This window comes from Alosa sapidissima, chromosome 24 (assembly GCF_018492685.1).
Source record: "Alosa sapidissima isolate fAloSap1 chromosome 24, fAloSap1.pri, whole genome shotgun sequence".
Classification (NCBI taxonomy): Eukaryota; Metazoa; Chordata; class Actinopteri; order Clupeiformes; family Clupeidae; genus Alosa; species Alosa sapidissima.
Window position 1 is genome coordinate 2,315,891 of NC_055980.1, and position 72,089 is coordinate 2,387,979.

At 42.2% G+C, this 72,089-nt stretch overlaps 1 protein-coding gene across 1 annotated transcript; it reads left to right on the top strand.

Moving 5' to 3' along the window:
- The first annotated feature begins 28,901 nt into the window (after positions 1-28,901).
- Positions 28,902-48,305, top strand: LOC121699992 (dynein assembly factor 3, axonemal-like). The gene is made up of 13 exons (XM_042082593.1): positions 28,902-29,035; positions 29,305-29,386; positions 33,631-33,737; positions 33,839-33,932; positions 34,186-34,340; positions 34,510-34,686; positions 35,324-35,446; positions 36,892-37,014; positions 37,102-37,369; positions 42,432-42,546; positions 42,693-42,767; positions 42,874-43,022; positions 48,084-48,305. Exons 1-12 carry the CDS (start codon positions 29,021-29,023, stop codon positions 43,010-43,012), a joined length of 1,473 nt encoding a protein of 490 aa, XP_041938527.1. The 5' UTR covers positions 28,902-29,020; the 3' UTR covers positions 43,013-43,022; positions 48,084-48,305.
- The last annotated feature ends 23,784 nt before the right edge of the window (positions 48,306-72,089 follow it).

The window sequence follows — 72,089 nt, forward strand, 5'->3', positions numbered from 1 at the left end:
GCACTGACACCGGTAAAATTAACGGGAGACCGCGGTGGTCACGTCACTAAGCAGGATTAGAACCTGTGACGCTGGCACAATGCTTCAAGTGCTTTGCACAGCGACTACTCCATTGTGCTATGGGATCGCTGTTTAATGCAGTGCTCGGTGTTCTATCAATTATGACAGTCTCGTGACGCTGGCCGTAGCGTTTGTAAACCAAAGGCCCTCCTTCTCGTAAAAAATGATTTTTATTTCTCTGGCTGTTGCAATTGATATCAGTGGTTAATATGAGTGCCCTCAGTAAACAGCGCAACAAAAAGACAGCAAACAGTTAGAAACAGTCACGCAATTGGCTTCTTAAGAGATCGCACGCACGCACGTTCTCGCGATCAGCGATTGCACTGACATAGGCTACGGACACCGGTAAAATTAACGGGAGACCGCGGTGGTCACGTCACGAAGCAAGATTAGAATCTGTGACGCTGGCACAATGCTTCAAGTGCTTTGCACAGAGACTACTCCATTGTGCTATGGGAGCGCTGTTTAAGGTAGTGCTCTGTGTTCTATCAATTATGACAGTCTCGTGACGCTGGCCGTAGCGTTTGTAAACCAAAGGCCCTCCTTCTCGTAAAAAATGATTTTTATTTCTCTGGCTGTTGCAATTGATATCAGTGGTTAATATGAGTGCCCTCAGTAAACAGCGCAACAAAAAGACAGCAAACAGTTAGAAACAGTCACGCAATTGGCTTCTTAAGAGATCGCACGCACGCACGTTCTCGCGATCAGCGATTGCACTGACATAGGCTACGGACACCGGTAAAATTAACGGGAGACCGCGGTGGTCACGTCACGAAGCAAGATTAGAATCTGTGACGCTGGCACAATGCTTCAAGTGCTTTGCACAGAGACTACTCCATTGTGCTATGGGAGCGCTGTTTAAGGTAGTGCTCTGTGTTCTATCAATTATGACAGTCTCGTGACGCTGGCCGTAGCGTTTGTAAACCAAAGGCCCTCCTTCTCGTAAAAAATGATTTTTATTTCTCTGGCTGTTGCAATTGATATCAGTGGTTAATATGAGTGCCCTCAGTAAACAGCGCAACAAAAAGTCAGCAAACAGTTAGAAACAGTCACGCAATTGGCTTCTTAAGAGATCGCACGCACGCACGTTCTCGCGATCAGCGATTGCACTGACACCGGTAAAATTAACGGGAGACCGCGGTGGTCACGTCACTAAGCAGGATTAGAACCTGTGACGCTGGCACAATGCTTCAAGTGCTTTGCACAGCGACTACTCCATTGTGCTATGGGAGTGCTGTTTAAGGTAGTGCTCGGTGTTCTATCAATTATGACAGTCTCGTGACGCTGGCCGTAGCGTTTGTAAACCAAAGGCCCTCCTTCTCGTAAAAAATGATTTTTATTTCTCTGGCTGTTGCAATTGATATCAGTGGTTAATATGAGTGCCCTCAGTAAACAGCGCAACAAAAAGTCAGCAAACAGTTAGAAACAGTCACGCAATTGGCTTCTTAAGAGATCGCACGCACGCACGTTCTCGCGATCAGCGATTGCACTGACACCGGTAAAATTAACGGGAGACCGCGGTGGTCACGTCACTAAGCAGGAGTAGAACCTGTGACGCTGGCACAATGCTTCAAGTGCTTTGCACAGAGACTACTCCATTGTGCTATGGGATCGCTGTTTAATGCAGTGCTCGGTGTTCTATCAATTATGACAGTCTCGTGACGCTGGCCGTAGCGTTTGTAAACCAAAGGCCCTCCTTCTCGTAAAAAATGATTTTTATTTCTCTGGCTGTTGCAATTGATATCAGTGGTTAATATGAGTGCCCTCAGTAAACAGCGCAACAAAAAGTCAGCAAACAGTTAGAAACAGTCACGCAATTGGCTTCTTAAGAGATCGCACGCACGCACGTTCTCGCGATCAGCGATTGCACTGACACCGGTAAAATTAACGGGAGACCGCGGTGGTCACGTCACTAAGCAGGATTAGAACCTGTGACGCTGGCACAATGCTTCAAGTGCTTTGCACAGCGACTACTCCATTGTGCTATGGGATCGCTGTTTAATGCAGTGCTCGGTGTTCTATCAATTATGACAGTCTCGTGACGCTGGCCGTAGCGTTTGTAAACCAAAGGCCCTCCTTCTCGTAAAAAATGATTTTTATTTCTCTGGCTGTTGCAATTGATATCAGTGGTTAATATGAGTGCCCTCAGTAAACAGCGCAACAAAAAGACAGCAAACAGTTAGAAACAGTCACGCAATTGGCTTCTTAAGAGATCGCACGCACGCACGTTCTCGCGATCAGCGATTGCACTGACATAGGCTACGGACACCGGTAAAATTAACGGGAGACCGCGGTGGTCACGTCACGAAGCAAGATTAGAATCTGTGACGCTGGCACAATGCTTCAAGTGCTTTGCACAGAGACTACTCCATTGTGCTATGGGAGCGCTGTTTAAGGTAGTGCTCTGTGTTCTATCAATTATGACAGTCTCGTGACGCTGGCCGTAGCGTTTGTAAACCAAAGGCCCTCCTTCTCGTAAAAAATGATTTTTATTTCTCTGGCTGTTGCAATTGATATCAGTGGTTAATATGAGTGCCCTCAGTAAACAGCGCAACAAAAAGTCAGCAAACAGTTAGAAACAGTCACGCAATTGGCTTCTTAAGAGATCGCACGCACGCACGTTCTCGCGATCAGCGATTGCACTGACACCGGTAAAATTAACGGGAGACCGCGGTGGTCACGTCACTAAGCAGGATTAGAACCTGTGACGCTGGCACAATGCTTCAAGTGCTTTGCACAGCGACTACTCCATTGTGCTATGGGATCGCTGTTTAATGCAGTGCTCGGTGTTCTATCAATTATGACAGTCTCGTGACGCTGGCCGTAGCGTTTGTAAACCAAAGGCCCTCCTTCTCGTAAAAAATGATTTTTATTTCTCTGGCTGTTGCAATTGATATCAGTGGTTAATATGAGTGCCCTCAGTAAACAGCGCAACAAAAAGACAGCAAACAGTTAGAAACAGTCACGCAATTGGCTTCTTAAGAGATCGCACGCACGCACGTTCTCGCGATCAGCGATTGCACTGACATAGGCTACGGACACCGGTAAAATTAACGGGAGACCGCGGTGGTCACGTCACGAAGCAAGATTAGAATCTGTGACGCTGGCACAATGCTTCAAGTGCTTTGCACAGAGACTACTCCATTGTGCTATGGGAGCGCTGTTTAAGGTAGTGCTCTGTGTTCTATCAATTATGACAGTCTCGTGACGCTGGCCGTAGCGTTTGTAAACCAAAGGCCCTCCTTCTCGTAAAAAATGATTTTTATTTCTCTGGCTGTTGCAATTGATATCAGTGGTTAATATGAGTGCCCTCAGTAAACAGCGCAACAAAAAGACAGCAAACAGTTAGAAACAGTCACGCAATTGGCTTCTTAAGAGATCGCACGCACGCACGTTCTCGCGATCAGCGATTGCACTGACATAGGCTACGGACACCGGTAAAATTAACGGGAGACCGCGGTGGTCACGTCACGAAGCAAGATTAGAATCTGTGACGCTGGCACAATGCTTCAAGTGCTTTGCACAGAGACTACTCCATTGTGCTATGGGAGCGCTGTTTAAGGTAGTGCTCTGTGTTCTATCAATTATGACAGTCTCGTGACGCTGGCCGTAGCGTTTGTAAACCAAAGGCCCTCCTTCTCGTAAAAAATGATTTTTATTTCTCTGGCTGTTGCAATTGATATCAGTGGTTAATATGAGTGCCCTCAGTAAACAGCGCAACAAAAAGTCAGCAAACAGTTAGAAACAGTCACGCAATTGGCTTCTTAAGAGATCGCACGCACGCACGTTCTCGCGATCAGCGATTGCACTGACACCGGTAAAATTAACGGGAGACCGCGGTGGTCACGTCACTAAGCAGGATTAGAACCTGTGACGCTGGCACAATGCTTCAAGTGCTTTGCACAGCGACTACTCCATTGTGCTATGGGAGTGCTGTTTAAGGTAGTGCTCGGTGTTCTATCAATTATGACAGTCTCGTGACGCTGGCCGTAGCGTTTGTAAACCAAAGGCCCTCCTTCTCGTAAAAAATGATTTTTATTTCTCTGGCTGTTGCAATTGATATCAGTGGTTAATATGAGTGCCCTCAGTAAACAGCGCAACAAAAAGTCAGCAAACAGTTAGAAACAGTCACGCAATTGGCTTCTTAAGAGATCGCACGCACGCACGTTCTCGCGATCAGCGATTGCACTGACACCGGTAAAATTAACGGGAGACCGCGGTGGTCACGTCACTAAGCAGGAGTAGAACCTGTGACGCTGGCACAATGCTTCAAGTGCTTTGCACAGAGACTACTCCATTGTGCTATGGGATCGCTGTTTAATGCAGTGCTCGGTGTTCTATCAATTATGACAGTCTCGTGACGCTGGCCGTAGCGTTTGTAAACCAAAGGCCCTCCTTCTCGTAAAAAATGATTTTTATTTCTCTGGCTGTTGCAATTGATATCAGTGGTTAATATGAGTGCCCTCAGTAAACAGCGCAACAAAAAGTCAGCAAACAGTTAGAAACAGTCACGCAATTGGCTTCTTAAGAGATCGCACGCACGCACGTTCTCGCGATCAGCGATTGCACTGACACCGGTAAAATTAACGGGAGACCGCGGTGGTCACGTCACTAAGCAGGATTAGAACCTGTGACGCTGGCACAATGCTTCAAGTGCTTTGCACAGCGACTACTCCATTGTGCTATGGGATCGCTGTTTAATGCAGTGCTCGGTGTTCTATCAATTATGACAGTCTCGTGACGCTGGCCGTAGCGTTTGTAAACCAAAGGCCCTCCTTCTCGTAAAAAATGATTTTTATTTCTCTGGCTGTTGCAATTGATATCAGTGGTTAATATGAGTGCCCTCAGTAAACAGCGCAACAAAAAGACAGCAAACAGTTAGAAACAGTCACGCAATTGGCTTCTTAAGAGATCGCACGCACGCACGTTCTCGCGATCAGCGATTGCACTGACATAGGCTACGGACACCGGTAAAATTAACGGGAGACCGCGGTGGTCACGTCACGAAGCAAGATTAGAATCTGTGACGCTGGCACAATGCTTCAAGTGCTTTGCACAGAGACTACTCCATTGTGCTATGGGAGCGCTGTTTAAGGTAGTGCTCTGTGTTCTATCAATTATGACAGTCTCGTGACGCTGGCCGTAGCGTTTGTAAACCAAAGGCCCTCCTTCTCGTAAAAAATGATTTTTATTTCTCTGGCTGTTGCAATTGATATCAGTGGTTAATATGAGTGCCCTCAGTAAACAGCGCAACAAAAAGTCAGCAAACAGTTAGAAACAGTCACGCAATTGGCTTCTTAAGAGATCGCACGCACGCACGTTCTCGCGATCAGCGATTGCACTGACACCGGTAAAATTAACGGGAGACCGCGGTGGTCACGTCACTAAGCAGGATTAGAACCTGTGACGCTGGCACAATGCTTCAAGTGCTTTGCACAGCGACTACTCCATTGTGCTATGGGAGTGCTGTTTAAGGTAGTGCTCGGTGTTCTATCAATTATGACAGTCTCGTGACGCTGGCCGTAGCGTTTGTAAACCAAAGGCCCTCCTTCTCGTAAAAAATGATTTTTATTTCTCTGGCTGTTGCAATTGATATCAGTGGTTAATATGAGTGCCCTCAGTAAACAGCGCAACAAAAAGTCAGCAAACAGTTAGAAACAGTCACGCAATTGGCTTCTTAAGAGATCGCACGCACGCACGTTCTCGCGATCAGCGATTGCACTGACACCGGTAAAATTAACGGGAGACCGCGGTGGTCACGTCACTAAGCAGGATTAGAACCTGTGACGCTGGCACAATGCTTCAAGTGCTTTGCACAGCGACTACTCCATTGTGCTATGGGATCGCTGTTTAATGCAGTGCTCGGTGTTCTATCAATTATGACAGTCTCGTGACGCTGGCCGTAGCGTTTGTAAACCAAAGGCCCTCCTTCTCGTAAAAAATGATTTTTATTTCTCTGGCTGTTGCAATTGATATCAGTGGTTAATATGAGTGCCCTCAGTAAACAGCGCAACAAAAAGACAGCAAACAGTTAGAAACAGTCACGCAATTGGCTTCTTAAGAGATCGCACGCACGCACGTTCTCGCGATCAGCGATTGCACTGACATAGGCTACGGACACCGGTAAAATTAACGGGAGACCGCGGTGGTCACGTCACGAAGCAAGATTAGAATCTGTGACGCTGGCACAATGCTTCAAGTGCTTTGCACAGAGACTACTCCATTGTGCTATGGGAGCGCTGTTTAAGGTAGTGCTCTGTGTTCTATCAATTATGACAGTCTCGTGACGCTGGCCGTAGCGTTTGTAAACCAAAGGCCCTCCTTCTCGTAAAAAATGATTTTTATTTCTCTGGCTGTTGCAATTGATATCAGTGGTTAATATGAGTGCCCTCAGTAAACAGCGCAACAAAAAGTCAGCAAACAGTTAGAAACAGTCACGCAATTGGCTTCTTAAGAGATCGCACGCACGCACGTTCTCGCGATCAGCGATTGCACTGACACCGGTAAAATTAACGGGAGACCGCGGTGGTCACGTCACTAAGCAGGATTAGAACCTGTGACGCTGGCACAATGCTTCAAGTGCTTTGCACAGCGACTACTCCATTGTGCTATGGGATCGCTGTTTAATGCAGTGCTCAGTGTTCTATCAATTATGACAGTCTCGTGACGCTGGCCGTAGCGTTTGTAAACCAAAGGCCCTCCTTCTCGTAAAAAATGATTTTTATTTCTCTGGCTGTTGCAATTGATATCAGTGGTTAATATGAGTGCCCTCAGTAAACAGCGCAACAAAAAGACAGCAAACAGTTAGAAACAGTCACGCAATTGGCTTCTTAAGAGATCGCACGCACGCACGTTCTCGCGATCAGCGATTGCACTGACATAGGCTACGGACACCGGTAAAATTAACGGGAGACCGCGGTGGTCACGTCACGAAGCAAGATTAGAATCTGTGACGCTGGCACAATGCTTCAAGTGCTTTGCACAGAGACTACTCCATTGTGCTATGGGAGCGCTGTTTAAGGTAGTGCTCTGTGTTCTATCAATTATGACAGTCTCGTGACGCTGGCCGTAGCGTTTGTAAACCAAAGGCCCTCCTTCTCGTAAAAAATGATTTTTATTTCTCTGGCTGTTGCAATTGATATCAGTGGTTAATATGAGTGCCCTCAGTAAACAGCGCAACAAAAAGTCAGCAAACAGTTAGAAACAGTCACGCAATTGGCTTCTTAAGAGATCGCACGCACGCACGTTCTCGCGATCAGCGATTGCACTGACACCGGTAAAATTAACGGGAGACCGCGGTGGTCACGTCACTAAGCAGGATTAGAACCTGTGACGCTGGCACAATGCTTCAAGTGCTTTGCACAGCGACTACTCCATTGTGCTATGGGAGTGCTGTTTAAGGTAGTGCTCGGTGTTCTATCAATTATGACAGTCTCGTGACGCTGGCCGTAGCGTTTGTAAACCAAAGGCCCTCCTTCTCGTAAAAAATGATTTTTATTTCTCTGGCTGTTGCAATTGATATCAGTGGTTAATATGAGTGCCCTCAGTAAACAGCGCAACAAAAAGTCAGCAAACAGTTAGAAACAGTCACGCAATTGGCTTCTTAAGAGATCGCACGCACGCACGTTCTCGCGATCAGCGATTGCACTGACACCGGTAAAATTAACGGGAGACCACGGTGGTCACGTCACTAAGCAGGAGTAGAACCTGTGACGCTGGCACAATGCTTCAAGTGCTTTGCACAGAGACTACTCCATTGTGCTATGGGATCGCTGTTTAATGCAGTGCTCGGTGTTCTATCAATTATGACAGTCTCGTGACGCTGGCCGTAGCGTTTGTAAACCAAAGGCCCTCCTTCTCGTAAAAAATGATTTTTATTTCTCTGGCTGTTGCAATTGATATCAGTGGTTAATATGAGTGCCCTCAGTAAACAGCGCAACAAAAAGTCAGCAAACAGTTAGAAACAGTCACGCAATTGGCTTCTTAAGAGATCGCACGCACGCACGTTCTCGCGATCAGCGATTGCACTGACACCGGTAAAATTAACGGGAGACCGCGGTGGTCACGTCACTAAGCAGGATTAGAACCTGTGACGCTGGCACAATGCTTCAAGTGCTTTGCACAGCGACTACTCCATTGTGCTATGGGATCGCTGTTTAATGCAGTGCTCGGTGTTCTATCAATTATGACAGTCTCGTGACGCTGGCCGTAGCGTTTGTAAACCAAAGGCCCTCCTTCTCGTAAAAAATGATTTTTATTTCTCTGGCTGTTGCAATTGATATCAGTGGTTAATATGAGTGCCCTCAGTAAACAGCGCAACAAAAAGACAGCAAACAGTTAGAAACAGTCACGCAATTGGCTTCTTAAGAGATCGCACGCACGCACGTTCTCGCGATCAGCGATTGCACTGACATAGGCTACGGACACCGGTAAAATTAACGGGAGACCGCGGTGGTCACGTCACGAAGCAAGATTAGAATCTGTGACGCTGGCACAATGCTTCAAGTGCTTTGCACAGAGACTACTCCATTGTGCTATGGGAGCGCTGTTTAAGGTAGTGCTCTGTGTTCTATCAATTATGACAGTCTCGTGACGCTGGCCGTAGCGTTTGTAAACCAAAGGCCCTCCTTCTCGTAAAAAATGATTTTTATTTCTCTGGCTGTTGCAATTGATATCAGTGGTTAATATGAGTGCCCTCAGTAAACAGCGCAACAAAAAGTCAGCAAACAGTTAGAAACAGTCACGCAATTGGCTTCTTAAGAGATCGCACGCACGCACGTTCTCGCGATCAGCGATTGCACTGACACCGGTAAAATTAACGGGAGACCGCGGTGGTCACGTCACTAAGCAGGATTAGAATCTGTGACGCTGGCACAATGCTTCAAGTGCTTTGCACAGAGACTACTCCATTGTGCTATTGGAGCGCTGTTTAAGGTAGTGCTCTGTGTTCTATCAATTATGACAGTCTCGTGACGCTGGCCGTAGCGTTTGTAAACCAAAGGCCCTCCTTCTCGTAAAAAATGATTTTTATTTCTCTGGCTGTTGCAATTGATATCAGTGGTTAATATGAGTGCCCTCAGTAAACAGCGCAACAAAAAGTCAGCAAACAGTTAGAAACAGTCACGCAATTGGCTTCTTAAGAGATCGCACGCACGCACGTTCTCGCGATCAGCGATTGCACTGAAACCGGTAAAATTAACGGGAGACCGCGGTGGTCACGTCACTAAGCAGGATTAGAACCTGTGACGCTGGCACAATGCTTCAAGTGCTTTGCACAGCGACTACTCCATTGTGCTATGGGAGTGCTGTTTAAGGTAGTGCTCGGTGTTCTATCAATTATGACAGTCTCGTGACGCTGGCCGTAGCGTTTGTAAACCAAAGGCCCTCCTTCTCGTAAAAAATGATTTTTATTTCTCTGGCTGTTGCAATTGATATCAGTGGTTAATATGAGTGCCCTCAGTAAACAGCGCAACAAAAAGTCAGCAAACAGTTAGAAACAGTCACGCAATTGGCTTCTTAAGAGATCGCACGCACGCACGCACGCACGTTCTCGAAATCAGCGATTGCACTGACACCGGTAAAATTAACGGGAGACCGCGGTGGTCACGTCACTAAGCAGGAGTAGAACCTGTGACGCTGGCACAATGCTTCAAGTGCTTTGCACAGAGACTACTCCATTGTGCTATGGGATCGCTGTTTAATGCAGTGCTCGGTGTTCTATCAATTATGACAGTCTCGTGACGCTGGCCGTAGCGTTTGTAAACCAAAGGCCCTCCTTCTCGTAAAAAATGATTTTTATTTCTCTGGCTGTTGCAATTGATATCAGTGGTTAATATGAGTGCCCTCAGTAAACAGCGCAACAAAAAGTCAGCAAACAGTTAGAAACAGTCACGCAATTGGCTTCTTAAGAGATCGCACGCACGCACGTTCTCGCGATCAGCGATTGCACTGACACCGGTAAAATTAACGGGAGACCGCGGTGGTCACGTCACGAAGCAAGATTAGAATCTGTGACGCTGGCACAATGCTTCAAGTGCTTTGCACAGAGACTACTCCATTGTGCTATGGGAGCGCTGTTTAAGGTAGTGCTCTGTGTTCTATCAATTATGACAGTCTCGTGACGCTGGCCGTAGCGTTTGTAAACCAAAGGCCCTCCTTCTCGTAAAAAATGATTTTTATTTCTCTGGCTGTTGCAATTGATATCAGTGGTTAATATGAGTGCCCTCAGTAAACAGCGCAACAAAAAGTCAGCAAACAGTTAGAAACAGTCACGCAATTGGCTTCTTAAGAGATCGCACGCACGCACGTTCTCGCGATCAGCGATTGCACTGACACCGGTAAAATTAACGGGAGACCGCGGTGGTCACGTCACTAAGCAGGATTAGAACCTGTGACGCTGGCACAATGCTTCAAGTGCTTTGCACAGCGACTACTCCATTGTGCTATGGGATCGCTGTTTAATGCAGTGCTCGGTGTTCTATCAATTATGACAGTCTCGTGACGCTGGCCGTAGCGTTTGTAAACCAAAGGCCCTCCTTCTCGTAAAAAATGATTTTTATTTCTCTGGCTGTTGCAATTGATATCAGTGGTTAATATGAGTGCCCTCAGTAAACAGCGCAACAAAAAGACAGCAAACAGTTAGAAACAGTCACGCAATTGGCTTCTTAAGAGATCGCACGCACGCACGTTCTCGCGATCAGCGATTGCACTGACATAGGCTACGGACACCGGTAAAATTAACGGGAGACCGCGGTGGTCACGTCACGAAGCAAGATTAGAATCTGTGACGCTGGCACAATGCTTCAAGTGCTTTGCACAGAGACTACTCCATTGTGCTATGGGAGCGCTGTTTAAGGTAGTGCTCTGTGTTCTATCAATTATGACAGTCTCGTGACGCTGGCCGTAGCGTTTGTAAACCAAAGGCCCTCCTTCTCGTAAAAAATGATTTTTATTTCTCTGGCTGTTGCAATTGATATCAGTGGTTAATATGAGTGCCCTCAGTAAACAGCGCAACAAAAAGTCAGCAAACAGTTAGAAACAGTCACGCAATTGGCTTCTTAAGAGATCGCACGCACGCACGTTCTCGCGATCAGCGATTGCACTGAAACCGGTAAAATTAACGGGAGACCGCGGTGGTCACGTCACTAAGCAGGATTAGAACCTGTGACGCTGGCACAATGCTTCAAGTGCTTTGCACAGCGACTACTCCATTGTGCTATGGGAGTGCTGTTTAAGGTAGTGCTCGGTGTTCTATCAATTATGACAGTCTCGTGACGCTGGCCGTAGCGTTTGTAAACCAAAGGCCCTCCTTCTCGTAAAAAATGATTTTTATTTCTCTGGCTGTTGCAATTGATATCAGTGGTTAATATGAGTGCCCTCAGTAAACAGCGCAACAAAAAGTCAGCAAACAGTTAGAAACAGTCACGCAATTGGCTTCTTAAGAGATCGCACGCACGCACGCACGCACGTTCTCGAAATCAGCGATTGCACTGACACCGGTAAAATTAACGGGAGACCGCGGTGGTCACGTCACTAAGCAGGAGTAGAACCTGTGACGCTGGCACAATGCTTCAAGTGCTTTGCACAGAGACTACTCCATTGTGCTATGGGATCGCTGTTTAATGCAGTGCTCGGTGTTCTATCAATTATGACAGTCTCGTGACGCTGGCCGTAGCGTTTGTAAACCAAAGGCCCTCCTTCTCGTAAAAAATGATTTTTATTTCTCTGGCTGTTGCAATTGATATCAGTGGTTAATATGAGTGCCCTCAGTAAACAGCGCAACAAAAAGTCAGCAAACAGTTAGAAACAGTCACGCAATTGGCTTCTTAAGAGATCGCACGCACGCACGTTCTCGCGATCAGCGATTGCACTGACACCGGTAAAATTAACGGGAGACCGCGGTGGTCACGTCACTAAGCAGGATTAGAACCTGTGACGCTGGCACAATGCTTCAAGTGCTTTGCACAGCGACTACTCCATTGTGCTATGGGATCGCTGTTTAATGCAGTGCTCGGTGTTCTATCAATTATGACAGTCTCGTGACGCTGGCCGTAGCGTTTGTAAACCAAAGGCCCTCCTTCTCGTAAAAAATGATTTTTATTTCTCTGGCTGTTGCAATTGATATCAGTGGTTAATATGAGTGCCCTCAGTAAACAGCGCAACAAAAAGACAGCAAACAGTTAGAAACAGTCACGCAATTGGCTTCTTAAGAGATCGCACGCACGCACGTTCTCGCGATCAGCGATTGCACTGACATAGGCTACGGACACCGGTAAAATTAACGGGAGACCGCGGTGGTCACGTCACGAAGCAAGATTAGAATCTGTGACGCTGGCACAATGCTTCAAGTGCTTTGCACAGAGACTACTCCATTGTGCTATGGGAGCGCTGTTTAAGGTAGTGCTCTGTGTTCTATCAATTATGACAGTCTCGTGACGCTGGCCGTAGCGTTTGTAAACCAAAGGCCCTCCTTCTCGTAAAAAATGATTTTTATTTCTCTGGCTGTTGCAATTGATATCAGTGGTTAATATGAGTGCCCTCAGTAAACAGCGCAACAAAAAGTCAGCAAACAGTTAGAAACAGTCACGCAATTGGCTTCTTAAGAGATCGCACGCACGCACGTTCTCGCGATCAGCGATTGCACTGAAACCGGTAAAATTAACGGGAGACCGCGGTGGTCACGTCACTAAGCAGGATTAGAACCTGTGACGCTGGCACAATGCTTCAAGTGCTTTGCACAGCGACTACTCCATTGTGCTATGGGAGTGCTGTTTAAGGTAGTGCTCGGTGTTCTATCAATTATGACAGTCTCGTGACGCTGGCCGTAGCGTTTGTAAACCAAAGGCCCTCCTTCTCGTAAAAAATGATTTTTATTTCTCTGGCTGTTGCAATTGATATCAGTGGTTAATATGAGTGCCCTCAGTAAACAGCGCAACAAAAAGTCAGCAAACAGTTAGAAACAGTCACGCAATTGGCTTCTTAAGAGATCGCACGCACGCACGCACGCACGTTCTCGAAATCAGCGATTGCACTGACACCGGTAAAATTAACGGGAGACCGCGGTGGTCACGTCACTAAGCAGGAGTAGAACCTGTGACGCTGGCACAATGCTTCAAGTGCTTTGCACAGAGACTACTCCATTGTGCTATGGGATCGCTGTTTAATGCAGTGCTCGGTGTTCTATCAATTATGACAGTCTCGTGACGCTGGCCGTAGCGTTTGTAAACCAAAGGCCCTCCTTCTCGTAAAAAATGATTTTTATTTCTCTGGCTGTTGCAATTGATATCAGTGGTTAATATGAGTGCCCTCAGTAAACAGCGCAACAAAAAGTCAGCAAACAGTTAGAAACAGTCACGCAATTGGCTTCTTAAGAGATCGCACGCACGCACGTTCTCGCGATCAGCGATTGCACTGACACCGGTAAAATTAACGGGAGACCGCGGTGGTCACGTCACTAAGCAGGATTAGAACCTGTGACGCTGGCACAATGCTTCAAGTGCTTTGCACAGCGACTACTCCATTGTGCTATGGGATCGCTGTTTAATGCAGTGCTCGGTGTTCTATCAATTATGACAGTCTCGTGACGCTGGCCGTAGCGTTTGTAAACCAAAGGCCCTCCTTCTCGTAAAAAATGATTTTTATTTCTCTGGCTGTTGCAATTGATATCAGTGGTTAATATGAGTGCCCTCAGTAAACAGCGCAACAAAAAGACAGCAAACAGTTAGAAACAGTCACGCAATTGGCTTCTTAAGAGATCGCACGCACGCACGTTCTCGCGATCAGCGATTGCACTGACATAGGCTACTGACACCTGTAAAATTAACGGGAGACCGCGGTGGTCACGTCACGAAGCAAGATTAGAATCTGTGACGCTGGCACAATGCTTCAAGTGCTTTGCACAGAGACTACTCCATTGTGCTATGGGAGCGCTGTTTAAGGTAGTGCTCTGTGTTCTATCAATTATGACAGTCTCGTGACGCTGGCCGTAGCGTTTGTAAACCAAAGGCCCTCCTTCTCGTAAAAAATGATTTTTATTTCTCTGGCTGTTGCAATTGATATCAGTGGTTAATATGAGTGCCCTCAGTAAACAGCGCAACAAAAAGTCAGCAAACAGTTAGAAACAGTCACGCAATTGGCTTCTTAAGAGATCGCACGCACGCACGTTCTCGCGATCAGCGATTGCACTGAAACCGGTAAAATTAACGGGAGACCGCGGTGGTCACGTCACTAAGCAGGATTAGAACCTGTGACGCTGGCACAATGCTTCAAGTGCTTTGCACAGCGACTACTCCATTGTGCTATGGGAGTGCTGTTTAAGGTAGTGCTCGGTGTTCTATCAATTATGACAGTCTCGTGACGCTGGCCGTAGCGTTTGTAAACCAAAGGCCCTCCTTCTCGTAAAAAATGATTTTTATTTCTCTGGCTGTTGCAATTGATATCAGTGGTTAATATGAGTGCCCTCAGTAAACAGCGCAACAAAAAGTCAGCAAACAGTTAGAAACAGTCACGCAATTGGCTTCTTAAGAGATCGCACGCACGCACGTTCTCGCGATCAGCGATTGCACTGACACCGGTAAAATTAACGGGAGACCGCGGTGGTCACGTCACTAAGCAGGATTAGAACCTGTGACGCTGGCACAATGCTTCAAGTGCTTTGCACAGCGACTACTCCATTGTGCTATGGGATCGCTGTTTAATGCAGTGCTCGGTGTTCTATCAATTATGACAGTCTCGTGACGCTGGCCGTAGCGTTTGTAAACCAAAGGCCCTCCTTCTCGTAAAAAATGATTTTTATTTCTCTGGCTGTTGCAATTGATATCAGTGGTTAATATGAGTGCCCTCAGTAAACAGCGCAACAAAAAGACAGCAAACAGTTAGAAACAGTCACGCAATTGGCTTCTTAAGAGATCGCACGCACGCACGTTCTCGCGATCAGCGATTGCACTGACATAGGCTACGGACACCGGTAAAATTAACGGGAGACCGCGGTGGTCACGTCACGAAGCAAGATTAGAATCTGTGACGCTGGCACAATGCTTCAAGTGCTTTGCACAGAGACTACTCCATTGTGCTATGGGAGCGCTGTTTAAGGTAGTGCTCTGTGTTCTATCAATTATGACAGTCTCGTGACGCTGGCCGTAGCGTTTGTAAACCAAAGGCCCTCCTTCTCGTAAAAAATGATTTTTATTTCTCTGGCTGTTGCAATTGATATCAGTGGTTAATATGAGTGCCCTCAGTAAACAGCGCAACAAAAAGTCAGCAAACAGTTAGAAACAGTCACGCAATTGGCTTCTTAAGAGATCGCACGCACGCACGTTCTCGCGATCAGCGATTGCACTGAAACCGGTAAAATTAACGGGAGACCGCGGTGGTCACGTCACTAAGCAGGATTAGAACCTGTGACGCTGGCACAATGCTTCAAGTGCTTTGCACAGCGACTACTCCATTGTGCTATGGGAGTGCTGTTTAAGGTAGTGCTCGGTGTTCTATCAATTATGACAGTCTCGTGACGCTGGCCGTAGCGTTTGTAAACCAAAGGCCCTCCTTCTCGTAAAAAATGATTTTTATTTCTCTGGCTGTTGCAATTGATATCAGTGGTTAATATGAGTGCCCTCAGTAAACAGCGCAACAAAAAGTCAGCAAACAGTTAGAAACAGTCACGCAATTGGCTTCTTAAGAGATCGCACGCACGCACGCACGCACGTTCTCGAAATCAGCGATTGCACTGACACCGGTAAAATTAACGGGAGACCGCGGTGGTCACGTCACTAAGCAGGAGTAGAACCTGTGACGCTGGCACAATGCTTCAAGTGCTTTGCACAGAGACTACTCCATTGTGCTATGGGATCGCTGTTTAATGCAGTGCTCGGTGTTCTATCAATTATGACAGTCTCGTGACGCTGGCCGTAGCGTTTGTAAACCAAAGGCCCTCCTTCTCGTAAAAAATGATTTTTATTTCTCTGGCTGTTGCAATTGATATCAGTGGTTAATATGAGTGCCCTCAGTAAACAGCGCAACAAAAAGTCAGCAAACAGTTAGAAACAGTCACGCAATTGGCTTCTTAAGAGATCGCACGCACGCACGTTCTCGCGATCAGCGATTGCACTGACACCGGTAAAATTAACGGGAGACCGCGGTGGTCACGTCACTAAGCAGGATTAGAACCTGTGACGCTGGCACAATGCTTCAAGTGCTTTGCACAGCGACTACTCCATTGTGCTATGGGATCGCTGTTTAATGCAGTGCTCGGTGTTCTATCAATTATGACAGTCTCGTGACGCTGGCCGTAGCGTTTGTAAACCAAAGGCCCTCCTTCTCGTAAAAAATGATTTTTATTTCTCTGGCTGTTGCAATTGATATCAGTGGTTAATATGAGTGCCCTCAGTAAACAGCGCAACAAAAAGACAGCAAACAGTTAGAAACAGTCACGCAATTGGCTTCTTAAGAGATCGCACGCACGCACGTTCTCGCGATCAGCGATTGCACTGACATAGGCTACTGACACCTGTAAAATTAACGGGAGACCGCGGTGGTCACGTCACGAAGCAAGATTAGAATCTGTGACGCTGGCACAATGCTTCAAGTGCTTTGCACAGAGACTACTCCATTGTGCTATGGGAGCGCTGTTTAAGGTAGTGCTCTGTGTTCTATCAATTATGACAGTCTCGTGACGCTGGCCGTAGCGTTTGTAAACCAAAGGCCCTCCTTCTCGTAAAAAATGATTTTTATTTCTCTGGCTGTTGCAATTGATATCAGTGGTTAATATGAGTGCCCTCAGTAAACAGCGCAACAAAAAGTCAGCAAACAGTTAGAAACAGTCACGCAATTGGCTTCTTAAGAGATCTCACGCACGCACGTTCTCGCGATCAGCGATTGCACTGACACCGGTAAAATTAACGGGAGACCGCGGTGGTCACGTCACTAAGCAGGATTAGAACCTGTGACGCTGGCACAATGCTTCAAGTGCTTTGCACAGCGACTACTCCATTGTGCTATGGGAGTGCTGTTTAAGGTAGTGCTTGGTGTTCTATCAATTATGACAGTCTCGTGACGCTGGCCGTAGCGTTTGTAAACCAAAGGCCCTCCTTCTCGTAAAAAATGATTTTTATTTCTCTGGCTGTTGCAATTGATATCAGTGGTTAATATGAGTGCCCTCAGTAAACAGCGCAACAAAAAGTCAGCAAACAGTTAGAAACAGTCACGCAATTGGCTTCTTAAGAGATCGCACGCACGCACGCACGCACGTTCTCGCGATCAGCGATTGCACTGACATAGGCTACGGACACCGGTAAAATTAACGGGAGACCGCGGTGGTCACGTCACGAAGCAGGATTAGAACCTGTGACGCTGGCACAATGCTTCAAGTGCTTTGCACAGCGCCTACTCCATTGTGCTATGGGACCGCTGATTAATGTGGTGCTCGGTATCTATCAATTATGACAGTCTCGTGACGCTGGCCGTAGCGTTTGTAAACCAAAGGCCCTCCTTCTCATAAAAAATGATTTTTATTTCTCTGGCTGTTGCAATTGGATGTTCTTTTTATTGGATTTATTGGATGTTCTTTTTATTATATGGATTTTTATTTCTCTGGATGTTGCCATGGCGCCGCCGCGTTCGGACGCCTTTTTGGTTGCTCCGCCTAACTTGTGCTTATATTTACTCTTTTACCTTTTATTAACCCCTAATTTTTTGCACTTTTCCACTGCAGTGATTACGTATGATGGCGTTACACTCCAAAACATCGGAAATGAATTGCCTTTTTTGTTTCGGGATGTTTTAATTGACGATTCTACCTGGCCGACTGAGATTCTCCGAGATGCATCAGGGAACCATGGAGACGCATCTCGGCGCAGAAGGAAAAAACACCGAGGAAAACGAGCCGGGGCCCGTAACAGATTGCGGAATAGAGCTCATAGGCCTCCACTGCCTAGCATTCTCCTAGCCAATGTCCAGTCTCTTGTGAACAAGATGGATGAACTAAGAGCGAGGATACAGTTTCAAAGAGACATCAGGGACTGTAACATTCTATGCTTTACTGAGACATGGCTAACTGAACTTGTTCCGGACAGTGCCATCACTCCGGTGGAGTTTTTCTCTGCTGCTCGCTCTGACAGGACTGAGGAATCTGGAAAATCGAAAGGTGGCGGTGTTTGCATCATGACGAACAGCAAGTGGTGTGATCCTAGAAATGTCACCGTTCTCTCAAAGTCCTGCTCGCCTCATCTAGAACATCTAGCGATCGTCTGTCGACCCTTCTACCTGCCCCGTGAGTTTACTTCGGTAATATTCAACGCTGTCTACATTCCTCCACAAGCCAACACAGATGCTGCGGTTTCAGAATTGCAAGAAGTGTTAAATAGACAACAACACACGCACCCTGAAGCTGCGCTTATTGTGGCCGGTGATTTCAATCAAGTACATCTGAACCGGTCCATGCCTGAATTTATTCAACACATTCACTTCCCTACACGTGGTGACAACACACTGGATCACTGCTACACACAGTTCAAGAACAGTTACAAAGCGAAGTCTCTACCAGCTTTCGGAAAATCAGATCATGCCGCTGTTTTCCTACTGCCTATGTACAAACAGAGAAGTCGGACGGACCCCCCAGTGACGAAGGAGGTCAAGCGCTGGACTGACCAATCGGAAGCCAGGCTATAGGACGCCCTTAGCAACGTTGACTGGGAGATGTTCAAGACGAACTCTGCTGACATCAATGAGTTTACGGAAGTATCATTGAGTTACATCAATATGCTAACTGATTCCATCATCCCAACTGTAAAGATCCGAAGCTTCCCTAACCAGAAACCATGGGTGGATAGAGAAGTGAGAACGGCATTAAAGACACGCACCATGACTTATAATGCTGGGCTTATTTCAGGGGATATGACGGATTACAAAGCAGCATCTTATAGTTTACGTAGTGCAATTAAAGATGCTAAGCGGCGCTATAGAGACAGAGTTGAAGCTGATTTCTTGGAGGGTGATCCAGCACGAGTGTGGAAAGGACTCCGAACCATCACTGGCTTTGAAAGAAAGTCCCCTCCTATGATGAATGTGAGTAAAGCCCTCCCTGATGAACTTAATGCTTTTTATGCTCGCTTTGACATGAAAAACACAGACTATATTGGACTAGCTGCAGCATGTGAAGCAAATGAGGATGCACCTTTCTGTGTCTCTGAGGTCGATGTGAGCAATGCCTTTAGGAGGGTAAATTGTAGAAAAGCTACTGGACCCTAACAGGGTTTTGAAATCCTGCGCTGCTCAGTTAGCTCCTGTGTTCACTTATATCTTTAACACATCATTGGCTCAAGAGACAGTTCCTACTTGCCTCAAGCAGTCTGTTATTGTTCCAGTACCGAAAAACAAAAGTCCATCATGTCTGAATGACTACCGCCCAGTAGCCCTGACGTCTACAGTGATGAAGTGTTTTGAGAAGCTTGTGAAAAACATTATCTGCTCATCCCTCCCTGCCTCCTTCGACCCCCTCCAATTTGCTTACAGAGCCAACAGGTCTACAGAGGATGCCATCTCAAACCTCATGCACACCACCTTAACTCACCTGGAGGAGGGGAATGGGAATTATGTGAGGATGCTGTTCATTGACTTTAGTTCAGCATTCAACACGATAGTACCTCTCACCTTGGTCACAAAGATGAAGGCCTTAGGACTGAACACCACCCTGTGTCACTGGATATTTGACTTCCTCACCAACCGTTCACAAGTGGTTAGAGTGGGGGGTCTGACATCTGACTCATTAACCATCAGCACTGGTGCTCCCCAAGGCTGTGTTTTGAGTCCACTGCTGTACAACATCTACACACATGACTGCAAAGCCAACAGTAGTCATACCTCCATCATCAAGTTTGCAGATGACACAGTGATCTTGGGCCTGATTAGTAACAACAATGAACAGTTCTACTTGGATCAGGTTGATGAGGTGGCACAGTGGTGTCAATCTAACAGCTTGACACTGAATATCAATAAAACCAAGGAAATGGTAGTGGATTACAGAAGGCAGCAGCAGATCTACAGTTACACCCCACTAATGATCAGCGGGCAACCTGTAGAGAGAGTCACAAGTTTTAAATACCTTGGTGTCCACATTACTGAAGACTTAACATGGACTGTTAACACTCAATATGTTCTGAAGAAGTCCAGACAACGACTCTACTTCCTTCGTCAGCTAAGGAAATTCAAAGTTTCTACATCCATCATGAAGGCCTTCTACACTTCAGCGGTTGAGAGTGTTCTAACTGGTAGCATCATCACCTGGTATGGGAACTCCACAGTTAGAGATTGTAGTACTCTGCAGAGAGTAGTGCGCTCAGCTGAACGTACTATAAGAACTCAACTCCCTGCTCTACAAGATATCTATTCCAGAAGAGTACTCCTAAGAGCCCAAAAGATTCTGAAGGACTCTTCTCATCCTAACAATGGATTATTCCTACCGCTGAAATCAAGAAGACGCCTATGTAGTCACAAAGCCAGAACTGAGAGACTCAGGAGAAGTTTTTATCCCCAGGCCATCCGAACTCTGAACTCACACTATACTGACTTTGCACACATTCACTCCTCAGCACTCTCAAACATTTCCCAACTCTGAACTCACACTATACTGACTTTGCACTCATTCACTCCTCAGCACTCATGACCCCCCCCCACACACACACACACACCCACACACACCTACAAGACTTTTAGCACTTTTACATCCCTCTCCCTATGCTACAGACCTTTTATTTATTTTCTTATTTCATCACACGTCAAACACACACACACACACACACACACACACACACACACACACACACACACACACACACACACACACCTACAAGACTTTTAGCACTTTTACATCCCTCTCCCTATGCTACAGACCTTTTATTTATTTTCTTATTTCATCACACGTCAAAACACACACACACACACACACACATATCTGACTTTCTCCAACTTTTGCACACTTTTTATTTATTATTTTTGATTTCTCCTCCATCTACCCATGTCCTTGATTGCCTAGCCTTTCTGCCCCCCCACCCCCAGCGCTGGACTGACCAATCGGAAGCCAGGCTATAGGACGCCCTTAGCAACGTTGACTGGGAGATGTTCAAGACGAACTCTGCTGACATCAATGAGTTTACGGAAGTGTCATTGAGTTACATCAATATGCTAACTGATTCCATCATCCCAACTGTAAAGATCCGAAGCTTCCCTAACCAGAAACCATGGGTGGATAGAGAAGTGAGAACGGCATTAAAGACACGCACCATGACTTATAATGCTGGGCTTATTTCAGGGGATATGACGGATTACAAAGCTTATTTCTTATTTCCCACCCCACCCCCATCCCCAACACACACACTTACATCATCACTGTCATCACTTCACATACATACAGCACTCCTCTACATACTTGCTGCACACTGCCCCCCCCCCCCCCACATACACAGCACATTGTCTTCAGGATCTTCTCCAACACACATCCTCTACATACTTACAGCACACTGCCCCCACCTACCCACACACACACACTACACACACACACACACAGTCACTGCTCCACTCCCGCCCACACACACATCTTCACTGTCATCACTCACATACATTACATACAGTACTCTGCTTGCAATAGTAAGTCCCTGACCCCCCCCCCCCCAACACACACACTTACATCATCACTGCCATCACTTCACATACATACAGCACACTGCTTGCTACAGTAAGCCTCCTCTACATACTTGCTGCACACTGCCCCCCCCCCCCCCCCACATACACAGCACATTGTCTTCAGGATCTTCTCCAACACACATCCTCTACCTACTTACAGCACACTGCCCCCACCTACCCACCTACACACTACACACACACACACACACAGTCACTGCCCCACTCCCCTCCCGCCCACACACACATCTTCACTGTCATCACTCACATATACACACACACTGCTTGCAATAGTAAGTCCCTGCCCCCCCCCCCCCCCCAATACACAGCACATTGTCTCATGAGGAAGCTTCTCCAACACACATATTGCACACTGCCCTCTCCCCACATACACAGCACACTATCCCATCTCCCCTGTCATCCCCCCAACACACACACCAAGACCCCTGGCAGTTGGGTTAGCCCCTTGAGCCGTGGATCTGCCCAAGGTTTCTTCCTTGGTAAGGGAGTTTTTCCTTGCCCCTGTTGCTCTTGGGTGCTCCTTGTTGGTGCCCCCCACCCAATCCCAATCCTCCCCCACCTTTTTTATGCAGCCCTTGCCCCCCCCCCCCCCCCCCATTAATGCACAAATAGGCTGACACCAGACATAATTTCACTGCATTTCTTACTTCCAGTAACTATATGCATGTGACAATAAACTTCCTTGTATCCTTCCTTGTATCCTTGTATCCTTGTAATTGATATCAGTGGTTAATATGAGTGCCCTCAGTAAACAGCGCAACAAAAAGACAGCAAACAGTTAGAAACAGTCACGCAATTGGCTTCTTAAGAGATCGCACGCACGCACGTTCTCGCGATCAGCGATTGCACTGACATAGGCTACGGACACCGGTAAAATTAACAGGAGACCGCGGTGGTCACGTCACTAAGCAGGATTAGAACCTGTGACGCTGGCACAATGCTTCAAGTGCTTTGCACAGAGACTACTCCATTGTGCTATGGGATCGCTGTTTAATGCAGTGCTCGGTGTTCTATCAATTATGACAGTCTTGTGACGCTGGCCATAGCGTTTGTAAACCAAAGGCCCTCCTTCTCGTAAAAAATGATTTTTATTTCTCTGGCTGTTGCAATTGATATCAGTGGTTAATATGAGTGCCCTCAGTAAACAGCGCAACAAACAGACAGCAAACAGTTGGAAACAGTCACGCAATTGGCTTCTTAAGAGATCTCGCGCGTGCCCGAACGCCCGCATGCACTCGCGATTGTACTGACTAGGCTACCGGACACCGGTAAAACTAACGGAAGACCGAGTGACAGCGCTGGTCACGTCATGAAGCAGGATTAGAACCTGCGACGCTGGCACAATGCTTCAAGTGCTTTGCACAGCGACTAGGCTACTACATTGTGCTAAGGGAACGCTGTTTAATGTAGTGCTTGGTGTTCTATCCATTATGACAGTCTCGTGACGCTGGCCGTAGCGTTTGTAGGCCCTCCTTCTCGTAAAAACTGATTTTTATTTCTCTGGCTGTTGCAATTGATTTCATATGAGTGCCCTCAGTAAACAGCGCAACAGACAGCAAACAGTTAGAAACAGTCACGCACTTGGCTTCATAAGATGTCGCATGACCGGACTCTCCAACGCGCTGACCTACCGGACAGCGTCCAGTAAAAAGGGAGATCGCGTGACACCGGCCGCAACCGCAGCCGAAGCATCAGGCCAGACTCAAACCAGCGATGCTGCTGGCACAATTCCTAATGTGCTCACTCAGCACATCAGTGTCTTCTCAATTCATACTTTGCAGTCACGTGATTTACTATGGAAGATAGCTATCTTTTTTTTCAAGAGTGGATGGGTTAATAACGCTGTCGTATGGGTGGTGAAAAACAGGAATATCTTCATAAAAGGTGAGTGTTACTAGTTAGCTAGCTAACGTTACCCGTTTGCTAATGTTTGCATGTTTGTAGCTATAAGTTTGTAACGTGTCATTCATTCACCATGTATTCTTCTTCTCATTTTAAATCACGTACAGATGATAAGCGTCCTCGCCACCTACTGGCAAACGTGTAAGCATGCGACATCTTATGAAGCCAAGTGCGACTGTAACTGTTTGCTCTCTGTTTGTTGTGCTTTTTTACTGAGGGCATTCATATTCATTGATATCAATTGCAACAGCCAGAGAAATAAAAACCATTTGTTACGAAAATGAGGACCTGGCCCACACCACTGATATCAATTGCAACATGCACTTATGGGGTTAAGTAAATTAGCATTTATTATGACCGCCGCTAGCGAAGCTAGCGAAGCGGTCATATTGGGATTGTCATCTACTTCCTGAATTTTTGGTCAACGATACCCACCGAACCACCAGGGCACATGAAATTTGGTGGGTATGTAGCCCCACTAGACTTTTACGGAAAAATGTCATTCCGTCCCCGGGGGCCACTCCGCCCCCGTGCTGGGCCCCCCGAACCGCAAAAAAAGCAGTTTTTCCTAAATAACTACCTGAACCGTGGCACTGAGGATGAAGAATCTTTTATGGTATGTTAGTCTCAAGGGCCCACATCAACCTGGCCCATAATCACTCATTTGTGATTTGCACCCCCCCGGTAAAAAATGAAAATGCAATATTATTCTGCTTTAATCGCCCCTATCTTCAGTTAAGATGTTCAGAACTGCACCAAATTTTATGTGTATGATTGACCTGGCATTCTCTGGGGGTATGCCAAGTTTCGTAGAATTTCATCCATGGGGGGGTCTAAAAAAATAGGTTATGTGTACATTTAGTGACTGTACATTGGCCTGTAGATGGCGGTGCACACATATACACATGCACACACACACAGGCACCCACAAACTATCGGTATTAGAACGGCCGATACATAATTACAAATTCAGTAGGATTAAAAGAAAGCCAAAATAAATATTCATCATCATCATCATGGCTGCATTTTCAGTATAGAGCTGCACAGTCCCGCCCACAGCCAAAATGCGGTTAGGTGCCGGATGCAAGATTCCTATTCATTTGTCCCATTGACGTTCTGGTGAAATCCATGATGGGGTGAAACAAACATGTACTTCTCTCCCTTGAGGGCCACTGGCCCCTCATTGAAAAGAATAAAGCCTGGATCCTGATCTTGCATCGTCCTGATTGAGTCTTAAGAGAAATATGGTAGTAAAAAATATACTATCATTAGTTACAGTTTTGTCATAACTCCCTGATGCATTTTTGCATTTAGAATAGCCAGAGCGTGGATATCTCAATGGGAAAATTAAACAATATCGGGTGAACCCAGCCTGATCTGCCTGCTATTTATTTTTTGATTTCTTAAAAGATTGAGCTTGGTCTGGTGAAAGCCAGACTAGCCATGGACCTCAGTTACACAATGCAAGGGTACATGAATCAGCCTATATTTGCACGAACAATGACGGACAACAGCTCTTCAACTTTGGCCCGTTAAAATGTTTATGAACAGTCTAGCGACGCATTTCATCAAGGCCCATTTGGACATGTCAGTTATTTGCACCACTGGTTAGATGTAAAACAGCATTACGTTTCAGACTACTGTTACTTATTTTGTGCATTGACAATAAAGTATTACATGAACTAAAGATGACTGTCTTCTTCTACATAAGATTTTATTCACAAAAAATCCATCCATCCAAAAATGACCTTTGTTTTTGATAGCTGTTGAAAACTGCATGGAACTGACAGAGATGTGTTTGTTTATAAATAAATAAATAACATTATGCTGATACCTTTTGCTTTTCCCAAATACAATGTAGCCTACAGGTGTAAGTGACCTTTCATCAATCCAGTTGCAATGGATGAACTGTGATGAACTGCCCTACTTGTGATTGTTTAGAGATTTTAAAGGTTTTATAACAATGCTACATCTTCTTTGGCTATTCTACAATCTATTCACCTTTTCAGCACCAGTAGGCTACTTTCTGTGCAGCCGCACACACACACTCAGGCATGCCAAACAAGCATACACAAAAGTTTCAAGAGTGGGGGATGGAGTAAAATATGGAGACAAATTGAAGTGTGATTTATTTTCGCGGAACGGATGTACAGGACTGAGCGGCGGTCATATTTTGTACCGCTATGTGGTACGTCTAGTTCATTCTATAGTTCATGTTACGATTATCTTTGTTAAATAAAAGTGATAAATAAACTTGTTTGAGTATGCATCTTCTAAAGTTATTCATTAGCCTTCAGGTTAGTATAGAATAATGATGCCTATTTGCTTCACCCATTGACCATTTTAATGGTTTAAAGTTCAGCAAGTAGACGCATGCAAAAATGCAACATAGGCCTATTAGCTGTCTAATATTGTTCATGTTAATGAGAAAATATGCTTCCAGCTGCATAAACCTATGCTAGGCCTACTTACCATTTTTTCCTAACAATTTGATTTGAATTTTCAGTTTCATGTAGCCCACCTGTGACATCCATAGACATCTCTGCTTGCCTACTCACATCATGTTTCGGACGCACCTATCTGCGCTCACGCACAGGAGAGGCTACTTTCGCTTTCTAAGAACGTCAAAATTACGTATTTTTTTTGTAAGGGGGGCAGCTCAGTCGAAGAGGGCAGACAGTAGGCTAGTGTAGCCAGAAATGTTGAAATGGGTGGGCACATAAAAAAACGGGTGGACAAAGCCTCTTATTGAACATAAGAGGGGCCTAGATTAGATACACCATACAAACATTATTGATAGGTATGTTATATTTATGACATAAAAGTGGAATTTAATGAACGCATTTGATCACAAATGCTGACACATTTTCAACTGGAGCAAAACAATGCATGAACGTAGCTTCAGCGCGTCGCATGATACACACTTGAGACAATAGATTGGCCATATTGGACAACTGCAAAGCCTTAGGCATGTTAAATTTATGACATGAAAAGTGGAACTTATTGAACGAATTTCATCACAGCTGATAAATTACGCAGTTGACTAAACATTTTAAACTTGCGCAAAACTGCATGAACCCAGCATCGGTGCATAATAAAACACAAATTGAAGCAACAGATTGACCATTGGACAATCCTACTGCAAAGGCTTTCCTTAGACATGCTACCTTTATGACATTAAGAGGGGAATATGAACGCATTTCATGACAGCTGACAATTACGCAGAAACATTTTAAACAGAGCTGCCGACTGTTCGCGATTTGACTGATTCTTGAGCTCTCAGCAGAGTGCGGTCTTGCGCGTCTTTTTTAGATGGTGAACGTAAACGAAGAAAAGCCCTCTATTTTGACTGACAAGTAGCGCGAATCAACCTATTCCAGACGGAGTACTGTAGGGAAAAGAAATCGACCGGATGTACGTAGGCAGGCCAAGGCCAGGCTAGCTGGCTATTGCGTGTATAGGTCAAAGTCCGCCCCTTTATAGGCCCTGACAGTTAAAAATAAAGTGTTTTGTACAGATCATGTAATGTGCAGTAGCCTATGTAATGTTAAATTAATCATTTTCTCTGCCCTATCTGCACTACTGTTGGACTACTTTTTGCACCTTCACCATGACACTCACTCTCTTGACTCTTGAGCACCTTACCATGCACACAGAACTACAGGCCAGTCCCGGCCCTGTCACTGCAAGCGTCTCATGCTTGATCACCCTCAAGCACACTGTGGATTTTTTTATTTAATTTATATAGTATTTCGTTTTGTTAGTTTTTCTTATCTTCTACAGTCTCTATTGTAGAGTGGAGTTTTGTTATATGTATATACTTATATTTACCCTTTCTGCATGTTGTGTGTCATAGATATACTGTCAGTATATATCTATGGTTGTGTGTGATGTCTGTATGCTACTGAGACCTTGAATTTCCCCTTGGGGATCAATAAAGTAGGCTATCTATCTATCTATCTAGGCCAGGGGTCGGCAACCTTTTTTGCCTAGAGAGCCACTTTTACCAATTTTTTATTTTTTTATCTCAGAAGAGCCACATAAAGACGGTTACAAAAAAAGTTTGGATATTTAACGTACAGTTACTTTCATTCAACAGAGGATTTTTAAATACTTTTTCTACTCGTTTTAAAAGTAGGCCTAATGTGCAAGTTGAAATGTAAAGTGGAATGACAGAAGTATAGGCCTTAGGCTTCCCATGTACTGTAGGCTAAACACCACCCCCTATTTTTCCAGTGTCCTTTGGTATGCAAAGTAATATCATAGTTAACAACACAACACTCAATTTTCGTTGACATGTCATTGGTGAAATTAAACATTAGGCATACCAGATTTGGTGATGGCCATAGTCTGGCTGGCTCATATTCAGTGAGGTGAAGTTTCATGCAAGAATTGAGGCTGTCCATTTAAGGGCAACTCCAAACGGTCATATCCATAACGGCAACTAAATACCATGGCATTGTGTTGGGGTTATGGATGTGACAGTTTTGTGCAAAACTGCCCTTAAACGTGAGCGCATGTTTGTCTTTATATTTTTCATATGTGAGAGATTTCTCACATGCAAGTGGAACCGAACAGGGTTAACACAGCAATACTAACTCGTTCCAGTGTGCGATATAACGGGCAGTTCATTTCGCATTTTCAGAATCAGTCTTCGGATGGAAACTTTCCCATTTCAGCCCGCTTGTGTTCGCGCTCGCAAGCTGTGGTCGCTGACGTTTCCTTTTTGACATTTTCCTTATCTAGCCTACAGCAAGCGCACACATCAACAATAACAAAGTGTTCTCGTTGACTGAAATGGAGGGAAATCGGTGATTTTGTTTTATATTGACTTGGCAACAAACCGCGAATGTAACAATATTGTGCAGGCTACGGTTACGGAGTCAAGTAAGGTGGAAAGTTATATAGGCTAAATTACTCAGATAGACCTACATTTGAATTAAATACTCATTAATTATTTTCAAAAGCTGAGCCGCATCAGAGGGATCAAAGAGCCGCATGCGGCTCCGGAGCCGCGGGTTGCCGACCCCTGATCTAGGCTATCTATCTATCTATCTAGGTATTTTTCTAAACTTTGGGAACATTGGGATTCTTGGGCCTTTTTTTCCTTACTCAGGACATATTGAGGATACAAATTCAGTTAAGCTTTCTTCTGTTGCAATTTGTTCAACGTTGACCCCTATTTTGACTCAACCGTCTCTGACTCTGCTTTGCTCTGACCACATGACTTTCCGCGCTTTGGTTGCCAGGTAACGTGAACATAAACAGTCTGGAGCAAAGATAGAGCAGCGAAGCGGGTCCTGAGGATTTCTTGGCGAGATTCTGGATGGTCCCTGATTGTCTGAGGAACATTTGACATTCTTTTTTAATGTCTTTTGTAAAGGTAATGGATAGCCTGTTGCCAATTGGTTTTCTTGCGTCCATTTCAGAGCGTTAAATAGCGGCACTTTATTTGTTAGACTGCTATAATCAGAGGCGGACAAGCTGACCTACCTGGCTGCTAATTAGCTGGCTTGTTAACGTAGATGGTTGAATCACATATTTGGCAAGTTTTGGTTTCTGAACCTGGGATGTCCATTGTCCACCTCTGATATAATTAGTTCACACGGTGACGTGATGTTAACGCTAGCATTGTGTGTTTTTTCTGGAAAGATGTCTGCAGGAAGGACCATGGAAGGTGCAGGTTGTTCTACGTGGTGGGGCTTTAGCCCAGCTTTAGATCTCCTAGACGTTGGTGAGGCTAGCATGATTAAATATTTCTTGATGGGAATCACAGCTAACGTAGCCTACATTAAGCTATAGGCCTACATAGCATAACGACTGAATTGCGGTAAAATTAGATTCAGATAGGATATTCAGCAGACATTCGGCTGAGTTGATTTTACTGTTACAAACATGCCTTGTTAAGCCTAAAGTATGGTCCCGCGTCTGCGTCCCGCGCACGCGGCACTGGTGAGCGCGTGACGAGATTTGCGTCATTTTTACAGCATGCGTCGCGTCTTTGAGTCGACCGAAATTTAAGACCGCGCGTCAAAGTGACGCGTAGACTGCGCATGTGTGAAACGGAACTGCTGTAAACACTCCCCTCCAGTAGGTGGACCACATAGAAGAACAACACTTAAACGTAGAAACAAACCTAGACAGAATAAGACTTGTTTGGTTACCATAACGACGATAGAACAGAGCGCCTGTCCTCAGCTTGCCTGGCTTTGAGTTACGTGAGACACCACGACATGGAGTCAACTTCGACCGATGTAAAGCCACAATCCACAGATACATTATTTAACATTATATTTAACGGTCACTTTACCATCTATGGTGTAGAACCCAAAGTATTTCAAGACACCACATTTTAGATGAGTTGGGGACGTAATTATCTGTCTGCTGGCCGTTCTGTGCGTTACCTTTGATTGTCGAAACAGGGTGGCTGCATGGGCTCATTGTGGCTACTGGCTATTATATTGGCTTGATTTGGTCATGAGCCCTGGATCATATAGCACTGAATGAGATGGTAAACAATAAAATAAAACTAATCATAGACAGTGACAGCCTTTACTCCATGCATGGAGAGCTGACATGACTTCGGATTAAATGCATCTTTTAAAAATGAGCGTATGCCGAAATCAAATCGCAAAACCCAGAGCCAATTAAAGGTATCTATCTACAACGCTCAGGCGAAACCCATGTAACACTTGCTGATCGAGATGCATTCTCGCCTGTTCCTTATATAATACGTTATCAATAGTGATTATAATAATAAAGGGAATGTAGCCTACCTCTCCCAGGTGCAATCATTATCACCTAGCCTACTCCTGAACAATGCTGAATTCAAATCTCGAAACTCGCCTGTCAACACCAGGAAATGCGCTACACAGCACTAAAAACCGAATAGTTTATTTATAGTTCGACTACGGATATTTCACGTCATGTTCGAATAAAAGTGACAGCCCTACTCCCTGCATAGAGAGCTGACATGACTTCGGATTAAATGCATCTTTTAAAAATGAGCGTATGCTGAAATCAAATCGCAAAACCCAGAGCCAATTAAAGGTATCTATCTACAACGCTCAGGCGAAACCCATGTAACAGTTGCTGATCGAGATGCATTCTCGCCTGTTCCTTATATAATGCGTTATCAATAGTGATTATAATAATAAAGGGAATGTAGCCTACCTCTCCCAGGTGCAATCATTATCACCTAGCCTACTCCTGAACAATGCTGAACTCAAATCTCGAAACTCGCCTGTCAACACCGGGAAATGCGCTACACAGCACTAAAAACCGAATAGTTTATTTATAGTTCGACTACGGATATTTCCCGTCATGTTCGAATAAAAGTGACAGCCCTACTCCCTGCATAGAGAGCTGACATGACTTCGGATTAAATGCATATTTTAAAAATGAGCGTATGCTGAAATCAAATCGCAAAACCCAGAGCCAAATAAAGGTATCTATCTACAACGCTCAGGCGAAACCCATGTAACACTTGCTGATCGAGATGCATTCTCGCCTGTTCCTTATATAATGCGTTATCAATAGTGATTATAATAATAAAGGGAATGTAGCCTACCTCTCCCAGGTGCAATCATTATCACCTAGCCTACTCCTGAACAATGCTGAACTCAATCTCGAAACTCGCCTGTCAACACCGGATAATGTTATCATAATAATAATTGAAGGAATAACCTAGGCTACCGCTCGCTCTAAATACACCCATTATCACAGTGAGACATACATTATGAACACAAATAGTTACTTCAAAACTTTTATTGACACGTCATATTTACAGGTTTTTGGTTCATACTTTTTGGTATGAGGCAGGTGTGAAGACTCAATACAAATTTAATTGAGGACATCTGTACGCACAACTCTTTCTTACCATGACACTGCTGCATGTGTTCAGAAAAATGTCTTTACTTTGTATCGCACCAATATTGCTGCCCTCGCAGCACCGAGTCACTTAGCTACATGAGTAGCCTAATAAGCAAGTAGGCTAAGCTAGTCTCTCAGCTATACCAACAGGTGTGCTGTGTGTGTTCTGGTGGATGATAAATGGAGCGATGCGATGGGCCAGCTTATCAAACTTCCCAGCAGACAGGCGAACGTACTCGTGGTGCTTTTTCCTTCATCTGCTCTTCCTTCGTTTAGTGCTCGCACATCCCAAGTTCTTCTTTTCTTCAGGCGTTTCAGGCTTCTTTGGTGGTTGTGTCCTACTTCCAGGCTCGACGTACCGCCCCCAGTTGGTGGGGCAGAGTATCACAGTTAATCCGTAGTGCGCAGGCGCTAACCTTAACAATTTAACGCGCATTCAGGACAGCAGAAATTGGAGTATGCTTCACGTCCACGGCAAAAATGACGCACGTCTTGGACACGCGCAAATGTGACGCAGGAGCATGCCAGAGCCTTTAGTTGTGTGTGGCGCATGAGATTCTAGGCGCCAGTCCCGTTTACAGAGCTATTCATGTCACAGCCTACATTTTGTTAAAAGAAGACTTAATTTAGTGTTTGGAAGCAGCAATATCTCACTTGTAATAACACGTTAACGCAAAACAGTAGAAACACACCGCACACGTTATAAAGAATCTATTGCTATGGACTACCTTTCACAGCAGTTGGTTTTTCAAAATAAAAGTCCGACATCTCTATAAAACAAGAAAGAAGAGCTGCAGAACAGGGTTCAAATGGTGTGAATTATTTGGCCACAAGTGCACCACAGCCTGAAATATTGGCATGGGAATATTGTATGCATTGTTGAATAGAGAAGAAGGACTATTATTTTGAAAAACCAACTGCTGTGAAAGGTAGTCTACGACAATAGATTGTTAATAACGCTTGCGGCAAGCTTGTACTGTTTTGCGCTAGCGTGTTATTACAAGTGAAATGTTACAAGTGGCCCCCAAGCAGCAAATTAAGTCTTATTTCAAAAAATATGGGCTGTGATACGAAAAGCTACAGAAGAGGGATCGAATGGTGTGAATTATTTGGCCACAAGTGCACCACAGCCTGAAATATTGGCATGGGAATATTGTGTGCATTGTTAAATACAGCAGTAGGACTATTATTTTGAAAAACCAACTGCTGTGAAAGGTAGTCTACGGCAATAGATCGTTTATAATGCTTGCGGCGAGCTTGTACTGTTTTGCGTTAGCGTGTTATTACAAGTGAAATGTTACAAGTGGCCCCCAAACACCAAATGAAGTAATTATTTCCAAAAATATGGGCTGTGATACGAAGACCTCCAGAAGAGGACTAATATGGTGTAATTTATTTGGCCACAATTGCGCCACACCCTGAAATATTGGCATGGGAAAATTACGTCAATTGTTGTATAGAGATGTAGGACTTTTATTTTGAAAAAAAATAACTGCTGTGAAAGTCAGTCCATACCAATAGATTCTTTATAATGTTTGCGGTGTGCTTCTACTGCTTTGCGTTAGCAAGTTATTACAAGTGAAATGTTACAAGTGGCCCCCAAACACAAAAAACTAAGTCATATTTCCAAAAAATATGGGCTGTGATATGAAGAGCTGCAGAAGAGGGTTCGAATGGTGTGCATTATTTGGCCACAAGTGCACCACAGCCTGAAATATTGGCATGGGAATATTGTGTGCATCATTGAATACAGAAGGGGGACTATTTTGAAAAACCAACTGCTGTGAAAGGTAGTCCAGAGCAATAGGTTGTGTATAACGTTTGCGGCGTGCTTCTACTGTTTTGCGTTAGCATGCTATTACAAGTGAAATATTGTGGCTTCAAAATACCAAATGAAGTCTTCTTTTCACCAAATGTGGGCTGGAGACCTCTGTAAACGGGATTTAATTGTGTGATTTATAAGCCTAGAATCTTAGATGTGTGCGACACACCATTACCAAGCAACGTTGTAACAGTAAATCAACTCGAATGTCTGCCGAATATCCAAAATCATTCTAATTTTACTGCACTTACGACTGAATAGCAATCTCTGTTGAAAACATAAAGGTCCAGAGAGACAACAGGGAGAGGTGAATATCTTACTTGTGGGCTGCAGTGACCCTCGGCACATCCTTAAGACTATTGCTGGTATGAAAGACACAGACACACTATCGGTAAGTGATCGTAAGATGTAATACAGACTAGCACCATATAACTTATTCAATTATCCTTAATTGTTTGCTTTTACAGACATTTATGGTTTATATTTTTTAAGGTGTGGGTAATTGAGAACAGTACGGAAGTTGTGGCACGACAGTTGCTTCTTCTCTTCCTTTCGTTAACCTCAACCAACGGCTTGGGGATGCATGGTGAGTCTTATATTCTGTTTATATTTTTAATAGAGACAATTGAGTAGAGTAAAGGATCATAATTATGTTTTTGTAGTATGTTTACTTATTGGACAAGGCAGATCAACAGGTTTTTTGTGGTTTCTTTATTACATCACATGATGCTACCTAAAACATTGAGTGCACGTTGGCTGGCTCTACACAGTGTTAAGAATCTGCATAAAAAACTCTTATTCTCTTACTGTTATTATGTGTTTTGGTTGTGTGATTGCAGAAAAGGTGGAAGTGTTTCTAGAGGTATTTGGGAACTCAGAGATTCGTAATCAGACTGAAGAAATCCTAAGATATGCTGCCACTCAGCTCTCGTTATCAGTATCTGACATGCTTAGTACACAAATTCATCCCTGCCTGGACACAGGGCTCCTTAAGGTGAGACACAAGCTTTTCAGCTTTCACACACAATCTCCATGTGATAATGTTCTCAGAATGAGGTCTAAAGGTCACCACTATTCTGTTACCCACAAACCTGTAACAAATGTATGTTACCTCCCTTACTGTACTATACTATCTAAGGGTGATTTCTGCCCCTTTGTCCCAGTATAAGGAAAGAGATGAGTTGGCATGGATCTTCAAGCAATGGCTGAAACCTCCATCACATGGCCCACTTATGAGTAAGGCCTGGGATGGTCGTGTGAGGCAGTATTTGGGCTCCCGATATGACTCTAAACATGGCTGTTATGACTGGGATCTCACCATGAAGCTTTATCAGAAAGGGGTTTGTACAATTTACACAATACACAGTATTACCAATCCACCAAACCTGAATGATGTGCTTAAAGATGCAACATAGTCCGGCAACCCAGAGCCTTTTGATCAAACGAAAATGTATTGCCTGGCAACTCAAAGCTGTCAGCTCTAGCTGGAACTGTTTTTTTGTGGCGGTCTGAAAAACAATCAACATAAATACTTAAAAAAGAACATACTCTGGTGTCTTTAAACTAAATGAGTTGGTAATGTAACTGTTGTATAAAAGCAATATGACACTTGTTGTTGTGGGGTTGGTAAAGGATATCGCCACAGCTGTAATTATTAGAATTATTAGAATTACAGCCATGGCGATATCCTTTCCTGACCCTATTCCCACTCGTGTCATAATAATGATATTATTAAGGACATATATGAAAAAACGACATTTTCAAACACTATCATTTCAGATTTACCACCCAGCCCTACTTGAAGAATGAATGAATAGAAAGGGGGACAAACAGCCTACATACTTTTTGCCATAAAGTGTATTTTGCAGACTTTTTACATGCCTCAGAATGTAAAGGCTGTTTGGTCCTGTTTTGCATGTACATCAGCTTTTCATTGCCCTTTGTGACTTATGTGGCTGTTTTCTCTAATTCGTATAGTGTGGTGTCATCAGTAAGCAACAGTATGTGAAGTGGCGGGATACAGGTTTGGCTTTTGAGCTTAGAGAAGGAAATTACCAAATAGCCAATCAAAGTCTGCTCTCCAACCGCATATTTGGTCATGTAAGTAGAACTACAACTGCTAGCATTAAATAAAGCCCGAATTCCAAAAAGTTGGGATGCTTTGTAAAATGTGAATTAAAAAAAAGAACGCAATGATTTACAAATCATGTCAACCCTATATTTTTAATTGAGAATAGTTCAAAAACAACATAGCAAGGAAATATAAGCACACTTTGAATTTGATGCCAGCAACATGTCTCAAAAAAGTTGGGTCAGGGGCAACAAAAGGCTGGAAAAGTTGTGTAATGATAAAGACAATAAAAGGAGGAACATTTTACAACCTATTGGGTGAACTGGAACCATGCATGGGGATAAAAAAGCACCCCAGAGAGTCTCTCAGAAGTAAAGATGTGGAGGTATTCATCATTCTGTGTTACCTGTATGGGCAAATGATGAAACAATATAAGAATAATGTTTCTTATCATGAAATTGTAAAGGATTTGAGGATTTCAGCATCTACAGAACATAGTGTCATTAAAATAATATCAGAATCCAGAGAAGCATATAAAACAAGGGACAGGGCTCAGATGGCACTGCATTAAAAGCAGACCTTTTTCTGTAAAGAAAATAATTGTATGGGCTCAGGAAAACTTCTGCTAACCATTGTCTATGAACACAGTTTAATGCTCCATTCACACATGCCAGTGTGTACCATAGAGTGAAGAAATTTTGTTTAGACATGATACAGAAATGCTACCCATGCTACCTGAGCTAATTTAAAATTGACTGAGGTAAAGTGGAAAGGATCCTGTGGTTAGACGAATCAAAATTTGCAACTATTTTTGGAAATCATGGACTCCTCAGGGCTCGAGTAGAGGTACTACCAGTTCCAGGTGCATTGGTGCCTATGGCATGGACATTTTGCACATCTGGCAAGGCACAATCAATTCTGAATGATATTTAAACAGTATTTCTCCATAGAGGAAGAGTCCAGGTGCTAAAATGGCCTGTCTGCAATCCAGACTTGTCTAATTGGGTGCATCATGGAATGAAAAACATGATTAAGAAGTTCCCAGACTGTTGAGCGGCTGAAATTCTGTATCGGGCAGGAATGGGACCACATTTCATTCTCAAAACTAGTAACTAGTCTCCTCAGTCCCTAAACATTTACAGAATGTTAAATGAATGAGTTAAATGAAGAAGTGAAGCAACACACAAAAATGCCCCTGTCCCAACTTTTTTGAGACATGTTTTTTTGTTTATTTTTTTCCCAAAAACCAATGAAATTTCTCTCTTTCAACATTGAGATGTTGTCTTTGAACTAATCTCACTAATCTCAATTAAATATAGTGTTGACATGATTTGTGAATCATATCATTATATATACAGTATATATAATGTATGTATGTATATAATTTAAAGCTTCCTAGCATGTATATAATTTAAAGCTTCCAAGCTTCTACTTACATGCTTGAATATTGCATTGATATATGTTTTTGTTTCAGAGGAGTGGGAAGGTTGCAGTAAGAGGATACTGGGGTGACATTGTAACCAGCCCATACCTTTGTTTTGGCATTGAGACGGATGACAAGAAGCTACTCAAAAAGCACAACAACCAGCATGTTAAGGTTAGAGAAAAATTGCAAATTAAATGAAATTTATTCCGAAAATTAGTAAACAGGAGAGTGATTTTTGTATTCTTCTGTCTCTATTAGACAGCACAAGACATCTCCTTTGCAAATGTGCTGGCACTGTTCCAGGCCCTATCCAACAGGGGGAGCCCTCCGACAGCTTGTCTGCAGGCCAGTAAAAACAACAACCGAGAGGAAAGTCAGTCCCAAACATCTGAGATACAGTTAGAGTCAAATTCTTCAGCTAGTCACAGAAAAGAAGAACTTCAAAAACATTATGACCATCCAATCGGTGGCATTTCAGAGGAATGCCAGCCTCATTCAGAGACGAAGGAGAAAGCCATGCATTATGGTAATATATTTGGTTAAAATATTACTGCTTATAAATGTATCACTTGTGTAAAGTAATTTAATTAAGAGTGACTTTCCACTGGTGGAGACTGAAGAATACTGATAGTGTTTGAATAAGAATGTGCATCAGAGTTTGTTCAGATTAACCACTCACCTGTCAATCAAAAGTTTTAGAGACTTGTGGCAGCATGCAGTTTTAAACCCTTTTATCTCAAATCTCCATCTAGTTTCCATGTTTTTGATTGTTGGTGTAATGTGATATAGCATGAGTGTTCTACAATTTAGTACAACGTTGTAGCTTAAAGAACAGTGTGAGAGTTCATGTGTGCTGTACAATTTAGCACAATTATTTTTGTGATACAGGTATGCTAGTGTGTCATAGATTTAATATATCCAGCCTATTTAACCAAGATGTGGACCCAAGACACACAGCTTATTTTAACCAAGACGTAGACTTAAAACAAACAAGCTGCTTCAGATGCATTTTGTCATCCGTTGTTCCCCTACTTATTATGACCGCCGAAGCGGTCATATAATGATTGTCAAAGTTTTTTTTTTTTTTCCTGTCATCTACTTCCTGAATTTTTGGTCAACGATACCCGAACTGCACCAAATTGTATGTGTATGATTGACCTGGCATTCTCTGGGGGTATGCCAGGTTTCGTAGAATTTCATCCATGGGGGGGTCTAAAAAAATTAGGTTATGTGTACATTTAGTGACTGTACACTCATTGGCCTGTAGATGGCGGTGCACACACACACACAGGCACGCACATACTATCGGTATTAGAACGGCCGATACATAATTACAAATTCAGTAGGATTAAAAGAAAGCCAAATATTCATCATCATCATCATCATGGCTGCATTTCCAGTATTGGCGATATGTAGTCGTTTGTCCACTAGATGGCGCATCGTTGCAGTGAGACGTAATTTTGTTTGGAATGGACGCTTCCTACAAGGACTGTAGTTTACCGCAGAGACCGTCTAATAAGGATAGGACGATTTTCACATAAAATGTAATTCCCAATTCTTCTTGAAACCGAAATAAATCTGAGAATGTTTATCGGACATGCTTGGTTTTTACTGCAGGTACGTTAATCTTATAATATCAATAAGGACCTATGTACATAATGTTACCGTTAGCGTTGGTTGAGTGATGGAGGCCAATTTGATTGCATTTGTAGAAAACTATAAATGCGGTTATACCAAGCAAATTGATAGCAGCACTGTAATTGTATCTTTCGACTGTCATCTCATTCTGGCCTACTAACAAGCTAAGTAAGTTAGCCACAACGTTCCCTAACGCGATGGTTTTCTAATGGAAAAAATACCTGAAAGATAACCTGTCTATGATGGAAACACCGGGCTGGGACATTTCTGCTTGCTAAATAGTAATTTGTTTTTTGTATATTTATAGGTATATTTGGTCACAGTCCTTGGTGGCCCTGTCAGTGCTTTGTAAAGTGTTGCATTAAGACTATTTTCAAAATGAACGCACCCGTGATGATCTACATCTAAACCAAATATTTTAGAGCGCACTTTGAGAGATGTATCTAAGGCAGGGCTGTACACATAATGGTAATATTATTTGTTGCACGTGCTACAAAAATCATTCTGTGCAATGGAAGATTTACCAATGTTACACCGGTCTGATACAGTTTTGCCTATATGTAATGGATGCCAGCTAGCTTAGCTGTGCTTGTGGAACGTTGGTAAACCTCACTCCCCGACACCTCAAGAGTGCTGCTGGCATGCGAGCCAGTAGCCTGGACTATTGGCTCAATCCGAGGTGCTGCTGTTCGCGGGTTCGAGTCCGGGCGCGTGCAGGGCTGAATCGCGCAGGTTCAACACAACGCAGGTTACATATACATGCGTGAGACTGAGACGCCTGTTTATTTGTTTTAAGTGCGTGCAGGGTGTGAGAGAGGAATCGATGTGCTTTGATTCCAGCTTGGTAGTTGTAGTCTGTGAGATTAAAAAGCATGTGTGTGTGAAGTATCCAAACAATGACACCTTCATTATGGCTTTCATTATGGCTGCTTTAGCAACACACCTTAAGCTACTGTGTAGTGGGTCCCATTTTGAAGTGGCTACTTCATTCGCGCTTTCCGTGATTTATGGAGCTGCGTGAATTTTATTACAACTTTTCGCCACGATATGGCAGCTTAAGTCCGCTTGATACTGTAAGCCTACAGTGTAAGGCGTAAGCCATTGGTTTCCAAAGGAGATTTTATTTGTGTCGCCAGCATAGCCTATTGTCATATTTTGTACCGCTATGCGGTACATCTAGTTGTCACCTTAGTTGTGTTATGTTATGATGTCCGATTTTTTTAGTATGTTTTTGGGCTCTTATCCTAAAATTAGATAGGACAGTGAAGATCGACAGGAAGTGGGTGAGAGATAGAGAGAGATTGTGTGGGATATATGTAGGTATATCGGGAAATGACTGCAGGCCAGATTTAAAACTGTGTAGTCACTTGGGCCCTCTCACAGAATTGGACATATAGGATCACTATGACATTTCTTGGATGCATGTCAAATTTCATGAAATTCCATCCACAGGGGCACTACAACATATGGATTCTATATCTCAAAAATAGCTTAAGCTTTGATTTTGAAATTTGGTATGTTTACACTTGGCTTCATTTTGTCACATCTTCGTAATTCACATTTGGCTCACTCAACTAGTGCTGAACAGAAATTCAGCTACCAAAATAAGGGATGGTGCTAGATTGGATCAGCCGTAGCCTGGGTGCCAGCCAAACTTAGCCCCGCCCACAACATTTGAGGTCGGGAAGTTCGGTCTGGCATTGCTCCGTTGTGGAGCAACTATGCTCGAACCAGGGGGTCAGGATTTGAAGGGTTAGCCTCAGCCACTTAGCATGGCATTTGGCCGCCAACATTTTTGAAAACATGGCGTTACATGGTTGCAACTTCCGGCACCAGTCTTTACATGCTAATTGGTAGATGACGGCTCATGCACGAGTTTAGTGTTGGGCACAAGCGTCCTTGTGCGTCCATGTTGGTTTGCATTTCTAGAAGACGACAAATAAAACAACTAACTACATGGATTAAGCTACTGATACTTGACTTAGGGCCCGTCCCAATACCTCCCCTACCCCTAGATTTTTGCCCTAACCCTCATTTTTGTGCGTGCACGTGTAGGGCTAGGGTGTCCCATTACTTTAGGGAGCAAGGGGAAGTGCTATTTTTCCCTTAAAATCAACCCCTTAAAATATAGCCAGGACCGATGCAGGCTTAAAACGAAGTGGGAGATGAAATTACCCAGGATACCGTGCGAGCCGGCCTTTTTTCATAATTTTTTCATATATTTTCGCAAATAAGCATATTCAAATTTCGAAATATGTTGGAATATGTTAGTTTGATGCACATCTGATGGACTGTTGAGTTTTGAATACTAACGTTAGAAATATCTCACGAAGCTATCTATGTTCATGATGCTTTGAGAGAGTCTGCCCATCAAATAACGTTATATATCTGATCTGGTTAGTTTTGTCAATATTTAAGGTGTGTGTTCTGGCGTTCACATGAACACGAATATCTTTGTTGATTAACCAGACGTAGATAAACCAGCACAGCCCACACAACAATGACCGCTGGAATGGGCATGTTCCTGAATGAAAATAGTAGCAGGCTACTACCAGTAGACACGTCGGCGCTGTGCGTGACGTAGGTGAGCACGTTCGCTACGCAAATTTGCATATAGTGGTGTCCCAATTCATAGGGAAAGATCTTCACCTCCACTTCCCTTGTCGAGGGGGCTTTAATGTTGAGGGCAATCAAAACCAAGTGGAAGTCTTAAGGGGGGAGAAATGGGACGGGCCCTTAATGCCTACATGGTTAGGCTGTATTATACCAGACTTTGTGGTAAATAAAAGGAAAAAGTAAATGTTATACCAGGATATTATTTGCCTTATGTGTGGATTAACAAGGTATTGACTATGACCATACATTTTAGCAGATGCATAGCAATGACCTATAGCCAATTATTAGCCTACTCGTTGCGTTGTGTATGAAACGCACACGACTGTTAGTTCCTACCTGTAGTCGATGACAACGCAACGTTTCAAACTTTTTTGGCTGAAGTAGCCATGGGCCATTGAAATGAATGGGGGCAGGACTTGCATTGTGACATGTTGTTACCTCGTTCGTTTGAAATCTCTGATTGACCACCTGTTCGAGGGATTTGCGACAGCCTTCCCCAGCTGTTTATAACATGTTTGTAGCATATCGGTGTTCAACAGAATTATTTTTTAAAACGGAGGGGAAAAATCAGTTTTTCCCAATAACCTACCCTGCTAAGTATCTCGATTTCGCTAACAGGTGTTGTAGGATATATTGACGGCACAATAACTTTTACAAAAGACCAGAAAACAATGTTAAGGTATTTGTGGAGAAGAAGGATGGTTTGTGTGCTATTTTGTTGCTCTGATTGGTTAGGTCTATGCAATTGAGTGCAGAGGCATTCCCCCCCTGTACCGGTTGAAACACGCCCCATAATTATGTCCCAATGGAGCAGTATTAGACTCATATTCTGACTAGAATTTGAGTATGACAACGTCAGGCTAGATCAGCCGGGTGCTCCTGGTGACACTCAAGCTGTAGTACCTCAGTACAGTTAAAATCCTGTGTTTGTACAGGCAGTCACATTCCTCTGTTTCCCTCAGTAGCTTCCTGTAAAGTCCAAACACTGGATTTATACTGTTTCTTCACAATTACTGAGTTAAACATGCCGTGGTGTCTTGTAAGGATCCTTTTCATGTTGCACAGCACTTCTGATTCTGTTAAGAAGCACAAACACAATGTAAATTCTGCCTACATAGCATAGCTTTGTAGCCGCCAATAGGAGGATAACCGATTGATTTTCACCAATTGTAAACACTTGAGGCCTTACAGAGAGTCCCTCTATTTCTATTTCCGTTTAGTTAACATTATGCGAATTCTGCTCTTTTTTCAACATCACATTTATAATGTTAGAGTGTCCTAATGTATTTCAGTTTTCTACTAAAAACAAACTCCGTCTAACTGCTGTCTTACAGAGCTCATGACTGTGAATGGTGTGAGGGTTTTCTTCCTCCCTCTTGACTCTCTATCAAAACTCCCTGAGAAGCAAAGATATTCCCAGTTCTTTAATACCATCTATTGTTCAGCTAGGTAAGATACATACAGACGTACGTCACACACGTCCACAGACACAAATGTATGTGCAATGTTATGATGTGTAAAATATTTAGCATGTTCTTTAAGTCTGTTATAACAGATCTAATTCAGCGCATGTAAACTCTTTCTCTCCCCCTCAGCATGGCCCATACCTTAAAACCATCTCTGAAATTAATAAGCGCATCTGAAGCCATTCTCATAGTGGAGCTGGGCAAGTGAGTCTCTTTATGTTCAACCTAGGAATTTCCTATATTCTAAACCAGATTAAGACAGATTTATGTTAGTCGACTCCTTCTGTCTAATTGTATGTGTCTATTTCAGGTACCTGCTGGACCTGTCCAAAGAGCAAGAGGCTGGTTTTACGCAGAAAATAAAAGAAATCACTCTAACGGCAGGTTTCAGTCCTACACTGGAGAGCACCAGTGATGTGCATGCTGTGTTCACACTGCAGCAACAATGATAACGCCAAGGTGATGTATTCAACATATTGAGGATGGAGGACATATGGATATATTAATTATATTGTGTGTTGCCTCTGTTTCTGGAGTGATATGCAGTGTCATAAGTGATGCTGTAGCATCTTGTGGTTGTGGCTTTCTTTTTAACTTTATGATTAAAATCTTTCTGTAGTGAAGATAAAATGGAATTTTGGCTATAGGTGTTGTTTTGGTTATGTAACGATAAATAGTGAGATATTTTTACAAGAAAGAAAAGAAGAAAGAAGTCATTCATCTTGGAAGTCAGTCTTGCAGACAAAGAATAGATAGATAGATAGATAGATAGATACTGTAGATAGATAGATAGATAGATACTTTATTGATCCCTAGGGGAAATTCAAGGTCACAGTAGCATACAGACAACATACACACACACATTCACTAACAGCAGAAAAAGTAATTAAAAGTATATAATATAAAAAACACAACTAAGTAATAAGGACTGTAGAAGATAAAGAATATACTAAATATACTAAAATACAAATTATACTAAATAAAAACTTAATCTAAATCAATTCTAAAAAACAGTATCCACATAGTGGGTGATTAATCAATCAGGTGCGCTTGCAATGACTGAAGCAGGGACTGAGCCTGTGGTCCTCTGTGCATAAGGTAAGGTAAGGTGCTCTTTGTGAATGAGTGTCATGGTGCAAATGAGTAAGTCAAACAGTGCAACAGTGCAAGAATAAAGTCTATATATCTATATATAAATAACTATATTAACAAGGTATAAGTGTGGTCACAGTTCGGCTGTGGCATGGAGGGAGGGGTTGTGCATATGTGCTAATAAAGCACGCAAACAGTGTGTAACAGAATGTATGTTGAAAAAGACATTAAACAGTATAAATGCAAGTGACGATTATGGACACTCTAAGCACCTCTGGTTTTGCAGTCTTTGTCATCAAACAATTTGTTCACATTTGATGTGTGTGCCAAATACACTCACATCTGATGTGTGCACCAAATTAGCTTTTTAGGAGGCACTATTCTGGGCTCCAGGGTGCAACCAAAAAGCTGGCCTAAAATTACCTAAAATATTTCCTGTCTAACTCTGTGTGCATACGGAACATTATTTTTTCCCACATTCTACAATAGTGGAGGCAAACATGAAGCACTAGCACCAGGGTAGAGGAGTGGCCATAGGAAATAAAAACAAAGGAGATCTTGCCTTTGAGCTCATTTTAACATCAATATGAGATTCTTAATTTGAGCTCGTCTCAGCTCAAGTCCAATTTTAAAGGAGTAGTTCAGTATTTTTTAACCGAGGGTCTATTTCTGGATGTCTAAATTTTCTGTGTTGTTTTCAGTTAGACCAGAATGCATTCACATGCAATGCAACAAAATATCCATATACCGTAACTGAGGCCTGGGGACAGTGTCTCTACCTCAAAGTAAATAAGGCCACTGACTGGTCAAACTATCGTTACAAGTTTATACTACTATTGAGAGGGGCCCTGCAGACAAACCGAAGTGTTTTTGCCTTTGTAAATGTAAAGAAAACAAGTTGTTTGTACAGTCAGTGTAATCTGCAATACTCTCCTTCCATTTGCTGCCATCTTGCATGTTGCAACTAGAAAGTCTTAAGTCAGTTACCAAATTATCTTCCTTTTGCTTCCATTGACAGTAGTTAGCACCGCAACATCGCAAGATGTTGACGAATGGAAGAAGAGTAAGGTAATGCACTGGCAGACTGAATGTTAGCAATAACAAAAAAGCCTTTCTTTTACCTTAGAAGTTGTAATGTTTTCTTGCTAAAATTTGGTCTCAGCAGCTTTGTGAATAGCTTTTAAGAGTTCTCTTAGCGGTTAGATAAAATATTTTCTGAATACAGGCCCAGAACAGCCCATCGTTGTTACATGACTAAGATGGAAACTTAGTCCTGACTGATTTGCAAGGTGGAGTTCTCTAGCCAAACTCATTTGCTTTGTGAATAGAGTTTGGACACTCACGATTGGGAAACCTTTCCAACACTAGCATGGTGACAGGCATAGACATAGCGTTAACTTTGAAATCATTGGTCCACCCTAACCAATCACATTGATCAGGGATTCCTAACGTTACTTCCTACTTCGCCTAAACCAGGGGCCGGCAACCCGCGGCTCCGGAGCCGCATGTGGCTCTTTGATCCCTCTGATGCGGCTCAGCTTTTGAAAATAATAATCTATCTGAGTAATTTATATAACTTCCTACCTCACGTGACTTCGTAACCGTAGCCTGCACAATATTGTTACATTCGCGGTTCATTGCCATGTCAATATCAAACAAAATCACTGATTTCCCTCTATTTTAGTCAACAAGAACACTTGTCTTTAATTGTTATTGTTGATGTGTGCGCTTGCTGTAGGCTAGATAAGGAAAATGTCAAAGAGGAACCGTCAGCGACCACAGCTTGCGAGCGGGAACACAAGCGGGCTGAAATGGGAAAGTTTCCATCCGAAGACTGATTCTGAAAACACAAAATGAACTGCCTGTTATATATCGCACACTGCAACGAGTTAGTATTGCTGTGTTAACCCTATTCCACTTGCATGTGAGAAATCATTCTCACATATGAAAAATATAAAGACAAACCTGCGCTCACGTTTAATTCCGCGCAAAACTGTCACATCCATAACGCCAACACAATCCCATGGTATTTAGTTGGCGTTATGGATACAGTTTTGCGTGGAGTTGCCCCTAAATGATGACAGCCTCACTTCTTGCATGAAACTTCACCTCACTGAATATGAGCCAGCCAGACTCCAAGGCCTTCACCAAATCTAATCTCTGGTAGGGCTAATGTTGAATTTCGCCAATGACATGTCAATGAAAATTGAGTTGTGTTGTGAACTATGATGTTACTTTGCATACCAAAGGACACTGGGGAAATAGGGGGTGGTGTTTAGCCTACATGGGAAGCCTAAGGCCTATACTTTTGTCATTCCACTTTACATTTCAAGTTACGTGCACATTACTTTTAAAACTAGTAGAAAATTTATTAAAAATTTGTATTTTTTAATGTATTAAAAAATAACGTACAGAAAGTAACTGTACGTTAAATATCCAAACTTTTTCTTGTAACCGTCTTTATGTGGCTCTTCTGAGATTAAAAAATAAATAAATTTGGTAAAAGTGGCTCTCCAGGCAAGGTTGCTGACCCCTGGCCTAAACTGTACAAACTGAAAATAAACAGCATTGGCAATCAGGAAACGATGCATGTTGGCCTACCTTTGCTGTAAATAAATGTACACATTCTTCCAACTACATTTTTTGATGTTTGCAGGTGTTGCTACCAGGGTAGGAATTTCACGGCGGCCACGACGGCCATGGCCGTCGTTGCCCCTTGCGTTGGCCGCATACCAGAATTTTCCTTTAGTGATCACAAAATGCTAAGCATTCATTTAGGCTATTTGAGTTTCTTAAAGCTGAGCTGTCCTTAAAGTAAAATAAATTCCGGTATTTAGCACTTTGGGTCCCCTTTCTGGTTTGTTTCGGATGAACTAGATTGGTGGACACCGAAATTTGGACGATTGGTCCTGTCTCGACTTTTCTGACTCGTTTTGAATCGCCTTTGACTACTCAGAGTGGCTGCCAACAGGCATACTCAAATACTCATGTCCTAAAACAACCCTTAACGTTTGTTTTCAAAACTGTGCAACTAACCGAGTGGTTAGTGGTGTTCGAGAGAAATCAGAGTGGAGAAATCTGAAACCGTAGCCCGTTTGAGTTCGTTTAGACAGCGAAACCGCACATCCTGCTTGCGTATCGATGATGTCATCCCCACACCTCAGCTGCCCTGGACTTGCACTTATTGTATTGCCTAACAATACTAGTTTTCATACATGACATTACCTACGATTACACTCCGTTAAGATAAATATCACAACTGATGCTGCGCAGCGCCGATAGCTTATGACTTGGTGGACTGAACACTGTTTTTCCTGGTGTTTTTTTTTTATGCATTCTAGCTACCGTCAGTGACCGAGAGAACTTATGTTATTAGGAAAGTGCGGTGTAAGTTTAGGCTACATTCATTTGTGCGTAGTGCCAGTGTCATTCATTTATTTTACATGTCTTACAACATATATACATGCATTCACAGTCGAGTGAAATCAGATATAAGCATACAAAGACGCTTAGAACTCACGTTAAGCCGATGGTAGCACACTGAATGCGAATGCACGATTTGATGCAGGCAAAAGTATTGACTGTTACTAACGAAGGTTTTATAGCAATAGAATAGCCTAGAATATATAGCGACAGAATAGCCTAGAACTTGGGTAACGTTAAGCCTTGCGTTTAGTAGCCTAATTGCGGTGATAGCCAAAACTAATGTGAATCACGGACTATCCTACAACCAAAGAAAGTAAAGGTGATTAGTAGGCCTACCTGCGTTAGCCAAATAAAGGACGGGACTGCACCCTTCACAAACCGTAAAATAAAGTTTATTAGTTTTACAGTTGGCTACAGTTGACAGTTCACCATCAGTCCACACAAACAATTCTGGTTTCCTTGCACTAGACATTTCGCCATAGCCTATTCTGTCTGTTTTTATTGCGCAAGTTTTGGTGAATTTCTGTAAAGACACAGTGCCACCTATAGGCCTGGGGTATGAAGTAACGTGTTGAGTCGTGTTGAGATGGATCCGTTTGGACGCAAATATTCTTGATACGGTTCCAGGGAAGACGGAGGAAAAAAAGATCGGTTTGGTACGTGTGGACTAGGCCTTAGCTACATTTACATTTAGAGAGTACTCTCTCTCTTCCTTTGATGTATTCAATGCAGATGTAGGTGTGAAATGCCACCGGCTGGGCACCATTTGCTCATACCATGTTCACAATCTTCTTTGTTCTGTCTTTGGGTTACACAAAGACCTTAGGGTTTAACTTTAGTTGAATTATATGTTTGTGTTATTAACTGTAAATGTATTCATGTTTGGTATCATTTTTATAGTCTCAGTACAAGGAATACAATGAATTAAGTGTAATAATGTTTAGAACATCCTGTATAACATTTCTACCTGAGGAGCCTGCCTAATATGTTAATACTGTGTAGGTGTGTCTGGGTGTGGCTGACGGAAACGGCGGGAAGAGAAAGCCAATCAGAGGACGTTGTACCTATGACCACCACGTGAACCACACCCTTGCAAATTGAGCATATAGGCCAGCCTCTTCCTGTAGTCTTTAGAATTGTAGTCGAAGCTTCCGAGCTGAAAGCTGTATTCTCCCTTGACGCGCCTCATTGAAAAGAATAAACCTGTTTCTTGATTGACCTTCATCTTGACTGAGTTTCCAGCTAACTTTGGTACATGAAAATTACCAACAAAACCCATTAAAAAATGTGGGGGAGATTCACAAAGAGTGGACTGCAGCTGGAGTCAGTGCTTTAAGAACCACCACGCACAGACGTATGCAAGACATGAGTTTCAGCTGTCGCATTCCTTGTGTCAAGCCACTCTTGAACAAGACAGCATCAGAAGCGTCTCGCCTGGGCTAAAGACAAAAAGGACTGGACTGCTGCTGAGTGGTCCAAAATTATGTTCTCTGATGAAAGTAAATTTTGCATTTCCTTTGGAAATCAAGGTCCCAGAGTCTGGAGGAAGAGAGGAGAGGCACAGAATCCACATTGCTTGAAGTCCAGTGTAAAGTTTTCTACAGTCAGTGATGGTTTGGGGTGCCATGTCATCTGCTGGTGTTGGTCCATTGTGTTTTCTGAGGTCCAAGGTCAACGCAGTTTTAGAGTACTTCATGCTTCCTGCTGCTGACCAACTTTATGGAAATGCAGATTTTATTTTCCAACAGGACTTGGCACCTGCACACAGTGCCAAAGCTACCAGTACCTGGTTTAAGGACCATGGTATCCCTGTTCTTAATTGGCCAGAAAACTTGTCTGACCTTAACCCCATAGATAATCTATGGGGTATTGTGAAGAGAAGGATGTGATACGCCATACCCAACAATACAGAAGAGCTGAAGGCCACTATCAGAGCAACCTGGGCTCTCATAACACCTGAGCAGTGCCACAGACTGATTGACTCCATGCCATGCCACATTGTAATTCAGGCAAAATGAGCCCCAACCAAGTATTGAGTGCTGTATGCTCATACTTTTCATGTTCATATTTTTCTAAAAAAACTTTTTTTGTATTGGTCTTAAGTAATATTCTAATTTTCTGAGATACTGAATTTGGGATTTTCATTAGTTGTCAGTTATAATCATCAAAATGAAAAGAATTAAACATTTGAAATATCAGTCTGTGTGTAATGAATGAATGTAACATACAAGTTTCACTTTTTGAATGGAATTACTGACATGATTGAACTTTTTGATTATATTCTAATTATATGACTAGCACCTGTATAAATTTGGCCTCATAAACTCTTAAAGTCGTTGGACCTTCCCTTGCGGATTTTCTTATGTCCTCTGTGACAGACGGTTCTGCAGATATGTCTTTTGCAAGGATCTTGTCAAGCAGTTTCTTCATAGTAAAGATGCTACGGCATTTTCTGTAATACAATATGGATGGTATTCTACCCTTAGAGAGACCTTTAGCAAGATCAAGGATGGATGATAGGCTCTTATTTCAGCTGCTCTCAGTAGTATGTTCCATGACTTTATCATACAGTAGGTGCCACAAGGTTTATCATCTAAACAATGTATTAAACACTCCCCCGGAATTAACCTGACCCTAGCCAGATGAATTTCGCTCCGCCTAGCTCCACTCATCCATCTGGAACTGATCCATTGAATTGTTGCTTCAGAAGGCTGGGCCTAATCAAAAAATGCTTGTATATGATTGAATAAGCCACTTGTCCGTCATCTATTGACGTGCTACTTCAACCACTCACATCGAAGCCAACCAGTGACGCTAATAACAGTGTCACAGTCGCTTCTACGCTATGTCACATCTATGAAACTACCGCCCTGCCTCCTGATTGGCTGAACCATAAAGTCGGTTGCAGAAATCACTCTCAATGGATAAGGGCCCAGATGGATGTGAGTGAAGCTAGGCGGAGCTACAGCGGATCGAAATTCATCAGGCTAGGGTCAGGTTACCCCTGAATACCACTACATGTACAACAATTTGAAAGCAACAGAGATATATCAGGAATGATGTGCTAAAATGAGGCCCTTTTCTACTCAGCAACTTTGTGTGTGACTGTGTGAGAGAGAGAGACAGAGGGAATATATGAAGTGTGTGTGAGTGAGAGAGAGAGAGTGTGAGAGAGTGTGTGTGTGTGTATGTGAGGGAGAGAACATGTTTGTATATGTAGGTATGTGTGTGTGTATGTGATGAAGAGAAAGAGAGTGAGAGTGCAGTGGCTTGAGCTGTGGCTTGACTGTGCATCAACAGTATGCCAATCTCATCAGTACTCTAGCCTACCAACTAAAACTGCTCTCTCACACATAGGCTACATCTCTGTATATTATTTAAGTAAGTATAAGTAAGTATATGAAGAGTTCAGATGCAAAACCCTCTAAATCCGTCTGACCACTTTTCTTTTAAATGAGCATTTAAATTCAGTCTCCTATAGGTTTTTGCCTATAAATCGATATTTCAGACCAGGAAAGGAGTGGTATTTAGTGGGTTTAGAAGTTAAATTATTTGATTAGCGTATACTATGTGTGGAGAGCATCCCCTCACCATTTTTATCTCATTTTTGACATAGGTGGCATTTAGAGGGTTTTGCATCTGAACTCTTCATATACTCTTTTGATCCCATGAGGGAAATTTGGTCTCTGCATTTATCCCAATCCGTGAATTAGTGAAACACACTCAGCACCTGGCGCAGTGAGCTGCCTGCAACAACAGCGGCGCTTGGGGAGCAGTGAGGGGTTAGGTGCCTTGCTCAAGGGCACTTCAGCCGAGCCTACTGGTCGGGGTTCGAACCAGCAACCCTCCGGTTACAAGTCCGAAGCGCTAACCAGTAGGCCACGGCGGCCCCTAATTTTTGTCCTTTCTTTTGTTCACACACAAATTGGGGAAGTCTACAGTACGGTTTACAGCAGACATCATTGCTTGATAATGATGTTAGTACCTTACTTGGGCCGGTTGGGTTATTAGTGGGTTTGATACAGCAAGCCCACTATTGTTCTTCTTAAGTTTACTTATTATTATTAGTGGGTTTGATCCAGCAAGCCCACTATTGTTCTTCTTAAGTTTTCTTCTTATTATTATTATTATTAGTGGGTTTGATCCAGCAAGCCCACTATTGTTCTTCTTAAGTTTTCTTATTAGTGGGTTTGATCCAGCAAGCCCACTATTGTTCTTCTTAAGTTTTCTTATTAGTGGGTTTGATCCAGCAAGCCCACTATTGTTCTTCTTAAGTTTACTTATTATTATTAGTGGGTTTGATCCAGCAAGCCCACTATTGTTCTTCTTAAGTTTTCTTCTTCTTATTATTATTATTAGTGGGTTTGATCCAGCAAGACCACTATTGTTCTTCTTAAGTTTTCTTATTATTAGTGGGTTTGATCCAGCAAGCCCACAGCATGGCTTTGCACTTATTACTTACGGAGCAAGCCCACTATTGTTCTTCTTAAGTTTTCTTCTTATTATTATTATTAGTGGGTTTGATCCAGCAAGCCCACTATTGTTCTTCTTAAGTTTTCTTCTTATTATTATTATTAGTGGGTTTGATCCAGCAAGCCCACTATTGTTCTTCTTAAGTTTTCTTATTATTATTATTAGTGGGTTTGATCCAGCAAGCCCACAGCATGGCAAAGCCATGCAAGCCCACTATTGTTCTTCTTAAGTTTTCTTCTTCTTCTTCTTCTTCTTCTTCTTATTATTATTAGTGGGTTTGATCCAGCAAGCCCACTATTGTTCTTCTTAAGTTTTCTTATTATTAGTGGGTTTGATCCAGCAAGCCCACTATTGTTCTTCTTAAGTTTTCTTCTTCTTATTATTATTATTAGTGGGTTTGATCCAGCAAGACCACTATTGTTCTTCTTAAGTTTTCTTATTATTAGTGGGTTTGATCCAGCAAGCCCACTATTGTTCTTCTTAAGTTTACTTATTAGTGGGTTTGATCCAGCAAGCCCACTATTGTTGTTCTTAAGTTTACTTATTAGTGGGTTTGATCCAGCAAGCCCACTATTGTTCTTCTTAAGTTTACTTATTAGTGGGTTTGATCCAGCAAGCCCACTATTGTTGTTCTTAAGTTTTCTTCTTATTATTAGTGGGTTTGATCCAGCAAGCCCACAGCATGGCTTTGTCTTTTACATGACCTTTACAACTGGTGCTGGCAAGGCATTGAACTGGGCTGAATGGATTTGGAAAATATATATATATTTTTTTTTATATATATATATAAAAGCCAATTTTAAAGCCAATCCATGTTGATACAGGTCATTAAGAAATATATATATATATATATAAAAAAATATATATATATATTTTCCAAATCCATTCAGCCCAGTTCAATGCCTTGCCAGCACCAGTTGTATTCGCGCTGTCTCATCTTTTTTTTTAAAGCCAAACCATGTTCATATAGGTCATTAAAAAAAAAAAAAAAAAAAAGTATTTTCCCAATCCATTCAGCCCAGTTCAGTGCCCAGCTAGCTCCATTCAAACCTAGTTATGTGCACAGTTGTATAGATTATAGAGTGTCCCAGTGACTTCCGTTTTACTTCCGCTACAAGGGACCTATCTTTCAAAAAAATATGAACGGGAGTTAATGGAGAGATAACAATTATTTTTTGGTCCAGTTTGAATTGTGCCACGAATTTCACATATGATGTGTGTGAATTTAAAAGATAATTTTTCACGTCAAGAAAGTACTGTTGTTCGATAGACTTCAAAAGTTATGTTGGTTTTGTGCGAATCCGCTCAGTGGACTACATCTCTCGTCTCGAACGATGTACGTCACCAACGTAATTAACGATATGATTAGCTGTTATGCTAGTTAACGGTTGCATCTTGCTGCCTGCAATATCACTTAACAGTATCTAATGTACAGTCTATGGACGAATACAACTTACCTGATGTGTTTAATCCTCTGACTCATGGTATTTTCATCGGCAAGGAAAGCCCAATTAAGACCTGTTGCTGGTATGCTTGTACAATCTAGTGTGGCTGTGTATGAGCTAACGTCACTAGCGCGACTGATGGTTTTGTAGTCGTGGGAATTACGATCTTTCACAATGTTGTAATTCAATAGTTACGAAACAAACTGCAAATGAAGGGTTCAGATGCAAAACCCTCTAAATGCCACCTATGTCAAAAATGAGATAAAGATGGTGAGGGGATGCTCTCCACACATAGTATACGCTAATCAAATAATTTAACTTCTAAACCCACTAAATACCACTCCTTTCCTGGTCTGAAATATCGATTTATAGGCAAAAACCTATAGGAGACTGAATTTAAATGCTCATTTAAAAGAAAAGTGGTCAGACGGATTTAGAGGGTTTTGCATCTGAACTCTTCAAATGTCTTTACATGAAAATTTGTCTTTAAAATTGACAAACATCATATGGGTAATTCAAGGCACAAGTCAACCGGGACCAGAAAATAATTTATTTTTCGCCATAGACTGGTGTTCAAAATGTTTTGAAAGATAGGTCCCATGGAATATTAAGTTACTCTTCATTGCCCTGGCAAGAAGTCCACAATCCATGCTATTGGCTTGCCACGATCTGTGGAGCTTGCAGACAATGTTAACATACTATAGGTTCTGTATGTTATTTAAAGCCGACCTAACGATGAGTCCCTTCATGACGGTGTGTTGCAATGCATTCTGGGTGCTGTGCTGTGATTAGAGTAAAAATAAATTGCTACCAAGGCTCCAAATAGCAACACACTTACACCGTAGCATAATGAGGGTATCTACATGTAAACCGAAGCATTGAGAACTGTGTAAGTCTACAGGCAGTTTATTAAAAAGAAAAACATTACCGTTCACGTCTCGTTCAACATATACAGACGGGCGCCATCTTGGGAAAACACAACTCTCTGTGATGTGGCGTAAATCTCGCGTGGAACCTTGTTGCCGGAACAGCAGGGAAGAGGCAACAGGATAGCAGGACGAAAGGTACACAGGATACACACGGAATTCGAACGAATTTGAAGACATCGAAGAACGAACCCTTTTAGTTTGATGAACGTCCTTATCAGTCTATGGTCTAACTTATAAACGTGTCGGGTCAACGTCAACAATAAGTAAGTTAGGCTAACGTAAACGTTAGCTATTTGCTGTTGTCATATGCAACCTATTAATGTTAGCTAACATGCTAGGCATTGAAAATGAATGCGTTAGCAATAGCCACTGCTTTTTTTGAGCTGACAAGCCCCGGAAATGCGTTAACGTAATCAGCCAAATTGACTCACTTCTTAAGACCCTTGGTATGGTGTTACCAAAGATTGTTAAGGCGGAGCAAGATGTTTCATCAGGAGCCACTTCCGGGAACCCGGATCGCACGAGGGGGGGGTCAAAATCCCCCTTTATGCAGAGCAGAGGCAGCGATTGCTCCATTGAAGTCTATGGGCATAGCTCAGAATTTCACCACATATGCTAAGGTCTTGGTTCTATAGAGTTAGGAATGTGAATTTCGGGCACGTTTTCATGATCCTCAAACCCTTCTGAACATTTCAGGTACATTTTTAGCATTTTTGAGCATTCCAGTCTGGAGAAAATTAACCTTATATCAGGTGTGCGCCGGTTATTTATGCAGCTGCTGTTGGCCGGTTGCAACGTACGCTCGTCAATACGTCATCGACACGCCTCTTTATGCAGACAGGATTCGATCCCCATTTCGCGCCCATAGACATGAACTACGACGAAGTATCTTGCTCCGCCTTAACAATCTTTGGTGTTACAGCGATGTGGAGTCGAAATGTAAATTGTTAGTATGGTTTTAATGTGTAAACAGACCAACCGCGATTTTGCAATGAAGTGAATGGAGTCATTTTAGGTACTACTTTTACGAGGTCTGTAGTTCTGTCAAAATGTATCTTATCTTTGAACAGACTACATGGTTATCTTCTTTAGACTTCGTAGAGGTAGTTTCTACAATTTGGAGGCGAAATTCGAAGTGTAAATATGGTTTTAATGTGTAAACAACAACCGCGATTTTGCGAGCTAGAAAAAAGGAAGTGAATGAATGAATAGTTACTGCTTTTCTTAGGGCTGGCGTTCTCATAAAATCAACGTAATCTTTGAAAAGACTACCTGGTTATCTTCCTTAGACTTCGTAGATGTAGTTACTACAATTTGGAGTCGAAATTCGAAGTGCAAATATGGTTTAAATGTGTAAACAAGACGCCTGATGTTTAATATATGTTAATGAATGGGCACAGTATTATTGTGTACAGTAATGGGCTATCAGTAGTATGTAAACAGTTCATGTGTTATGCGATTTACATAAACTAGTAAACAACAGAAATGTTAAAAGCTGGTATTGTGTTTCCTGAATTCTTACATTCAGGCATTCAAATGAAATGTAATTAAATAGCATATATATACTCTATCAGTGTATGATGCTTGCATGAGGGAAACATCCCAAAACAACGGCACCCATATAATTGCTGTTTTGAGAAGTATTTTTCATGCAAGCATCATGCAACAATGCAAAAACAATGAAACTAGTGTAGGCCTAATTATATTTTACATTAGTAAAGCAGTACTCTGATGTGCATGCTTTCACAATGTGAACAATCTTAGCACTTTAAACATTGACTGTTTTGAAGTGCATGTATAGCAATATAGTAAAAAAAAGTATAATTGTGATATCATTACAATTTGATGGGGGGAGGAGGGGGTGGGTTCATGTAGGTGGGCCCTATGACCCCAAAGTATGCCTTGACTGGGCCTCAGGTCAAAGAAGTTTGAGAAAGGCTGATGTAGACGACAAAGCAGCAAGGAGGCGTCGTGTGATCATTTAAACAAGTTTTATGACGAGGTCGATGAGGGTGGGAAAAATTGTACATTTCTGTGCAAACTTTACCCGCACTTCAGTCACATTCAGTCACATTGTCTTTTAAGAAAATGCAGTCCATTTTTCGATTCCAGCAGCCAACAACCTCAGAACTGACCCTTCAGGCCTCTCAGGAGGCGCGGGCCTTTAACCGCAGACAGAAGAGAGTCAGCAGAAATTTGATTGCCTTTAAAAATATGACTTCTTAAAAAATCTTAAACTGGCTGCATTACGGGATTATTTCTGAGATTCTGATACGTTTTTAACCATGACCTATACACAGTTCTGGTTCTTAAAATAATCACTTTATGCAGTCAGCTTAAGATGGCTTACTAGCAACTAACTAATTACCCTAGCAACAACCATGTTATTTATGCGTTTTAGCTTATTGGATGTTGCATTAATGCAGATAACTTTTGATCCGTGTGCCCGATTTTCATAAATGAGGTACCGTTGGAATCCTTGGATGAGGCCGAGTTCCATCAAACCCACTCTTGCAGTTCCTCGGAACCGCAATTCTAGTTATAAAATTGACAAACATCTTTCACAAGTAGCCTAGTCATTGGTCATTCTTACTCATTCTCACACATCTGAATCATAACACAAATAAAAATAAACAGGACTCACCTTGTAATCTGTTTTTGACACTACAACAGCCATTGTTGTTCTGTAGCCTAACTAAACTGCTTCCATCCACACCAACACCAGTGTTGCCAGATTGGGTTCAGTGATTTCCGCCCAATCACGCTGAAAAAAACGCCCTCTTCATCAAAAAAACGCCAACGTTTTTGTCATAGAGAACCATTCAACTCAAAATTTTATTTGTCCGCCTAAAGCTTATTTTCCCCCGCCCGACGAAGTCAAAAAAAGCCCATTTGGGCCGGCACCCGCCCAATCTGGCAACACTGACCAACACACTCTAAAGTTGGCAGTTTATATTTGTACTGTAGAATGTTCAGAAAAGAAATCTAGTTCCAGACAAATGGAAAAAACTAATAGTTATGCAGGATCTACATGCATTCTCTTTAGAATTGAAATATCATGGCATGTCCGAATCATTATAGTTTTGGTATCATTAAGGAAAACAGATTAATTACCCTAGAATATATATTTCTGAGAAGTCTGTATATTCTAGATGTGATATAATGTGCATTGAGACATCTCCCACCTTCTTCCATACCACTATTTTGCATTACATTGTCTTCAGGATCTTCTCCAACACACATCCTCTACATACTTACAGCACACTGCCCCCACCTACACACTACACACACACACACACAGTCACTGCTCCACTCCCCTCCCGCCCACACACACATCTTCACTGTCATCACTCACATACATCATACATACAGTACTCTGCTTGCAATAGTAAGTCCCTGCCAACCCCCCCCCCCCCCCCCCCTCCATACACAGCACATTATTTCATCAGGAAGCTTCTCCAACACACATCCCCAACATACTTACAGCACACTGCCCACACACACACTACACACACACACACACACACACAGTCACTGCTCCACTCCCCTCCTGCCCACACACACATCTTCACTGTCATCACTCACATACATCATACATACAGTACTCTGCTTGCATTAGTAAGTCCCTGCCCCCCCCCCTACATACACAGCACATTATTTCATCAGGAAGCTTCTCCAACACACATCCCCAACATACTTACAGCACACTGCCCCCCCCAATACACAGCACATTGTCTCATGAGGAAGCTTCCCCAACACACATATTGCACACTGCCCTCTCCCCACATACACAGCACACTATCCCATCTCCCCTGTCATCCCCCCAACACACACACCAAGACCCCTGGCAGTTGGGTTAGCCCCTTGAGCCGTGGATCTGCCCAAGGTTTCTTCCTTGGTAAGGGAGTTTTTCCTTGCCCCTGTTGCTCTTGGGTGCTCCTTGTTGGTGCCCCCCACCCAATCCCAATCCTCCCCCACCTTTTTTATGCAGCCCTTGCCACTTAATCTACTAAACCCCTCTTCTACTGCACTCTTTACCCCCCCCCCCCCCCCATTAATGCACAAATAGGCTGACACCAGACATAATTTCACTGCATTTCTTACTTCCAGTAACTATATGCATGTGACAATAAACTTCCTTGTATCCTTGTACATTTAAATGCATTGATTTTCAATGGACAGCTATTAGTTATGGGTCTAAAATAGCTGTGGAAAGTGTATTCAGCTATCTAACCCATATATTTTCTAAAAGCCTACACTCTCTAGATGTGATATAGCAAGAGTTTGGATTTGACCCACCCACTTTTAGTCTTTTGTCTCTATCTAATCCTATATTACCGTATTTTCCGGACTATAAGTCGCTCCTGAGTATAAGTCGCATCAGTCAAAAAATGTGTCATGAGCAGGAAAAAAACATATATAAGTCGCACCGGAGTATAAGTCGCATTTATTTAGAAATGTATTTCACAAAATCCAAAACCAAAAACAGAGACTATGTAACTGGATTATTGAGGGTAAAAAGATTAATGAAGATGGAGTGAAGGCAGCCAAGAGGAGGGCAGGAAGGTAATTGCAAAGCAAAAGATTCACTGAAAGAAAATGCCATGAGGTGCACCAAAATGTTACTAAAATGTGGAGAATACAATGCAATCAAGCATTTTGGGCGATGTGGAGTCACAAGCTGGCAGCAGATTAAATGCTCATGAGAGAGAAAAAGATGCAGTTTTAGACGTGACCGAAACAATAGGCCTATAGGCCCGACGGTAATTGTAAAGCAATTTACAAAAGATTCACTGAACAAAAATGCTGATATGATACATGAAAATGTAGCTACAAATGTGGAGAATACAATGCAATCAACCTTTTTTGGCGATGTGGAGTCACAAGCTGGCAGCAGATTAAATGCTCACGATAGAGAAAAAGACGGTTTTAAAAGGACGTGACCTAGCTGAGGCAAGCCATGACAATAGGCCCGACGGTATTTGTAAAGCAATTTACAAAAGATTCACAGAACAAAAATGCTGATGTGGTACATGAAAATGTAGCTAAAAATGTGAAGAATGCAATGCAATCAAGCATTTTGGACGATGTGGAGATACAAGCTGGCAGCAGATTAAATGCTCGAGAGAAAAAAGGATGCAGGTTTAAATTGACGTGCAGACCGAAGCTGCAGCAAGCAGGTGATATTTAGAAATGTATTTCACAAAATCAAAGACTAAGAACAGACAGACTATGTAACTGTACACATTGAGGCCAAAAATATTGAGAATTCTACAGGGAATGTTAATGAAGAAGAAGGAGTGAATAGTGGCAAGAGGCAAGCCGAAGGCTGCTGACAAGGCCCGACGCTAATTGTAAAGCAATTTACAAAAAAATCACTGAACTCAAATGCTGATGTGGTAGGCTACATGAAAATTTAGCTAAAAATGTGGAGAATGCAATGCAATCAATCATTTTGTACGATATATTGGCACAGGCTGGTATGCAGCAGAACAATTGCTTGGCTGGCCACCTCCGAGAGAGCGAGAGAAAAAAATATGCACATTTAAAAGGGTCTAAATTCCAGCGCGGAATTGCGGGTATTGCGAATAAATTATTACTTAGTATTGAGCATAATAATAAAAGTCCCGCAAATCTAGCCATCATAATGCGAGAGATTCCCACACATTTTACCCTGTACCCTGTCTGACATTACTATAATAATGGAGCGGCCTGAGTGCGGGACTATTGACGGACCAACTACACTCTAAAAAACATTGGGTTAAAAACAACCCAATTTCAACCCATCCACTGGGTAAATAGTGGTCGAGCCCAGCACTGAGTTATATTAGCCCCGAAAATTGGGTTGTTCTGTCAACCCAATGAGTTGGGTTGATAGTCTAACCCAAACATTGGGTTATCGTAACAAAACTGTTAGGTTAAACCTACATAATTGTTGGGTAGGCTCTCTTATACAACCCAGGATTTATATTATTTTCACTGTCATTTCTGGGTTATGCTGACCTAATTTATGGGTTATTCTAAGTATCTTATTTTTCTCCTTAATCCAATCACTATTAATTGATAATAATTCAAATAAATGTTTGCAAATCATTAATGTTACAATATAATGTTTTATAATCCATCCAATGGGCAACAATAGCCATGCAATGAAATAAAACAGTTCGACATTTATTTATTTGGCAGTTTATTTTTTGAACAGATAGCTAGAAAAAGCTTGTGATACTTCCATGAAGGCAGGCAGATTCCACCGTCCGTTTTGGGGATCACCCCTGTTAATCAAAGGGGGAAAAAAAAATGCATTAATCACTGTTATTTACAGAACTTTATATCAAGATTTTCATGAACCATTATCATTGAATGATGTTGACAAACATTAAAAATCCACCAGGAGACAAAATATTAGCTCAACACACTCGGAAACCATGACCACCTATGGAGTTATAATAACTTGTAGCTTCTACAGTAGTTCTAGATGCTAACGCTACCGGGTAACGTTATCTAAATGACTGTCTGATACTGCAACCAGAGCCCGTCTTCTCTGCTACAACCAAAAACACCCAGTAACGTTAAGTTACATGGCTATAATATGAAGCTACCCTGAATGAATTAATAAGATGTTGTTTGCCATTATTATTACCGTACGTGTGGCTTGTGAAGAGACTAACATTACTTCAACTGTGTTGGCTAATATTAGCTGACAAACGTTAGCTGCAACCATAGTCTAGGCTACAACCACCACGAAGCATATTTAATTAGCATTGATGCTAGCTATATGGTCTGCTAATGTTAACCAGCTTGGTATGCTCATTTTAGTTCGTTGTAAAAGTTTGTTTTGTTTCTGTCAGCAGTTCATACCCAGTGAACAAAGAACTGTGTTTTTATGTTTTTTCAAACTCTCAAATAACTATGCAGCTGTGTTAAAGTCACCCAGGTGCTGGGTAGTGTACTCCACGTCAGGTGGGAGAGAGGAGGGGCGCTGTCCTAAACAATCAACCCAACAAGCTGGGTTACAGAAAATAACCCAACATGAGTAAAAACAACCCCACAAAATGCCCTGACAGCCTCAACCCAGCGTTTGGGTTGAGAAAATAACCCAGTATTTTTTAGAGTGTATGACTTCAATTGAACCCCATGCAGAGACACACACACGCGCGCGCAGGACCACTTTGGGGGTGCCTCTCTTTCGTTGCTCTCTCTCTCTCTCTCTCTCAGCAGGATTTGTCACCGCTGAAGTCAAATTATAGCCTAGGTGCTTCAACATTAACCGCTATCGACAGGAAAGGAAAACAAACATTTAGCGATCAGGAACCGTCAGGAATTTTGCAAATACAGAAGCATGACCGCCTAGGCTATAACGTAGAGAACATGGATGACTTCTCTATTTGACGTTCGATTGCGGACGTGAACAGACAGCTACAGACACGGAGCGCACATTAGGCCTACTTTCACTTTCTGTGCGTATTCATTACGTGAAAGATAATTAGTAGCAAAACAGCGATCAAATATTACATGGCAGTGCGTTTTGTTTTCAAATGTTTTCATGCATGTCTAGAAAACAGGTGAGGGATGTTTAGGAGACTCGTAAATCCTCAAATTTAGGCTGCGCAAAGCACAGCACCTTTATTTGGCCATGGCTTGTATTCGAGTCAGCTATAATATAATCCTTTATTTCTTGCGTTTTATTGTGAGACAGGCCTACTTTTTGTTTGGAGCGGCATGGGTAGGCTATCAAAAGCAGATGTTTAATTTGAGATTTAATTTACGTTTGGACTGTTGATTATATTGCTAAATATCGGGACTGATGACCACTGATCTGTGGGGTATTTAATGGCTTACTATTAAGTTTCATAGTGTCAGGAATTTCGATTGCCATCCACTTATTGCGAGATAAGGTATCCGCGCTTTCATTCATTCGTGTGCTGTGCTGCAAGGGAAACCTTATTCCGTATAGCCAAAGATGTCTAAGATAGCATAAATGTAGTTATTTTTTAAATTATGCATGATTTACTTTTTTATAAAATTCATAGGCTGGTGCCTGGCAGCAACAATTGTGTTTAAATGTAGGCTTCAGCCTCTAGCTCAGAAGGGTGCGGCATGCGACTAGCTTGAGAGCAATGAGAGCAACGTGTTGGAGACTCATGGTGTAAATGACTTTTTATTGGCAACAATACCAACCAACAATATAAAATATTAAGAAGAGCTCTTTTATGAGTTAAATTGAAACAAAATTATACTGGCTTTTATTTGTCCAAATCTGAGGCCCGGCTATAAATAGAATCCCTGCCATAATTTGACGATTTAGGTATGCACATGTGTTTCAGGCGTAGTGCAAGCACTAATCTCTGACGGAAAGTGCACAGGACTTGTAATGCAGACGTAATGTTTCACGTAGGGTTCATGTCAGGTAATATAAATTAACATTTTAAAACATGTTCAATTATATATTTTTTCATATATAAGTCGCACCTGACTATAAGTCGCAGGACCAGCCAAACTATGAAAAGTTAAGTAGTAGTTAAGTAAGTGCGACTTATAGTCTGGAAAATACGGTATATAGGTGAAAAAGTGTATGACGGATACATTTTAGCCTATGTAATTCATGGAAAGCTAAATTATCCATCTAAACTGTATATTTTCTAAAAGCCTATGCCATCTACATATGATATAACATAGATTAAGACATATCACATCATCCCACACACTTGCATACACCTATACCTACACATAGGCATGTATTGTGAATTGTACTGGGTATGGGTATAAAATAGCCTAGAAATCTAGACGCGCCCCTAGCGGCAGCAAATTACATAATTACATTTGCTGCCAGGGCTAGTCTAGCAACTCTCCGTTGGCTTGTGAGCTCCAGAAATCGAAACTCAATCAGGCCAATGAAATCGTGTATAGAGTCGTTAGGTGGGCTTAACATAATGATTGATGGCAGAGTTGCAACGGTTTGGCTTGAATTCCCTGCTACTTGAAAACAAATAAAATGGATGTTGCTGTTGGCAAACAGTGTGACACGAGTTAAGCTTTTATTAAGTTGGCAAACGTTTGAACTAGCCAACTAGCTCCGCTGGTGGGAAACGCATGGGACTCATAGCGCTGCCACTGTCCTATTGCGTGCAGAGGGAATTTGAAAGACAACTGATTATCCCGCCCCTCGGACTGACTAGATTCTGCCTGAGAGTCTTGCGCTTGGGTCCGCCTGCTATACCCCTGACAGAGTCAGATGTCAGATTAACTAGTAGGGTTGCCATCTGTGTCTGACAAAAATCCTGGACATTTTGACCATCCAATCGACCTTTTTGTTTGTAAGCAACGGCGCCTTTCGCACATCTAACCTAAGATAAAAACCGTCATTCTAAGCGACAATTCTATAGCTAAAATGAGTAAGAATGACAATTTCTAGTTATTTGTTTAGTTAATTGCTTTATTTAATAGCAGACCGTTATTATTTTGTTATATTTTCAACAGTTTGAAAGTTTGGACACCTGGGGGTATATTTTCAACAGTTTGTTTACTTGTGGACACCTGGGGGCAGTATTGAGAAAAAAGGGGGAATACATAATTAGGTTCTGCTTTTTTGCTTATGTGGAATAAAAACAAATAATGTCATTCAGTGTCCAGGATTTTTATTTTTATTTTCCTGGACAGACCATGAAAATCCTGGACAATCAGGAAAATCCTGGACAGGTGGCAACCCTATTAACTAGAAACATGAAAGCTGCTTCTCGTCATATCAGTTTATCTCCTCAATGCTCACAAAGCTGTAGACTGACGAGCCAGACCCACATTAAAATGTAGGGTCTGGGCACTCACCGTTCTCAGTGCTCAGTCCGAGGGGCGGGATAATCGGTTGTCTTTCAAATTTCCTCTGCATGCAATAAGACAGCGCTATGAGTCACATGGTTTCCCACCAGCGGAGCTAGTTGGATAGTTCAAACTTTTGTCAACTTAATAAAAGCTTAACTCGTGTCACACTGTTCGCCAACAGCAACATTATCTTATTTGTTTTCAAGTAGCAGGGAATTCAAGCCAAACCGTTGCAACTCTGCCATCAATCATTATGTTAAGCCCGCCTAACAACTCTATACCAGAGACTTTCTAATGAGGAGACACAGCACTCAAAAAATACTCCATAGAAATTCATGGGGCTAGTTTGTCACGCCAATATGGCCGGTGTCTACACATATCCCACCCCTTCCTGGGCAAAACGTCGACATGTGAATACATTGAGCCAATCATATGGTGTGTTGTGAAGACATCGTGCCAATCATGTGTTGTGATCTCGCCGCTGGAGCAAGATTGGTGTCGTGAAGCCTTGCGCACGCGCAGTTCGACCCAAAGACTGTGCCCGATGAGTGCCCATAAAACGTTGGTATAGTGGAGGGACTTGCCTAAAAGGACTTTGTCTATACACCAGGGGTCTCAAACTCCCGGCCCGCGGGCCAAATCCGGCACGCCCCCGGCCCAATTCCGGCCCGCTGCCTATTTCAAAATAATAATGTAATTCGGCCCTTGAGGGTATTTTTAATTTCGACAAACAACGACACTGATTAAAATAGACGATAGATCCAAGTACGGTAACAAATCTCATTTGTACTCTCCTCCACTAGTTGCTAGACATCCAGAGCTTGATTCAAGCCCAAAATCGCTGCACACAGTTTTCAGGAAATACAGTGTATTAGCCTACACGCGAGAAACATGAAGACGTGCATTTGTTTGTAATGACGCGGAAGCGATGCAGGCAGAGAGGGTTAAAGCGGAGCGAGAGGCACAAACGTTCAACAATTTCCGCGTTCGATTATTGCAAGGGGGGGGGATCCCCCTTTATTCAGACCAGAGTAAACCCTCGCTGCACTAATTTCAATGGAGACTTGTGGAATTTTACCTAGGGTTAGGGTTGGTCATTATGTCTTTCTGGATTTGTTGAGGTTTTTTTGGAAAATTTTGTCATAATCTGTAAGTGTTTGGGATCATTTCAAGCCTAAAAGTGTAATTTTTTAGTGTTCGGATTTGTAATAAAATAACTTAATATCAGACCATGCTGCTGCCAGTTACTGTCCGGTTCATAGACTGTATATATAGAACTATATATACAGTCTATGGTCCGGTTGTTAGCATGCTAGCTAGCCTCTTAGCTAAGGTAACTATTAACTAGGTATTTTAAACGGAGAAGTGTAATTTCTTTGAAATGACAACTAGCTGAATAACATTACTGACATTAGTTAAAGTGGATAGTTTATACTCAAGTGAATTTGCAACAGTATATTAAGTTTAAGCGAAGTCCTTCAACTACTAGTCACTTGTTAGCGCATAGCTGTATTGCCATAGCTACTCCCATCCACTTGTATAGCATTTTAAGCTAGCGTTAGCTAGCTAGCTAGCTCGGTTCACATGACTAATTAAATTATTCATATCATGTCCAAAAGAATGATTCATTGGTATCATACATGATTATAGACAATAATACTGTGAACACAATTATGTGTATCTGTTCTTATTGCTTATTAAGAGAGAAAGTTTATTTAGTGACGTAAGGTGACACTCCCACTTATGCAGACCAGAACTGTCCCGTTTTGCTCCCATAGTAACGAATTACGTTGCTCTATCTTGCTAGTAATCAAGGATCTTTGATGCAGGCCATAGTTTTGCACAAATTGAAGCAGAAATAGGCCTTCACCAAATGTTGAAAAAACTTTCACGTGTGAAGAAGTCTTGGGTAGGCTATGCTATTCACCTATTCTGATTCTGAGGGAGAATATCTGCCTTTTGGAGATTATATAGGCCTAATGATCGATTGTCTATTGACAGTGATAGTCACGGTGCGTCTATGAATGGAGGGGCGTCTTTGCGTACGACGGTGTCCACTATGTTGCCGCACTAAGGCAAAAGGTCGTAACTTCCATTTTGGCGAAAATGAGTTTTTGGCATTATTAGCACAATAAACATAAGTTTTATCATGTAGACAAACATCAAGTTTCAATTCGGTTGTTTTTTTGGAGAAATAAGATTATGTTTTTGCCGTAACTTCAAAAAGCCGAGGGGAAACTGTGGCAGAAGCCCATAACATCAGATACGGCTTTATGCCTTCCTTTCACACTGCTACTGAACACTCGATTGAAGTTACGATGCGAAGTTATGGCAAGCTGCCTTCTGACCGACCATCAACGTAAAGTTGTATTGCCGGCTGGAGTCTAGGCTATGCATTATTCAATTAAATCACCTCAGACACACACTAACTTCAATAAAGTGTATGCAGTAGCCTACATGTTTTGGAGTGCTTGGTTTTTGTTAGATTGATGGCTTTGAAACGTTACCTAGCCTAAATGCCAAGAACAACTCAACAACATATTCAGTAACAAGCGGTGCATTCGAGCATGGCTTGTAGCCTAGGATAGGCCCTATCTTAATTCACACCACAGCCCGTAATACAAGCTACATGTCAACTGGAAAATGTTTCTCATACTGTATGCTAGCTCTCTCCTGCAAATGATAGTCATTGACTGAAAACGACGCGAGTTTGTTAAGAGCCGCAACAACACACCTTCCACACACACACACCAGCAGCAGGAATGTAGTAATTTCGAGCCTACCTTTTGTTGAAACCTGGTTAAAATCCATACCAAACAACCGACGAGAAAGTGAATCCATTAAATCTGCCACGAGTTTTTAAAACTTGCTGCCAGCTAGTCAAAATTCCCAAGTTGTTACAAGCTGTCAATTCTATTAATGCAATCCTAAACTTTAGTGTAGCTGCGGGTTGGTGGGGAAATCAAAGCTAGTCACAAAGCAGGCAGCTTTAAATTGCAGTAATATAAAATGACCAAATTAAGGCAACCAATCACATCCTATTCTACCTCATTTGTGTGGGAGAACTTTGTTTTATCATCTGCATTTGGTTAAGTTTCCATTCTATCCAGGAAAATGTGTAGGCTTACAGTGTTTAATCAGAACTTTTGAAAAGACCTAGCCTACACACATCATCAAAATGTATTCCTTATTTCATGATAATAATGCAAATACTGCAAGTAAAATCCCAAGAAATATTAATTCCTATGTTTTCACTGAAACTTTTCATTAAGACATTAAGATGCTACAATTGGATGATTCTGAAATATTTATGCTGTTCTAGGCTGGTTATAGAAATAAACAAGCCAATTAGTCTAAATTAGTGCCTCATATCCAAACAGAAATATGCTTTATATATATTAAAACATCTAAACACTCTCATTCTTAATTCTGACATCTGTCAGAAGTGACTGTCTGTGTGGTACTAGTATGAGTATGAAATACAGAAAAAAAACTATGAAAAAAACTATCATTTTCATATGATGTTGATAAATGTGAAGCCATTTTATCATAGTGAGTCCAATAGGGTTAATATAGCTTACATTTTAAGTGAAAGTTATCATTGTTATCATAACAATGTGCTATAAAATAGAAGTTAAGGTATTTTGCCTTAGTATGACCGATTGTCATTTAGTGGGCAATACTAAGGCAGAATACAGTAACTTCCAAAAAAGGGTCAAAGGTCAAATTTGAGTTCCAATTTTTTGTAGATTGATTAATACAGGTATACACTACAAAATGTGAAAATTACAATATTATACCTATTACTCAATTGTCAGGACATTAAGATAACTTTAAAGGCATTTTTCTCAGTTTCACACTCTGGTGAGTTAAGGTCTTTTGCCTTAGTAGGGCAGTATGCATACCATGCTTATTTCGACCCTTTGCCCAAAATAGCTCGAGGTGGCAGTGGTAGATAATAGTGTCCGTAATGGACGTGGTACAGACAGCTCTGAAGAACTACAAAGTCACCCGCGATAGGAACTGATTTGACCAGGCTACTTTGTTGTAGACCTATAATAACGGTTTGTGGAACAGGCTAGTAATAGTTTACTATTGTTACATCTTAGGCCTACTGTTTTCCTGTTAATTTGTTATTTGGGTAATATGACAAAAAGAAAGTAAACCTGCTCAAATAGTTCAACATCCAGTATTTACTGAAAGGTGCATAATTTGAGGTGCTTACCATCCAGTGGCAAATTAGATGGGCAAATTTACCCCCTTCATAAACTTTTGTTTATACTCAAAGATTTTTACATTTACAGTAGGACTTTATCTCTGACTACTTTCAAGCCATGGCCTTTTGAAATTTTGATATGCCAGGTTTAAATAAGTTATGAGAGGAAAATATTTTTATTTGGTGTGTAAAAATAGATAAAAAGACTTGCACTTTCTGTTTGCAGTTTTGCATTTGAAAAAAAAAAACATTGCATTTTAGGAAATACCCATTCTTTTTTGTATTATTCTTTAACACTGACGCGGCCCTCCAATCAGATGAGTTTGGCAGAAGTGGCCCCCAGCTCATTTGAGTTTGAGACCCCTGCTATACACGATTTGATTGGCCTGATAGAAGTTTAATTTTTCAAGCTCACAAGCCAACGGAGAGTTGCTAGACTAGCTCTGGCAGCAAATGTAATTTGCTGCCACTAGGGTGCGTCTAGATTTCTAGGCTAGCAGTTTTGAGTACTATGAGAAACTGCTATAACAATATCAGCCACCATTAGAAACAAATCAGAGACATATTATTGCGGCTCGACAGTAATGCAGGCACAAGTGTATGGATGACTTCAGTGAAGTTGGAAAGAAATTGACAGATTCTAAGTTGAAGCTGCACTGTTAGGAACCTCCAGTATCCAAAAGAGGTGAAAATTAGCAGCAACTCTCTCTGAGTATTGATATCTCTGAGTTTTAGTGAAATTCAGCAAATTATTTACCAGGCTTGTTCGCAAGATCATGTGATTATAACATTTAAGTTTTTCTGTTTAATAATGTAGCCTAATACCTAAAGTAATGTTGGGAAATATGCCAACTTGTGACACTGTAATTGAAAAAAAAACATAATAAGCAATGCCATATCAGCACATTAAGCGCTAAATTTAACACTGTAATGTTAAGTTTTTTGAAATGTGTAGCCTACATGTAGTTACGGCTCATACACATGCCAGTGGGTGTTCCCGACGGTAGCTATGCAAATGACTTGAAGTATAACTGTAATTTGATTGGCTGGTGCCGTCCGTCGATTGGCTTGATTGGCCGGTGCCGTCCGTCGGTGCAGCAACAGCTGAACTTCTCAACTCGAGCGACGGGAGCAACGCGACGCAACGGACCCACAATTCAGTTCGGCAACGGATAAGGTAAGCCCATGTAAAATGAATGGGATGCGTCTCCAGCACTGCAACGCACGCAACTGTGTGTGGGAGCCGTTAGAACTAGGCCTACTGCCGACATCAAGCAATATGCTGGTTCACCTTGTGGCGTCAAATACTTTCTAATGAGGAGACACAGCACTCAAAAAATCCTCCATAGAAATGCATGGGGTTAGTTTGTAAAGCCAAAATGGCAGTTGTCTACGCATATCCCACCCCTTTCACGGCAAAACGTCGACATGTGAATACATTGAGCCAATCATGAGCTGTGTAATGAATACATTAAGCCAATAATGTGGTGTGTTGTGAAGATATTCTGCCAATCATATGTTGTGATCTCGCCGCTGGAGCAAGATTGGTGTCGTGAAGTCTTGCGCACGCGCATTTCTGCCGAAATAGATGCCCGATAAGTGCCCAAAAAGCGTTGCAATATGGCTGCCGAGTGGAGGGACTTGCCTAAAAGGACTTTGGTGGCGTTCAACCTTAGTGCTTTGCACAAGTTAATGGCAGAATGCGAGTAAGGGTTGCTTACATATAAAACTCCCAAATTTTGGAGTAGCTCCTCCTAAAGTAATTGCCTTGATGGTGTGTAATTGACAGACTTAATAAGAGCAGAATGCACGTAGGGTGAAAAGCACTTAATTTGTTTAACGGTTGATTCTCCAACTATGGTACTTTTTGGACCTGGACATTTTCAGAAAATGAAACAATTTTAATTAAAATATTACTGGCATAATTTGTTTCCCCAGTATGCCTAGATACCTGCCCTGAAGTTGGCTGTGCTGATTTTTATAATAATATGTATAATATATAATATAATATGTATTTTTTGACATTTTTCCAGACATCGCAAAAGCAATGGTCATTTTCACAACCGAACAAAAACAAGCCAACCTGTCTTTATCACTACCATGGAGACAGATGTGGAAAAGACGGTCGTGGAAATGGCATTTTCCCACTTTCCCTCTAATATCTCATGTTTGACTAGCCTATTAGTGTTAGTTTTAGAGTTAGCATTAAATAATCTCAAATTACACCTAATGAAATTGTAAGAATCCAGAATTTTTCCCATCGGAATGAATTATGAGCGGTTCAGAAATGACGTACAATGACGATGACAAACACACTCGCAGTATTTCTCATATTTACCTTGATATATCTCCTATGTATTAACCTCTGCTGGGATCATTCTTTCATTCATTACATTACATTACATTACATTTGGCTGACGCATTTTTAGCCAAAGCGACTTACATATGTCAACTATATTACAAGGGACTACATTGTCCCTGGAGCAACTTCGGGTTAAGTGCCTTGCTCAAGGGCACAACGGTGGAAGCTGGGAATTGAACCGACAACTTTCAGGCTACTGCACGCTAGCCCAGCTCCTTAACCACTACACTACCACCGCCCCATTCAGCCATGTGGATCCCTCTGGAGTGTCAGTTGCTATGGTTACTGAGTATACAAATCTAGAATACTGAGCCTGGGATTGCATTTTATGCAGAGGTCTGGAAATGACGGTGAACCCAAGGGACAAGTGTTTAACATGTTTAAAATATGCCAAATTGAAAAGAAATATAAAAACAAATAGTAGATTTGAATGAATTGGGTTTTAATGCATACTTTCTGTTTGAATTTAAAATTATATCAGTATTAGATTTTAAGTGAGATAAGGTCGAAGACCTTAAGTCTGGCCTAGGGACAGAGGCAAAATAGTAAAAAAACGCATATAAAATGTCTTCTATTTTATAAAAAACAACATAATTGAACAATGATTTTTTATATATAGGTTCCCCTAAATATGTAGTAAGTGTGAAAAAAAAACTAGATGTACCGCAGAGCGGTACAAAATATGACCGCCACCCAGTCCAACACATTTTTCCACAAAAATAAATCACGCTGAAAGGCCTATATGATTCTAACTGTCTCACTAAATTGCATTATCCACACTCAATTCTCACTGGTATCTGCTAGACAACAAGTACCAAAACATGATTAGTTCATAGATTTCACATGTAAAATTCATTTTATACAACCCCACCCCCATCTTGCCTGTAAATAATTCTGAGAAATTCTTGAATTGTGTGCATGTGTGCGTGTACATGTTTATGTTTATGTGTGTGTGTGTGTGTGTGTGTGTGTTTGTTTGTGTGTGCGTGCTTGTGTGTTTGCCTGCGTATGTGTGTTTGTGCATGTGCATGCATGCGTACATATGTCTACTGTGTGAGTATGTGTCATACGTATGATTACTGTGAATGTATGTCTGTGCGTGTGTATCTGTTTATGCACATGTGTGCACATGGAATGGGTTAACATGACCCCTGGAGGCAAACATATGGAAAAAATTGGTCATCCTAGGCCCTACAGTTCTCAAGATATTCACAGAAAACTGTGTCTGCCCTACCCTCCTTTCGGGGGGTCCAGTACAGCGGGGGGGGGGGGGGGCTACAGATCAAAACGAAAAATGATTGTTCCATGCTATCCATGTGGGGTAACATGCCCACCAAGTTTCGTGTACCCCGGTCTTTCAGTGTCCCAGGAATCCTTGTTGGTGTACGGTCACTAAATGTACACATAAATTATTTTATTGTAAGGCCCCCCATGAACGAAAGTTCACAAAACTTGGCATGCATTCGGAGGGTGTCATAATGATCCTACACTTTCAATTTCGTGCAGTTTTGACCATGTCAGCCAGAGATATTGTGATGAAAACCTAATGACACCTAATGACACCTAATTTCTTGCTTTTTAATTTTTAACTAGGTGGCGCTATACATGAAATAAATGGTAATGGGATGGGTTGACATGCCCCCTTAAGACCAACATACAAAAAAAAGGTGGACCTCCTAGGCCCTACGGTTCTCGAGATATTCACAGAAAACTGTCTCCGGCCACCTACAGGCCAGTTGGTGTATAGTAACATAAATGAATTTATTG

Coding starts and splice junctions, on each gene's coding strand:
- LOC121699992 (XM_042082593.1), top strand. Junction 37,015..37,101: donor ACAACAACCAGCATGTTAAG/GTTAGAGAAAAA, acceptor TGTCTCTATTAG/ACAGCACAAGACATCTCCTT. Junction 42,547..42,692: donor ACCATCTATTGTTCAGCTAG/GTAAGATACATA, acceptor TCTCCCCCTCAG/CATGGCCCATACCTTAAAAC.